The sequence below is a fragment of the Oncorhynchus nerka genome, linkage group LG5 (genome assembly GCF_034236695.1).
Source record: "Oncorhynchus nerka isolate Pitt River linkage group LG5, Oner_Uvic_2.0, whole genome shotgun sequence".
NCBI classification, from domain to species: Eukaryota; Metazoa; Chordata; class Actinopteri; order Salmoniformes; family Salmonidae; genus Oncorhynchus; species Oncorhynchus nerka.
In genome coordinates, this window is record NC_088400.1 from 62,138,162 (window position 1) to 62,207,492 (window position 69,331).

Sequence of the window (69,331 nt, forward strand, 5' to 3'; positions counted from 1 at the left end):
TAGCAACACAATATGACAACAACATAGTAGCAACACAACATGGCAGCAGCACAACATGGTAGCAGCACAAAACAGGGTACAAACATTGTTGGGCAGGGACAACAGCACAAAGGGCAAGAAGGAAGAGACAACAATACATCACGCAAAGCAGCCATAGAGGAAATATGATAAGAGGAATATGATAGAGGGAATGTGACAGAGGGGAATTTGAAAGAGAGTAAAATGATAGAGAGGAATATAATACACAGAATATGATAGAGGGGAATTTGAAAGAGAGTAAAATGATAGAGAGGAATATGATATAGGGGAATATAATACACAGAATATGATAGAGGGGAATATGATATAGATTATTATAATACAGGGGAATATGATAGAGAGGGAAATTATGGAGAGGAAAATGATAGAGGGGAATATGATAGAGGGGAATATGACAGCGGAAATATTATAGAGGGAATATGATCAGCGGCGATTTGAGCTTGTAAATCTTGGTGGGGAAAATAAAAAAATGTGTGGGATGAATGCCAACAAAGCCACAATACTACACAACACAAGCATTTCGCTACACTCGCATTAACATCTGCTAACCATGTGTATGTGACAAATAAAATTTGATTTGATAAACAATATATTAATTGCCCAATAACGTGACAAACAGTGCCCACAAACTGTTCTAGCCTACATAGCCACACCTTACCACTGCTACACCTGGCTATCAGCTAGAGCCTTGTCTGGCAGGGAAATAGTTCCTTCATCCAGTGAGGCACATGGGCTACTAGCAGCTTACTACACAACATACACTTAGTATTCATTTCTTAGCTACAGTATACATTTCTCCCTGCCTAATTAAATCAATTATGAAGAATCATACAAGACATTTTTGGACTCAACTTGTTGTGCTGTGCTCACTTGAGCAGGAAGGTGGAGCGGCGGTCCTTCGCGGGCAAATTTTGTCATCAAACTTTGTCATCAAGGTCTGGCATTCTCTGGATTCATGGTGCTTTCAAGACAACTGGGAACTCAACAAAAAAAGCTTGAATCATGATTACGTCAGTGATCTTCAGGTCGTAGCTCTTTAAAGAGGCCCGAGTTCCAATTTTACAATTCCGAGCTGGATGAAAAATGAAAACGTATTTTCCAAGTAGTAGCTCCTTTTTCCCGAGTTACCAGTTGTCTTGAACTTACTAAACTTACTTGATGTCAGCTTTGCACACTTGGCATTCTCTCAACCATCTGCACCTGCAATGCCTTTCCAACAGTCTTGAAGGAGTTCGCTCATATGCTGAGCACTTGTTGGCTGCTTTTCCCAAGCCATGTCACTTGGGATGAGGTCGGGTGATTGTGGAGGCTGGATCATCTGATGCAGAACTCCATCACTCTCCTTCTTGTTCAAATATCCCTTACACAGCCTGGTGGTGTGTTGGGTCATTGTCCTGTTGAAAACAAATTATTAGTTCCACTAAGCGCAAACCAGATGGGATGGTGGATCACTGCAGAATGCTGTGGTAGCCATGCTGGTTAAGTGTGCTTGAATTCTAAATAGATCACAGACAGTGTCACCAACAAAGCAACCCCACACCATCACACCTCCTCCATGATTCACGCTGGGAACTACATATGCAGAGATCATCCGTTCACCTACTCTGCGTCTCACAAAGACACGGAGGTTGGAACCAAAATCTCAAATTTGGACTGATCAGACCAAAGGACAGATTTCCACCAGTCTAATGTCTATTGCTTGTGTTTCTTGGCCCAAGCAAGTCTCTTTTTATTATTGGTGTCCTTTAGTAGTAATCTCTTTGCAGAATTTTGACCATGAAGGTCTGATTCACGCAGTCTCCTCTGAACAGTTAATGTTGAGATGTGTCTGTTACTTGAACTTCGTGAAGCATTTATTTGGGCTGCAATTTATGAGGCTGGTAACTCTAATGAACTTATCCTCTGCAGCAGAGGTAACTCTGGGTCTTCCTTTCCTGTGGCGGTCCTCATGAGAGCCAGTTTCATCATATCGCTTGATGGTTCTTGCGACTGCACTTGAAGAAACTTTCAATGTCTTGTCTTAAGGTAATGTTGTTTCTCTTTGCTTATTTGAGCTGTTCTTGCCATAATATGGACTTGTTAATTTTCTCCAAATAGGGCTATCTTCTGTATACCACCCCTACCTTGTCACAACACAATTGATTGGCTCAAACGCATTAAGAAGGAAAAACATTCCACAAATGAACTTTTAACATGGCACACCTGTTAATTAAAATGCATTCCAGATGACTCCCTCATGAAGCTGGTTAAGAGAATGCAAAGCTGTCATCAAGGCAAAGGGTGGCTACTTTGAAGAATCTCAAATATAAAATGTATTTTGTAGCACTTTTTTGCTTACTACATGATTCCATATGTGTTATTTCATAGTGTTGATGTCTTCACTATTCTGCCCTCCCAAGCAAAAAGGCAGTAACTGCTCATTTGGTCAAAAATGAGTTCATGTCATTTTTGTTACATTAAATGCATGATTAATCATGTGGACAAGTATCCTGCCTCTATTGTATTGTTTTGGAGAAAATGGGGGTCGTATAAGCAGTAACTGCAAAAAGTTACTGTGAAACCAAGGTAAATGGCAGTAACTGAACTTAATGCCTTTTAGTTTGGTTTCAACCTGCCCTTGGCTGCAGTTACTGCGTTTTACCTTTGTATCATATTGTAATGACCTGCCTAGATCATAAATTAACAATTGTCCAGGCAGAGGCTTGAGTTTGCGAATTGACGGTTTATTAAACCAACTTTACACAGGCTACTGTTTGGGCCGTAGCACACGCCAAAAAGATGACAGATAACCCACAAGCCAATCGTGACCTTCTCTTGTGAAGCCCAGACGTAAGAGAGAGAACAAAAGCTGAACCTGGTCTTAACTTCCAATGCTCCACCCCCCTGCCCAACCCCCCTCCACGCCACTCCGCCAACCACCAGGATGCCCAGCATCAGAACATTCCAGGCATTCCCGTGATTGGCAGATAGCAGGTTGATTGACATGTCGGACCCCGCGAACACCGGGTACTGGTCAGTACAACACAACCACCTCCTAGCCTAACACATAACACACAGCTGTCTGTGCGGGTCGCTACACAGCCCCCCCACCACAAAGTCCCTCGTCCCCGAGGGAACAAACAAAGTCTCTGAAGCGACCCGGAGGTCTCCTTTGCCTGCGTGGCCGTGATGGTCGCAGAGTGCCCCTCTGGGAACCAGGGGATGAAGGCAGGGATATGGGGGACAAGGAAGCGGGAACGGGTAATACAGCCCGTGGCTCTGGGGAACCACGCGGTGACACAGGGGGGGAGACAGGGGGAGTGGGCTGTCTGGAGCCTTTTCTGCGGCACCTGATGGTGGGTGCCTGGAGAATGTAATTGCCAGAGAGGGGAATTGTGGGGGTTCCTGGGGTTTGGGGAGAAGAGGCCCCTCTGTATGGGGCTAACCTGTCCCGGTGCAGTGCCACCTTTCTCCCCTGGGAGGAAGCTGCACCAGTACACAACCTCCCTACCCTCTCCAGGACACTGCAGGGTCCCACCCAGTGACTGTCCAACTTGGGGCATCTGCCTTTTTTCCTTAGGGGGCTGTAGACCCAGACCAGCTCCCCAGCCACAAAGTGCCTTCCCGGGTGTGCACGTCATAGTTCCTTTTCTGCCTCACACCTGCATTCACCAGCTGCTCTCTGGCGAAGGTGTGGGCTGTCTCAAGCGGTCCTGGAGTCTCCGGGCATACTCCGGCCCCGGAGGAACATGAGGAGCTATCCAGGGGCCGACCAAACGCCATCTCCGCAGGGTGCGGATCTCTCTCCCCAGCATGAGGAGGGCAGGCGTGCAGGAGGTGGAGTCTTGGACGGCAGAGCGGCATGCCATGAGGACCATAGGCAGGTGCTTGTCCCAGTCACGCTGGTGTTTGGAAGAGACGATGGCCAGCTGCTGTCCAAGCGTTTTGTTGAAGCGCTCCACAAGGCCATCACTTTGAGGATGGAGAGGAGTAGTGCGGGTCTTGTGCATACCCAGCCTCTCACACATGGTGGCGAACACACGGGACTCAAAGTTTCTGCCTTGGTCGCTGTGGATGGACTCTGCAGCTCCAAACCTGCTGAACATCCCCGCTGTCAGGGCGTCGACGATGGTCTCTGCCTCCTGGTCAGGCAGGGCATAGGCCTCGGGCCATTTTGTGAAATAGTCCATGGCCGTGAGCACCCAGCGGTTTCCACTGTCTGTGGTGGGAACGGCCCAACTACATCCACTCCCACCCTCTCCATGGGAGCCCCACTGGGAACTGTTGGAGCTGAGCATGAGAGCGGCCTGGGGGGCCCTTTCTCGCTGTGCAGTTGTCACAGCGGCGACAAAAGTCCTCCACATCCCTCTTGTGCTGCCCCCAGTAGAAGCCCTGACGGAGACGGCGCAGTGTTTTTGTGACCCCAAAGTGTCCAGTCCCCACCCCCCCATGAGTACTCTGGAGCACAGCCTCCCGCAATGCTTTTGGGACCACCACCTGCCACCTCTCCTCTCCCGTAGCTGACTCCTTCCATGCCCGCTGTAGCACGCCATCAGCCAGCCGCAGTCTCTCAAACTTCGACCACAACCCTTTGGTCGCGAGTGAGAGCGCTGTCACCTCTTCCCATGGTGGCCTCACCTGCGCCTCTACCCACTGTAGCACTGGCTGTAGGTCTGTGTCCCGTCCCTGCTGCTGCCGCCATTCAGCCACGTCGACAGTCTGCAGCTCACAGCAGACAGGCCCGCTCGCCCGACACACTGTGGCACAGACACCCTCCTCTGCCCGCAGCTCTCTCTCCCGTCCCTCTCTCCGTTCACAGTGGCGGCAGCCGTCTGCAGTACAGGGCCGACGGGACATGGCGTCGGCGTTGGAGTGGCGTGCCCCTGCCCTGTGCACCACCGTGAAGTCATACGGCTGAAGCTCCTCCAACCAGCGTGCCACCTGCCCCTCTGGCTCTCTGAAAGACATGAGCCACTGGAGAGCAGAGTGGTCAGTCCTTACAGTAAAGGGCAGACCACCCAGGTAGTACTTGAAGTGTTTGACGGAAGCCACAACAGCCAAGAGCTCCGCCGGGTGACACAGTAGCGGCGCTCATGTTTGTCAAATGTTTTGCTGAAGTACGCCACCACTCTCTCCCCCTCTGGCCCCACCTGGGCCAGCACCCCACCCATGCCCACATTGCTCGCGTCTGTGTCCAGGACAAAGGGCAAGGTGAGGTCAGGGGGGCGAGCACGGGGCCTCGATCAGTGCACGTTTGAGGGTGTTGAACGCCTCCTCACACTCCACTGTCCAAGTGAAAGCCTTGTCCTTCGGCAGCAGGCGGTTCAGTGGAGCAGCAACGCTTGAGAAGCCCCGTACAAACCTCCTGTAGTACGAGGCCAGGCCCAGGAAGCTCTTCAGCTGACGCTGGTCGGTGGGGGTGGGCCAGTCTCTGACAGCCCCTACCTTGTCCTCCATGGTGCTGATCCCCTCCTTCCCCACTCGGTGGCCCAAGAAGGACACCTCTCTCCTCATGAAGTGGCACTTCTCGGGGTGGAGCTTCAGACCTGCGGCAGCCACCCTCTCCAGCAAACGCCGTAGCGCCCCCAGGGCTGACTGGAAGGAGCTGCCATGGGCCAGGATGTCATCGAGGTATACCAGACACTGCTGTCGGGGGATGCCATCCAGCACCCTGTCCATCAAACGCTCAAAAGTAGCTGGAGCGTTGCACAGGCCAAAGCACAGGACCTTGAACTGCCAGTGTCCTCTGTTAGTGGAGAACGCAGTTTTGGCTCTGGCCTCTGGGGAGAGGGGCACCTGCCAGTAGCCACTGCGGAGGTCTAGTTAGGAGAACCAGGAGGACCCCTTAACCAGGTCCAGCGACTCATCGATACGTGGTATGGGGTATGAGTCCTTCCTGGTTACCTCATTCAGCCGCCTGTAGTCCGCACAGAACCTCAGCTTGCCCCCTTCTTCGGAACCATGACGACTGGCGCCGCCCAGGGGCTGTCTGAGGGCTCAATAAAGTCTGCCCGCTGCATCTCCAACACAGCCTTGTCTGCCGCCTCCTGGCGTGCCAGCGGGATACGGCGGGGACGCATCTTTGATGGGTCGAGCATCACCTGTGTCGATCTCATGCTGCACCAGATGAGTCTGACCCACCTCTTCCTCACTCAACGCAAAGCTGTCTCTGAATTCAAACAGCAACTGCCACAACCGTTCCTGCTGCTCGGGGTCAAGACCAACACAGTTCCTCCCCCATATCTCCCTCACTGCAGACAGTGTCCTCTCCTCTCCCATCTGGGGTAGCTGGGCTGGGGGGGTGCGGCCCGGGCTCACAGAGGGCTGTGTCATGGAGGTAGCTGGGGGAATGTAACACACCGCCGTAGGTGACAGGGGGACTGGGGAAAAGTCACACACAGCTGTGGGGGAGGGGGCGCAGCCATGAGTCTCTGCTGCTTTAACTGTTGGAGTAAAGGGTTTGTTGGGTTGAGTGACAGTCTAACTGGCAGCCTGTGCTCCTAAGAAAGTCCAACCCCAGGATACAAGGGTCCTGCACAGCCGCCACCCACACAGGATGACGCACAGTCCTGCCCCCTACTGTCAGAGTCATTATTCCCTTCCCTTTCATGGGTGCCAGCTCACCTGTGACTGTGCGGAGCTGCACAGTTGTAGGCTCACACTGAGTCCAACCTGGCACAATATCTGGCCTCACCAGGGTTACTGTGGACCCAGTGTCCACCAGGGCGGAGCAGGGCACCCCCTCCACAGTGACAGGGACATGACAAAAGTCCCCAACACAGGTCCGGCCCACCACAACAACAGGCTCCATCCGCTTGCCCTCGTCTGCTTCTGGGGAAGTGGAGCCTTGCTTCCCCGTCTGTGCCGGTGGGCTCCTCCTGAAGATGATGGTGGTTGGGATAGAAAGCCAGGGGTCCGCACTACCCGGTCTATGCGGACCCCGAGCCGTTTCCCTGAGCTCTGGGGGACATGGGGCAATCTCGGCGCAGATGGCCTGGCTGGCCACAACCCCAGCAGACCCTGGGACCAGGGCGTGTGTTTCGTTCCGCCTGTAGCGACACAGCACGAATGAGTTTTGTCATTTCGGCCACCCAAGCAGGCTTTTCCGGCTCCGGGCTGCTCTGCCCCCCAGCTCGCACAGAGGGTGTGTCTCCCTGCACCCCCACCAAAGCCCCAGCTGAAGCCCCAGCCCACACCAGCTCCTCTCCAAAGCCATCTCCAAGGCTGTCTGCAATGACTCAGGATGAGCCAGCTGGGTCTGTATGCGCAGCTCCGTAGGAGAGAGCGCCTGTATGAACTGGTCCCGTGCTAGCTCGCTCTGCACGGAGGGGGGCATGTGAGCATATGCCCGCCGAGAGAGGCTCTCAATGTCATTAGCTAGCACCCGTAGAGGCTCTCCAGGCTGCCTGCGTCTATTACTCAGTTCGGAGCGCAGTAGCCCGGGCTGTACACACTGTCCATAGCGCCTCCTCAGTGCTCCCACTAAAGCACCATAATCATGCCTGTCCTCGGGGCTAATCAATATCAAACAGGCCAGAGCTTCATCCGTGAGGCATAAAGCCAACTGCAGTGCCCTTTCTTCATCCGACCACCCCCTAAAATGAGCTAACAGTTCAAACTGAGCATGAAAAGCTTCCCAATCCGCCTTACCGGAATACTTCGGGGTCTTAACAGATACGGACGCAGCCGGGAACTGGGCGCCGCCATGTTTGTTTACATCCTGAGCCCCAGATTCCTCGTCACGCCGCGTCGACGTCACCACTTCGGTCCGCCCACCAGAATCCGCGCGAAATACAGTCGACGAAGCACTCATGCCCGCTTCATCCGCCATCGCTCTAACGTCCTCCCTCAAGCGGCCTCTGCGCTCCGACGCCCTGGCGATCTCCTCAGACAGAACCCCGGCGTCCATTCACACACCTCCTTGGCCATAATCGTCCCCTACCTCCACCTTCACTTTCGGATTCCCTCGAAGCATTTTCAATCCCGTTCTCACCTACGGTAGCTAGCCACATAAGTCAGCTAGCTAGCTGGCTAACTTGTATCAACGTTTTTACTTCTGACACCAATGTAATGACCTGCCTAGATCATAAATGAACAATTGTCCAGGCAGAGGCTTGAGTTTGCGGTGACGGTTTATTAAACCAACTTTACACAGGCTACTGTTTGGGCCGTAGCACACGCCAAAAAAGATGACAGATAACCCACAAGCCAATCGTGACCTTCTCTTGTGAAGCCCAGACGTAAGAGAGAGAACAAAAGCTGAACCTGGTCTTAACTTCCAATGCTCCACCCCCCTGCCCAACCCCCCTCCACGCCACTCCGCCAACCACCAGGATGCCCGGCATCAGAACATTCCAGGCATTCCCGTGATTGGCAGATAGCAGGTTGATTGACATGTCGGACCCCGCGAACACCGGGTACTGGTCAGTACAACACAACCACCTCCTAGCCTAACACATAACACACAGCTGTCTGTGCGGGTCGCTACAATATCATTTTATTCTGATAGTGATGCAATCGAACCTGTATGACACTGACTGACACCTACACACATACATTGCTAATCTAGGGATACAACACCATGGAACATCATTCCCGGGGGTTAAATGATGGTTGAACTTGCTCTGAAACGCTGACATCCAGATACTGGTAAGAACTAGCTAGCTAAGTAGATCTGACATCAAAATGAATTCGCTAGCTAGCAAGCTAAGCTTAGACTAACTTTCAATGTCTTGTCTTAAGGTAATGATGGACTGTTGTTTCTCTTTGCTTATTTGAGCTGTTCTTGTCATAATATGGACTTGTTTATTTTCTCCAAATAGGGCTATCTTCTGTATACCACCCCTCCCTTGTCACAACACAATTGATTGACTCAAACGCATTAAGAAGGAAAAAAATTCCATAAATTAACTTTTAACATGGCACACCTGTTAATTAAAATGCATTCCAGATGACTCCCTCATGAAGCTGGTTAAGAGAATGCCAAGAGTGTGCAAAGCTGTCATCAAGGCAAAGGGTGGCTACTTTGAAGAATCTCAAATATAAAATGTATTTTGTAGCACATTTTTGCTTACTACATGATTCCATATGTGTTATTTCATAGTGTTGATGTCTTCACTATTCTGCCCTCCCAAGCAAAAAGGCAGTAACTGCTCATTTGGTCAAAAATGAGTTCATGTCATTTTTGTTACATTAAATGCATGCTTAATCATGTGGACAAGTATCCTGCCTCTATTGTAATTGTGTTTTGGAGAAAATGGGGGTATAAGCAGTAACTGCAAAAAGTTACTGTGAAACCAAGGTAAATGGCAGTAACTGAACTTAATGCCTTTTAGTTTGCTTTCAACCTGCCCTTGGCTGCAGTTACTGAGTTTTACCTTTGTATCATATCATTTTATTCTGATAGTGATGCAATCGAACCTGCATGACACTGACTGACACATACATTGCTAATCTAGGGATACAACACCATGGAACATCATTCCCGGGGGTCAAATGATGGTTGAACTTGCTCTGAAACGCTGACATCCAGATACTGGTAAGAACTAGCTAGCTAAGTAGATCTGACATCAAAATGAATTAGCTATCTAGCAAGCTAAGCATAGACTAACAATGCTACCTGCTTCTCATAAGAGATCTGCAATTGATACGAACGTCAATCTGTTAGCCATATAATGAATTATATTCTGACATTTCATCTGATGGTTTCTTTGAATCAGTACACCATACACACGAATTCTAGCCAGTGACAGCCACCTAGCTAAAACTGACGTGCCCCTTCCAAAACGTCAAACCCTACCAAGCTAGCATTAGCATGAAGCAATAGATTTGTGCTACATGTTCCCATAAGAGACGATCAGCAGTTTATACTAGCTTTAATCTATTTTTACCTAGAATTAATATAATCCCTATAGTTGTATTCTGACATTCAATGGGTTATTTGAATCCATAACGTTACACCACACACGATCTCTAGCCAGTTGACGGTCAGTTGGACGTGCACCCCATACTGAACTGTCAAAAGCCACCCACACTCGTTTTCCGGATGAGCGCACACACAGCATTGCTAGATCATTAATAATATATCTACTCACATGTTCAGGGTTTCTGGTTTTCTTTTATATTCCAGTATTGCGTGACTGTCCTGGTCAGGAAAGTTAAAATCTCAAATTGTATCCATCACCTTTGTTGGTGGCATATGTAATTAGTACAACAAGCTTTGACATACTAAACGTGTGCTCAATGTGTCTGCTTCAGTGCCATCATTACATGAATGCGGAAAAAACTGTTTTGCATGACTTCCACCAATCCCCGTGGTTTAGATGATTAGTATCTATGCGGATCAAAGTTGCCATGTGAGGGTGTATTAGGACAGTACAACCACGTCAACACTAGATCTTATTCCTGTCAATGTCCATCCATGCAATTTGTTTGTATTTGTAAGGAAAAATTAAAATATAAGAGCCTTTTTGGGAGCAGGTATGAAATTAATAGATGAACTGAGTTATGACAGTGAAAATGATTTTGATAATGTTTGCACAAGATAAAATCAACATTGATTATATCCTATATTATAGAATAACTGAAAAGGATTATGATCATATGTTTGAAAATGTCAGTATTAATTATTATCATCCATGACAGAATAGAATCATTAGGATGCAGGTCCCTGATTATTTGCTCTGTTTATTTCAGTTGAGTTTGAGGGCCACATTTCAACAAAGATTCCTGATCTACCCCCTTTAACTGAAGTCACAGTATCAACACTATTTGAAGAAATAGAGAACCAGTGGGTGGTCTCTGACAGGTAATCATTTAATGTAATTCAAACCATTTCATTGCTGCATTTCACATTTATTCCTATAACAAGACATTGGCTACTTGTCAAACAGTATGTAATGTGACAGATGCAGAACCTACATCTCTATGTAAATGCAACTGGTATCTTAGTGGAAGACACACAAAGGATGCAGTTTCAACTTTGTTACACTGTCAGTAATTACACTGCTCTTGAGTCTGATTGGTTAGATCAACTGGAAAGACATGGATAAGAAACATTTCAAACAAGTTTTTAAACAATGGGACCTGTTGGCAGGTCTAAAACTACTGTTCTATAGTCAGCTGATATTGATTTCCTTAATAATAAATTGAACTACAATGCAAGAATTCAGGGACACCTACTCTTCAATCAAATGTTTCAGGCCTAGATAATTACACACCCAGCACATCTTATTTCTCTACCAGCATGAGAACCGTGAAGATCCCTCAACTGCAAGAGATCTAGTTGTTTTAACCGATTAATGAATCAGGTCACTTGACCAAAATAAACTTATGGTTGAGCTGCTTCTTGATTTTAGTGCAACATTTGACCTTGTTGATCATATGGCTAATAGCTGAGGCCATTGAGGAGAGATGTTTTCTTGAACACTCACTGAGGTGTCACAGTCTACAGAAGACCTGTTTTACTGTATGTAGTAAGGTAGCCTATATATTTTATTAATGATGAAGATTTTGATGAGCAACACTGACATTAGCGGAAGGCTAAGGTCAAACAAATAACCTAAGTAAACCTGGATGCTAGTTGTGAAATCTAAAACATATTACATTTGAAATAGGCAAAACACCTGTACTATGAATGGTCAACAATTTGATAAGAGGTAGAGCATTTTATTTTAATAAAACATTTGGTTACATGGATTCAATGTAAATATTACATATGACTGTGCTCAACAGATTTTTTTTTTTAAAGTGAATTGTTCCAGCATTTGATTACACATGAGAGCTTCTGTGGGTAGTCATAGCAATGGGGCCTTCATTGTGACATCACAAGATTCTGATTCTGGGAGGTTAGCTGTTGTACAGACAAACAGAACAGTGCAAAGAGACTGATTCAACTAACCACTGACAGATTATTCATGTCCTATTTCATTAGCAAGAGAACACGCTGCTAACTTGAGAGGTAGGTTGTAATATAACTTACTGTTTAACTATGTAACTGTAGAATAACTACTTTTTAAATGACTTGTGTACTAACATGACCCTTTAAGTAGGCCTGACATGCAATCATGGTGACAAGTGAAACTATTGACGAGAGACAGTTTGCTTGAATCCATTTTTTTGTGAGAAAATTGTTCATCCTGACAACTGAGATGGCATGTTACAGTTGTTGTAGTCAGCCAGCCTAATGGCAAATACATTCTATTGATGAAAGAAAACCGCATCTCTGTGTTAATCCCCAACATACATTGTAATCAATTATCTCTATAAATATGTAACACAAGGGTAGGTTGTGTAAAAAACAAGTAGGCGAACTTGGCTAACTTGTAGTTGCTCATTTAAAAATCTAATTTAAAAATCTGATTTTCTTGATTGAATGGTCATCCATTTCAAATGGTTGAATTGATAATTAAATTAAATTAAATTGAGTTGCACTCAGAGGCACTCAAAGAGAAGACTGGAGAGATTAAAATAGATGAAACTGTACAACAAGTTAGGTCCATGATGGATATAGAGTCACTTTCTTCCCCCAAAACCTTTTTGAATGATATTATATAAGTGATTAGTGTGGTTTGTGAGAACCAGGACCAATATGGAGTGGCGTTACATGAGGGGGTTGAATAAGGCTCAATAGTAAGGTACAGAGAGAGCCTGAAGTTTGATTTTTTAAAGTCTATGATGTGCTTTGTCATCTCCAATGGCAACGCCTTGCATCACAATGAAGATGTCATAAAGGATATTGTGCACATAATGATAGGAACAGCCAAAATCGATTCATTTGAACTTGGTCGCTTTTCTAGTAGCCAACTTTTTACTTGTAATTCAGATAGGCCTATTGCGTAATCATCTCTGGATTGGGATCGTCACTTGCTTAATTGTAAGTAAAGGGGAAGAAATGTGAGCACATCGTAAAGAGATGTATTATTCTTTGGTTAGCAAGACACCACTTACTACAACGTTATGTATTTTCCAGAGTTATTGTTAGCTAGGAGGAAGACATGGACGGTTCAACGCTGACACAGAGGAGGGCTGAGTGTCAGTTGAAGGAAAGGGAGATCCAGACAGAATACATGATGGAGCTGGGAGCCAGGTTGGCTCTGGTGAGACAGATCCAGAGGGAGCAGGAGAAGGAGATGAAGAGGATTTGGTTTGAGACGAGGAAAATGCCAATCCTGATTGAGGAGGTAACAAGACCAACTTTGACAAAGTCGACTAGAGTTCTGTTGAACAATATTGATTAAATCAAATATATGTCAATATACGGGCAAAATGTGCCATATGCCATTGAATGTAAGCTAACAGTATTTTGTCTGATAACTGTTCTTGTGTTGTATTCTGTATGTCTCTGAGTATTGTTGTGTACACAGTCCTCAGTTCTTATGGTTGCCTTGTCTTTAAAAAAATTAAAATAACAAGACCAAGCGATCTCTCGTAGACCTTCAAATCAGGATAATGTAGTTGTCCCACCTAGCTACCTTAAGTTGAACGCACTAACTGTAAATGGTTCTGGACAAAAGCATCTGCTAAATGTCTAAAATATCAAATGTTATGCTGGGTGTAGTGCATGTATTTTTACACTTAGTTGACCCGTTGGCTAGAAGACCCAGGGTTGGTACAAACTGGTGCAGAGCATCTGAGAGGACACTAGATCTATACAGTGCCTTCGGGAAAGTATTCAGACACCTTTACTTATTCCACCTGTTGTTACTTTACATCCTCATTCTAAAATGGATTAAATCAAATTAAAATTCTCAGCAATTTACACACAAATCCCCAAAATTACAAAGTGAGCAAACTGTTTTACATGTTTTTGTTGCTTATGTATTAAACTTAAAAACAGAAATACCTTATTTACATAAGAATAGCTATGAGTCTTGAAATTGAGCTCAGGTGCATCCTGTTTCCATTGATCGTCCTTGAGATGTTTCTACAACTTGATTGGACATGTGGAAAGGCACACACCTGTCTATGTAAGGTCCCACAGTTGACAGTGCATGTCAGAGCAAATACCAAACCATGAGGTCGAAGGAATTGTCCGTAGAGTTCCGAGACAAGATTGTGTCGAGAAACAGATCTAGGGAAGGGTACCAAAAAAATCTCTGCACCATTGAAGGTCCCCAAAAACACAGTGATCTCCATCATACATAAATGGAAGAAATTTGGAACCGCCAAGACTCTTCCTAGAGCTGGCCGCCCGGCCAAGCTGAGCATTCGGAGGAGAAGGGTCTTGGTCAGGGAGGTGACCAAGAACTTGATGGTGACTCTGACAGCGCTCAAGAGTTCCTCTGTGGAGATAGGAGAACCTTCCAGAAGGACAACCATCTCTGCAGCACTTCACCAATCAGGCCTTTATGGTAGGGTGACCAGATGGAAGCCACTCATCAGTACAAGGCACATGACAGCCCGCTTGGAGTTTGCCAACAGGCACCTAAAGACTCTCAGACCATGAGAAACAATATGCTCTGGTCTGATGAAACCAAGATTGAACTCTTTGGCCTGATTGTAAAGCGTCAAGTCTGGAGGAAATCTGGCAGCTACGGCACAGTGAAGCACGGTGGTGTCAGCGTCATGCTGTGGGGATGTTTTTCAGCGGTGTGGACTAGGAGACTAGTCAGGATCGAGGCAAAGATGAATGGAGCACAGAGAGATCCTTGATGAAAATCTGCTCCAGAGCGCCCAGGACCTCAGACTGGGGGCGATGGGTCACCTTACAACAGAACAACGACCCTAAGCACAAAGACAAGACACCGCAGGAGTGACTTTGGGACAAGTCTCTGAATGTCCTTGAGTGGCTTGCCAGAGCCCGGACTTGAACCGGATCGAACATCTCTGGAGAGTACTGAAAATAGCTGTGCAACAACTCCCCCCATCCAACCTAACAGAGCTTGAGAGGATCTGCAGAGAAGAATGGGAGAAACTCCCCAAACACAAGCATGCCAAGCTTGTAGAGTAAAACCCAAGAAGATTCTATGCTGTAATCGCTGCCAAAGGTGCTTCAACAAAGTACTGAATACTTATGTAAATACCCATTATTTATATTTGACATGAATTTGGAACGATTCTGTTGTTCCTTTGTCAATATGGGGTATTGTGTGTAGATTGATGAGCAAAAAAAACGATTTAATCCATTTTAGAAGAAGGCTGTGAGGTAACAAAATGTGAAAAAAGTGAAAGGGTCTGAATACTTTCCGAAGGCACTGTATATGTGATGTATAAGTACAGTGTTCACTCATAAAGTATGTATGTACTGAATGTGACCACTTTCATCATGTCTGTTTCTTTTCTCCTGCAGAATGTGAGAGATGTGACCAACCGTCCACTCACTGAGTTCATGGCTCCCTGTATTGACTCCCTCCCACCACTGGCTTTCACCAATCGGAGGCCTATACCAACCATGTTGCATCCCCCCTCTCTATTGGCCATACGCACTCAGGATGCACAGCGGTTCATTGTATTCTCCTACTTTGTCCCTGCTGAGTGCCCAGTTTCCACAGAGGCCACTGCAGATGTATCTACTGGTAAAAGAGAGGAATTATCGACAGATACACATCTATCCTCAATGCTGCATCGATACCTGCCACACTTCTTTAACGATGACTCCATTCCACCACAGCAGACAGTAGAGGGAACCACTGAGGACTCAGATGCTCCAGTGGCAATATCTAATATCAAGGAAGAGGACAGATTCTATCCGTTCTCCCTCCCACCACTGGCTCAGCGGCTCATTGGCAATTCATTCAATGTCCCGGAAACATCCCAGCTTGCTGTTTCAGCCACGGAGTGCCGAGTAGCCACAGTGGACACTGCAGGTACAGCAACTGTCAAGAGAGAGAACCGATGGGCAGCTAGAATTCTTCCTTCAGTGCTGCCTCCATGCCTGCCACCAGTCGTTGACGATGACTTCATGCCTCCAGAGCACACAGTAGAGGATGCCTATGAGGTCTCATTTGCTACAGAGGCCACTTCAGGCACAGCTACTGTTGATGGAGTGGACAGATCAGCAGCTAAATGCCCTGTCCCAATGCTGCTTCCAAGTCTGCCATGTGTCTTTGACATTGACTACAAACTGCCAGGGGCGGCAGTAGAGGGAACCAACAAGTGTCCAGTTGCCAGGGAAACAACCAATGATGTGTCCACTCACCTCAAAGAGGACATGGCAGCTGATCAAAGCCCTCCTGACCCTGCAGCACTGCCTCCAAGCTCACCATGTATCCGTGACTCTGACCACAAACTGACCAAGGAGGAAAAAGAGGATGTACCCGAGTCCTACGTTGCCACAGAGATCACTGTAGGCACATCCATTGTCCAGGGAGAGGACCTGGATAAAAGCCCTGCTCCAAGGCTGGCATGCATCCATGACAAGGACCACAAGCAGCCAGATCAGAATGGAAGGGGCACTACTGTGGAGGTGGATATCTGCCTTCATGCTCACCATATGGTCCCAGATGCTAAATTTACTCTGGCAACCCGCAATGATGAGCTGCCCACCCCTCTGATCTACGTGGTCACTAAGATGCCTGTTAGAGTTGGAGCATCCACATGCAGTTCAGAGGGTGAGGAACCCAGGCCCTGGACCCTGGAAGAGGCAAAGGTAGGTGTCGTATTTCACCCTACTACTTTACAGGGATGGTGGTCAGTTCCATTTCAATTCAATGCGTTGAAGAGAATTGGAATTTTAGAGAACTTCCTGAATTGATCGGAATTTAAATGGAATTGACCCCAACCCTGCTGCTCTTTAATCATAGTATAAAACATCACCCCTCACTAGGGTTATTAGGCCATCATTGTATGTTGATCACTCAATTGTGTATTGAATGTGCCACATTGGAACAATTATACATCTAGAGTCAATGTCTTCCTGTTAGGATTATTGGATAGGCATTGAAAATGAGAGTGAAGAGAGGAGCGTCACTGAGGAGGTGAGCCCGAGGGAGGGATTGAAGAGTGAGGCGGATTGTGCCCATTCCAAGTGCTCCAATGGGATGGTTTCATCAGAGAGAGCAGAGACCATCCTGGGAAGAGTGGGCTTTCTGCTCATGAACCAAATGCAGAAAATCCTGTTCTTGAAGATGGATGAAAAAGAGAAAGATAAGAAACTGAATAAGAAGTTGAAAGATAAAGAGAAAAAGGAGATGAAACACAAGGAGGAGGAGCAAAAAAAGATGGAGAAGAAAGAGATGAAGGAGAGAGAGAAAGAGCAGAAGAAAGTCATTATGGCTGAGAAGAAGAGGGAGAAGTTCGAACAGAAAATGAGAGAGAAGGAAAGAATAGAGAAGGAAAGGGCAGAGAAAAGGAGGTTAGAGGGGCTGATGAAAATACATAATGACATGATGAAAGACAGGATTAAGAAAGAGAAGAAGTGTTCTGAGGAGCTAAAAAAGAGAGAGAAAGCTCAAGCTGCATTATTGGAGATGGAGAGAAAGATTCAAGAAAAGGAAAAGAAGAAGAGAGAAAAGATGAGGAGAGAGGAGAGGAAGAGACTGGAGAAGAAGAAAAAGAGGGAGCCAGCTGGATGTGGAACTGAGACGGTGATAGAAGAGCAGGGAAGGGATGAAAGCTTGAAGATGGATGAGTAGACTGGGTAATAGAGAGTAGGGAGGGAGGAATATGGTATTTTTGCATGCAATGAAAGAACTAAGCATTTAAAAACAAAATTAAAAATGTTTACTCCGTTTGATTTTTGTTAAGGCATACTGTACAACACTGTATAAACACAACATGTTTACTTTTCACAAAACTGGGGAGTGTTTAATGATGAAGAGTTGAGGAAGAACAGGGGGGGGAGTTGATGGAGGGTGGAGAGGAATATGATACAGAGGAATTTGATAGAAGGAATATGATATTTTATTTTATTTAACCTTATTTAACCTTATTTAACTCGGCAAGTCAGTTCAGAACAAATTCTTATTTACAATGACGGCCTACCAAAAGGCAAAAGGCCTCCTGCGGGGATGGGTCTGGGATTAAAAATAAATAAATAAAATTAAAACATAGGACAAAACACACATCATGACAAGTGAGACAACACTTTAACCTCTTTCAGCTAGGGGGCACTATTTTTATGTTTGGAAAAAGAACGTTCCCAAAGTAAACGGCCTATTTCTCAGGCCCATATGCTAGAATATGCATATAATTGACAGATTAGGATAGAAAACACTCAAAAGTTTCCAAAACGGTCAAAATATTGTCTGTGAGTATAAAAGAACTGATATTGCAAGCGAAAACCTGAGGAAAATCAAACCAGGAAGTGGCTTCTATTTTGAAAGCTCCATGTTCCATAGCCTGCGTTTCACACATCTGGGGAGTGTTTAAATGTTGAATTCCAAATCGACCCGATGGAGAGGGGCTACGCTGAGATGAGATGAGGAGGATGAAAAGGGAGGGAAGTGGATGGAGGGTGGAGAGGAATATGATAGAAAGGAATATGATGGAGAGGAATATGATAGAGAGGAATATGATAGAGAGGAATATGATGGAGAGGAATATGATGGAGAGGAATATGATGGAGAGGAATATGATAGAGAGGAATATGATGGAGAGGAATATGATAGAAAGGAATATGATGGAGAGGAATATGATAGAAAGGAATATGATAGAAAGGAATATGATGGAGAGGAATATGATAGAGAGGAATATGATGGAGAGGAATATGATAGAGAGGAATATGATAGAAAGGAATATGATAGAGAGGAATATGATATGATAGAAAGAAAATGATATTTTCTTTAATTTATTTTCTTTTATCTAACTGGGCAAGTCAGTTCAGAACAAATTCTTATTTCCAATGACGGCCTACCAAAAGGCAAAAGGCCTCCTGCAGGGATGGGGGCTGGGATTAAAAATAAATGAATCAAATTAAAATATAGGACAAAACACACATCACGACAAGAGAGACAACACAACACTTTAACCAGGTAGGCCAGTTGAGAACAAGTTCTCACTTACAAATGTGACCTGGCCAAGATAAAGCAAAGAAGTGTGACAAAAACATCAACATAGAGTTACACACGGGATAAACAAACGTACAGTCAACACAATAGAAAAATCTATTTACAGTGTATGCAAATGTAGTAAGACTAGGGTGGTAAGGCAATTAATAGTCCATAGAGGCGAAATAACTACAATTTAGCATTAACACTGCAGTGAGATATGTGCAGAAGATGATGTGCAAGTAGAGATACTGGGGTGCAAATGAGCAAAAATAAATAAATAATATGTGGATGAGGTTGGGTGAGTTGGGTGTGCGATGAGTTGGGTGTGCGATTTACAGATGGGCTGTGTACAGGTAGAGTAAGCTGCTCTGACAGCTGATGCTTAAAGTTAGATAGGGAGATATTAGTCTCCAGCTTCAGTGATTTTTGCAATTCGTTCCAGTCATTGCCAGCAGAGAACTCTTCACTCTCAATTTCAACTGGCCAAAGGAGGTGTTGGCTTTGGGGATGACCAGTGAAATATACCTGGTTGTAACGTGTCCCATGGGTGGGTGTTGTTATGGTGACCAGTGAGCTGAAATAAGGCGGAGCTTTACCTAGCAAAGACTTATAGATGACCTGGAGCCAGTGAGTTTGGCGACGAATATGTAGCGAGGGCCAGCCAACGAGAGCACACAGGTCGCAGTGGTGGGTAGTATATGGGGCTTTGGTGACCAAACGGATGGCACTGTGATAGACTGTATCCAATTTGCTGAGTAGAGTGTCGGAGGCTAATTTGTAAATGACATCGCCGAAGTCAAGGATCGGTAGGATAGTCAGTTTTACGAGGGTATGTTGGCAGAATGAGTGAAGGAGGCTTTGTTGCGAAATAGGAAGCCAATTCTATATTTTGTTTGGATAGGAGAAGCTTAATGTGAGTCTGGAAGGAAAGTTTAGGTTTGTTAACACGGTGTCCAAAGAAGAGCCAGATGTATACAGAATGGTGCCGTCTGCGTAGAGGTGGATCAGAGAATCACCCGCAGCAAGAGCGACATCATTGATATGTACAGAGAAAAGAGTTGGCCTGAGAGTTTAACCCTGTGGCACCCCCATAGAGACTGCCAGAGGTCCTTACAACAGGCCCTCCGATTTGACACACTTAACTCTATCTGAGAAGTAGTTGGTGAACCAGACGAGGCAGTCATTTGAGAAACCAAGGCTATTGACTCTGCCAATGAGAATGTGGTGATTGACAAAGTTGAAAGCCTTGGCCAGGTCGATGAAGATGGCTGCACAGTACTGTCTTTTATCGATGATATCATTTAGGACCTTGAGCGTGGCTGAGGTGCACCAATGACCAGCTCGGAAATTAGATTGCGTAGTGGAGAAGGTATGATGGGACTCGAAATGGTCGTTGATGTGTTTGTTAACTTGGCTTTCGAAGATATTAGAAAGGCAGGGCAGGATGGATATAGGTCTATAACAGTTTGGTTCTAGAGTGTCTCCCCCTTCGAAGAGGGGGATGACCACGGCGGCAGCTTTCCAATCTATGGGGATCTCAGACGATACGAAAGAGATGTTGAACAGGCTTGTAATAGTTGCAACAATTTCGGCAGATAATTTTAGAAAGAGAGGGTCCAGACTGTCTAGCCCCGCTGATTTGTAGGGATCCAGATTTTGCAGCTTTTTCAGAACATCAGCTGTCTGGATTTGGGTGAAGGAGAAGCGGGGGAAGGGGGCTTGGGCCCGTTGCTGCGGGGGGTGCAGAGCTGTTGGCCGGTGGTAGGGGTAAACAGGTGGAAAGCATGGCCAGATGTAGAAAAATGCTTCTTGAAATGATTGGTTATCGTTGATTTATCGGTGGTGACAGTGTTTCCTAGCCTCAGTGCAGTGGGCAGCTGGGAGGAGATGCTTTTATTCTCCATGGAATTTACAGTATCCCAAATCTTTTTGAAATAGTGCTACAGGATTCAAATTTCTGTTTGAAAAAGCTAGCCTTAGCTCTCCGAACTGACTGTGTATATTGGTTCCTGATTTCCCTGAAAAGTTGCATATCTCGGGGGCTTTCGATGCTAATGCTGTACATCACAGGATGTTTTTGTGCTATCAAGGACAGTCAAGTCTGGGGTGAACCAAGGCCTATATCTGTTCTTAGTTGTACATTTTTTGAATGGGGCATGCTTATTTAAGATTATGAGGAAAGCACTTTTAAAGAACAACCAGGCATCCTCTACTGACGGGATGAGGTCAATATCCTTCCAGGATACCCGGGCCAGGTCGATTAGAAAGGCCTGCTCACTGAAGTGTTTTACGGAGCGTTTGACAGTGATGAGGGGTGGTCGTTTCATCGTGGACACATTACGGACGCAGGCAATGAGGCAGTGATCGCTGAGTTCCTGGTTGAAGACAGCAGAGGTGTATTTAGAGGGCTAGTTGGTCAGGATGATATCTATGAGGGTGCCCATGGTTAAGAATTTAGGGTTGTACCTGGTAGGTTTCTTGATAATTTGTGTTAGATTGAGGGCATCAGCTTAAATTGTAGGATGGCTGGGGTGTTAAGCATATCCCAGTTTAGGTCACCTAACAGTATGAACTCTGACGATAGATAGTGTAACGAATCTCTTCGTCATCTGAGGAGGAGTAGGAAGGATCGGACCAATATGCAGCGTGGTAAGTGTCCATGTTAAGTTATTAGACTGAACACATAAAACAAAATAACAAAGTGAATGGAAGAAATGAAACAGTTCTGTAAGGTGACATACACTAAACAGAAAACAACTACCCACAAGTCAAGGGGGAAACCAGGCTGCCTAAGTATGGTTCTCAATCAGAGACAACAATTGACAGCTTCAATCAATGCACATATGGTGTCCAGGGGCATTGCTGGGGGCTGAGGGGGGTTTTAAAAGTAGAAGCTTGAATTGTTTGGGGGTCAGACCTGGATAGTATGACATAACTCTGCAGGCTATCTCTGCAGTAGATTGCAACTCCTCCCCCTTTGACAGGTCTATCTTGTCGGAAAATGTTGTAGTTGGGGATGGACATTTCAGAATTTATGGTGGCCTTCCTAAGCAAGGGTTCAGACGCGGCAAGGACCTCAGGGTTGGTGGAGTGTGCTAAAGCAGTGAATAAAACAAACTTAAGAGGAGACTTCTGATGTTAACATGCATTAAACCAAGGCTTTTACGGTTACGGAACTCAACAAATAAGAGCGCCTGGGGAATAGGTGTAGTGCTGGGGACTACAGGGCCTGGATTAACCTGTTCATCACCAGAGGAACAGAGGAGGAGTAGGATAAGGGTACGGCTAAAGGCTATAAGAACTGGTCATTCTAGTGCGTTGAGAACAGAGAATAAAAGGAGCAGATTTCAGGGCGTGGTATAAAAGATTCAGTGAATAATGTACAGACAAGGGCATGGTAGGATGTGAGTACAGTGGAGGTAAACCTAGGCATTGAGTGACAATGAGAGATGTTATGTCTCTGGAGGCACCAGTTAAGCCAGGTGAGGTCTCTGCATGTGTAGGGTGTGGGACAAAAGAGCTGTCTAAGGCATGTAGGGCAGGGCTGGGGGTTCTTTTTACCCCTTTTTCTCCCCAATTTTCGTGGTATCCAATTATTGTAGTAGCTACTATCTTGTCTCATCGCTACAACTCCCGTACGGGCTCGGGAGAGACGAAGGTTGAATGTCATGCGTCCTCCGATACACAACCCAACCAGCCGTACTGCTTCTTAACACAGCGCGCATCCAACCCGGAAGCCAGCCGCACCAATGTGTCGGAGGCTACACCGTGCACCCGGCAACCTTGGTTAGCGCGCACTGCGCCCGGCCCGCTACAGGAGTCGCTGGTGCGCGATGAGACAAGGACATCCCTACCGACCAAGCCCTCCCTAACCCGGACGACGCTAGGCCAATTGTGCGTCGCCCCACGGACCTCCCGGTCGCGGCCGGTTACAACAGAGCCTGGGCGCGAACCCAGGGACTCTGATGGCACAGCTGGCGCTGCAGAGGGCTGGGGGTTCTACAGTGAAATAAAGCAATAATAACAAACCCGGTCCTTACAATATGATAGAGGAATTATGATAGAGGGGAATATGATAGAGGAAATGTGACAGAATATGACAGCAACTCATCCCAAACCATCTCAATTGGGTTGAGGACGGGTGATTGTGGAGGCCGGGTCTTCTGATGCAGAACTCCATCACTCTCCTTCTTGTTCAAATCGCCCTTACACAGCCTGTAGGTCTCCTGACCCCTCCTGCCTCAGCCTCCAGTATTTATGCTGCAGTAGTTTATGTGTCGGGGGGCTAGGGTCAGTTTGTTATATCTGGAGTACTTCTCCTGTCCTATTCGGTGTCCTGTGTGAATCTAAGTGTGCGTTCTCTAATTCTCTCCTTCTCTCTTTCTTTCTCTCTCTCTGAGGACCTGAGCCCTAGGACCAGGCCCCAGGACTACCTGACATGATGACTCCTTGCTGTCCCCAGTCCACCTGGCCGTGCTGCTGCTCCAGTTTCAACTGTTCTGCCTTATTATTATTCGACCATGCTGGTCATTTATGAACATTTTAACATCTTGGCAATGTTCTGTTATAATCTCCACCCGGCACAGCCAGAAGAGGACTGGCCACCCCACATAGCCTGGTTCCTCTCTAGGTTTCTTCCTAGGTTTTGGCCTTTCTAGGGAGTTTTTCCTAGCCACCGTGCTTCTACACCTGCATTGCTTGCTGTTTGGGGTTTTAGGCTAGGTTTCTGTACAGCACTTTGCGATATCAGCTGATGTACGAAGGGCTATATAAATACATTTGATTTGATTTGATTTAGGTGTGTTGGGTCATTGTCCAGTTGAAAAACGATTTATAGTTCCACTAAGTGCAAACCAGATGGGATGGAGGATAGCTGCAGAATGCTGTGGTAGCCATGCTGGTTAAGTGTGCTTGAATTCTAAATAAATCACAGACAGTGTCACCAACAAAGCAACCCCACACCATCACACCTCCTCCTCCATGATTCACGCTGGGAACTACACACTCTTGGCATTCCCTTAACCAGCTTCATGAGGGAGTCATCTGGAATGCATTTGAATTAACAGGTGTTTCTTGTTGAAAGTTCATTTGTGGAATTTATTTCCTTCTTAATGCGTTTGAGTCAATCAATTGTGTTGTGACAAGGTAGGGGTTGTTTACAGAAGATAGCCCTATTTGGAGAATATTAACAAGTCCATATTATGGCAAGAACAGCTCAAATAAAGCAAAGAGAAACGACAGTCCATCATTACCTTAAGACATGAAGATCAGGAAAGTTTCAAGAACTTTGAAAGTTTCTTCAAATGCAGTCGCAAGAACCATCAAGCGATATGATGAAACTGGCTCTCATGAGGACCGCCACAGGAAAGGAAGACCCAGAGTTACCTCTGCTGCAAAGGATAGGTTCATTAGAGTTACCAGCCTCATAAATTGCAGCCCAAATAAATGCTTCACAGAGTTCAAGTAACATACACATCTCAACATCAATTTTTCAGAGGAGACTGCGTGAATTAGACCTTCATAGTCAAAATTCTGCAAAAAAACCACCCCTAAAGTGCACCAATAATAAGAAAAGACTTGCTTGGGCCAAGAAACACAAGCAATAGACATTAGACTGGTGGAAATCTGTGCTTTGGTCTGATCAGTCCAAATTTGAGATTTTGGTTCCAACCTCCGTGTCTTTGTGAGACGCAGAGTAGGTGAACGGATGATCTCCGCATATGTAGTTCCCAGCGTGAATCATGGAGGAGGAGGTGTGATGGTGTGGGGTTGCTTTGTTGGTGACACTGTCTGTGATCTATTTAGAATTCAAGCACACTTAACCAGCATGGCTACCACAGCATTCTGCCGCGATCCGCCATCCCATCTGGTTTGCACTTAGTGGAACTAATCATTTGTTTTCAACAGGACAATGACCCAACACACCTCCAGGCTGTGTAAGGGATATTACCCTGTATTATAATAATATATATCATATTCCCCTCTATCATATTCTGTGTATTATTTTCCCCTATGTCACATTCCCCTCCATCATATTCCTCTCAATAATTTTCTCCGCTATCATTTTACTCTCTTTCAAATTCCCCTCTATCAAATTCCCTCTATCATATTTCCTCTATGGCTGCTTTGCGTGATGTATTGTTGTCTCTTCCTGCTTGCCCTTTGTGCTGTTGTCCCTGCCCCACAAGGTTTGTACCCTGTTTTGTGCTTCTACCATGTTGTGCTGCTGCCATGTTGTGTTGCTACCATGTTGTTGTCATATTGTGTTGCTGCCATGCTATGTTGTCATCTTATTTATTTTTATTTTTTATTTTACCTTTATTTAACTAGGCAAGTCAGTTAAGAACAAATTCTTATTTTCAATGACTAGGAACAGTGGGTTAACTGCCTGTTCAGGGGCAGAACGACATATTTGTACCTTGTCAGCTCGGGGATTGCAACCTTTCGGTTACTAGTCCAACGCTCTAACCACTAGGCTACCCTGCCGTTCTCTCGTTGGGCAGAGACTGTCCCAAGATCGCTATTATGATATCATAACCTTCATGGATAAAAGAGTACTGTGCAGCCGTCTTCATCGACCTGGCCAAGGCTTTCAACTATCAATCACCGCATTCTTATCGGCAGACTCAATATCCTTGGTTTCTCAAATGACTGCCTCACCTGTTTCACCAACTACTTCTCAGATAGAGTTCAGTGTGTCAAATTGGAGGGCCTATTGTCCGGACCTCTGGAAATCTCTATGGGGGTGCCACAGGGTTCAACTCTCGGTCTGACTCTTTTCTCTGTATATATCAATGATGTCGCTCATGCTGCGGGTGATTCTCTGATCCCCTTCTACGCAGATGACACCATTCTGTATTAGAGGTCGACCGATTAATCGGAATGGCCGATTAATTAGGGCCGATTTCAAGTTTTCATAACAATCGGAAATCGGTATTTTTGGGCGCCGATTTATAAAAATAAAGAAAAGTCAATTACATTTTTTTAACCTTTATTTAACTAGGCAAGTCAGTTAAGAACACATGACGGTCTAGGACAGATGGGTTAACTGCCTCGTTCAGGGGCAGAACTCCAGATTTTCAACTTGTCAGCTCGGGGAACCAATCTTGCAACCTTACAGTTAACTCGTCCAATGCAATAACAACCTGCCTGTTACGCGAATGCAGTAAGCCGAGGTAAGTTGCTAGCTAGCATTAAACTTATCTTATAAAAACAATCAATCAATCATAATCACTAGTTAACTACACATGGTTGATGATATTACTAGATATTTTCTAGCGTGTCCTGCGTTGCATATAATCTGACTGAGCATACAAGCATACAGTATCTAAGTATCTGACTGAGCGGTGGTAGGCAGAAGCAGGCCCGTAAACATGAATTCAAGCAGGATTTCTTTGCGTTTTGCCAGCAGCTCTTCATTGTGCGTCAAGCATTGCGCTGTTTATGACTTCAAGCCTATCAACTCCCGAGATGAGGCTGGTGTAACCGAAGTGAAATGGCTAACTAGATAGCGCGCAGTAATAGCATTTCAAACGTCACTCGCTTTGAGCCTTCTAGTAGTTGTTCCCCTTGCTCTGCATGGGTAACGCTGCTTCAATGGTGGCTGTGGTTGTTGTGTTGCTGGTTCGAGCCCAGGGAGGAGCGAGGAGAGGGATGGAAGCTATACTGTTACACTGGCAATACTAAAGTGCCTATAAGAACATCCAATAGTTAAAGGTTAATGAAATACAAATGGTATAGAGGGAAATAGTCCTATAATTCCTATAATAACTACAACCTAAAACTTCTTACCTGGGAATATTGAAGACTCATGTTAAAAGGAACCACCAGCTATCATATGTTCTCATGTTCTGAGCAAGGAACTGAAACTTTCTTACATAGCACATATTGCACTTTTTCTTTCTTCTCCAACACTTTGTTTTTGCATGATTTATACCAAATTGAACATGTTTCATTATTTACTTGAGGCTAAATTGATTTTATTGATGTATTATATTAAGTTAAAATAAGTGTTCATTCAGTATTGTTGTAATTGTCATTATTTCAAAAAATAAAATAAAAATTGGCCGATTAATCGGTATCGGCTTTTTTGGTCCTCCAATAATCGGTATCGGTGTTGAAAAATCATAATCGGTCTACCTCTATTTTGTATACATCTGGCCCTTCTTTGGACACTGTGTTATCAAACCTAAACTCTCCTTCCAGACTCACATTAAGCATCTCTAATCCAAAATGAAATCTAGAATCGGCTTCCTATTTCGCAACAAGTCCTCCTTCACTCATGCTACCTTGACTTCGGCGATGTGATTAACAAAATTGCCTCCAACACTCTTTTCAGCAAATTGGATGTAGTCTATCACAGTGCCATCCGTTTTGTCACCAAAGCCCCATATAATACCCACCTCTGCGACCTGTATGCTCTCGTTGGCTGGCCCTCACTACATATTCGTTGCTAAAACCACTGGCTCGTCTGTAAATAGCACACCCAACCTCATCCCCATATTGTTATTTATTTATTTTTTCACTTCACTTTTGTACCCCAGTATCGCTTACCTTTGATGATCTTTGGATGTTTTCACTCACGGGACTCCCAGTTACACAATAAATGTTCCTTTTGTTCCATAAAGATAATTTTTATATCCAAAATACCTCCGTTTGTTTGGCGCATTGTGTTCAGAAATCCGCAGGCTCGAGCGGTCACGACAACGCAGACAAATTCCAAATAGTATCCGTAATGTCCATAGAAACATGTCAAACGTTTTTTATAATCAATCCTCAGGTTGATTTTAAAGTATATAATCGATAATATATCAACCGGCACTGTCTCTTTTTCAGTAGGAGAGGGAGAGTCAATGGCTGCCCCACTCTGTTCGGTAATCAAAACTCATGCGAACACCCAGCTATCCACTACGCGATGTTATCTTTCTCGCTCATTTTTCAAAATAAAAGCCTGAAACTATGTCTAAAGACTGTTGACACATTGAGGAAGCGATAGGAAAGGGAATCTGGTTGATATCCCTTTAAATGGAGCGAAGGCAGGCTATGGAACATGGAGCTTTCAAAATAGAAGCCACTTCCTGGTTTGATTTTCCTCTGGTTTTCGCTTGCAATATCAGTTCTGTTCTACTCACAGACAATATTTTGACCGTTTTGGAAACTTTTGAGTGTTTTCTATCCTAATCTGTCAATTATATGCATATTCTAGCATATGGGCCTGAGAAATAGGCTGTTTACTTTGGGAACGTTCTTTTTCCAAACGTAAAAATAGTGCCCCCTAGCTGAAAGAGGTTAAAGTGTTGTCTCACTTGTCGTGATGTGTGTTTTGTCCTATGTTTGAATTTTATTTATTTATTCTTAATCCCAGACCCATCGCCGCAGGAGGCCTTTTGCCTTTTGGTAGGCCGTCATTGTATATAAGAATTTGTTCTGAACTGACTTGCCGAGTTAAATAAGGTTAAATAAGGTTAAATAAAATAAAATATAATATTCCTTCTATCAAATTCCTCTGTATCATATTCCTCTCCACCCTCCAACTCCCCCCCTGTTCTTCCTCAACTCCTCATCATTAAACACTCCCCAGATTTGTGAAAAGTAAACATTGTGTTTATACAGTGTTGTACAGTATGCCTTAACAAAAATCAGAGTTAACATTTTTAATTTTATTTTTAAATGCTTTGTTTTTTCATTGCATGCAAAAATACCATATCCCTCCCTCCCTATATCTCTCTCTATTACCCAGTCTACTCATCCATCTTCAAGCTTTCATCCCTCCCTGCTCTTCTATCACCATCTCAGTTCCACCTCCAGCTGGCTCCCTCTTCCTCTTCTTCTCCAGTCTCTTCCTCTCCTCATCTTTTCTCTCTTCTTCTCCTCCTTTTCTTGAATCTTTCTCTCCATCTCCAAGAATGCAGCTTGAGCGTTCTCTCTCTTTTTCAGCTGCTCAGAACACTTCTTCTCTTTCTTAATCCAGTCTTTCATCATGTCATTATGTTTCTTCATCAGCCCCTCTAACCTCTTTTTCTCTGCCTTTTCCTTCTCTTTTCTTTCCGTCTTTCTCTTTTTCTGTTCTAACTTCTCCCTCTTCTTCTCAGCCTTCATGACTTTCTTCTGCTCTTTCTCTCTCTCCTTCATCTCTTTCTTCTCCCTCTTTTTTTGCTCCTCCTCCTTGTCTTTCATCTCCTTTCTCTCTTTCTCTTCATCTTTCAACTTCTTATTCAGTTTCTTATTTTTCTCCATCTTCAAAAACGGGATTTTCTGCATTTGGTTCATCAGCAGAAAGCCCACTCTTCCCAGGATGGTCTCTGCTCTCTCTGATGAAACCGTCCCATTGGAGCACTTGGAATGGGCACAGTCCGCCTCACTCTTCAATCCCTCCCTCGGGCTCACCTCCTCAGTGACGCTCCTCTCTTCACTCTCAATTTCAATGCCTATCCAATAATCCTAACAGGAAGACATTGACTTAAGATGTAATATTGTTCCAATGTGTCACATTCAATACACATTTGAGTGATCAACATACAATGATGGCCAATTAACCCTAGTGATGTTTTATACTGTGAGCAAAGAGCAGCAGAGTTGGGGTCAATTCCATTTAAATTCCGATCAACGGACTCTGATCAATTCCGATCAAAGGACTCTATAATTCCAATTCTCTTCAACGCTTTGAATTGAAATGGAACCGACCACCATCCCTGTAAAGTTTTAGTGTGAAATAGGAAACCTACCTTTACCTCTTCCAGGGTCCAGGGCCTGGGTTCCTCATCCTCTGAACTGCATATGGAGGCTCCAACTCTAACAGGCATCTTAGTGACCACGCTGATCAGAGGGGTGGGCAGCTCATCATTGCAGGTTGCCAGAGTTAATTTAGCATCTGGGACCAGCTGGTGAGCATGAGGGCAGATAACCACCTCCACAGTAGTGCCCCTCCCTTTCTGATCTGGCTGCTTGTGGTCCTTGTCATGGATGCATGCCAGGCTTGGAGGAAGTGCATGGACAGGGCTTTTATCACCCATTAGTTCCTCTCTCTTGACAGTGGATGCAACTGCACTTTCCTCTATGTCAACTGAGCACTCTGTGGTGTTTTCAACTGTCTCCTCTGGCTGTTTGTGGTCAATATTGTGGGTGCAGGGTAGCCTTAGAGGCAGTGCTGTGGGTGCAGGAGGACTTTTTTCAGCCAAAAACTCCTCTTGGAGGACAGTGGACACGGAAGCGGCTGCTTCACTGGCAACTGGAAACTTGCTGGTGCCCTCTACTGCCTCCTCTGGCCGTTTGTAGTCATTGTCAAAGACAAGTTTTAGTCTTGAAGGCAGCACTGAGGGAAGACCTGTAGCTGCTGATGGATCCTCTCTATTAGCAACTGATGCCTCTGCGGCGACTGAGCACTCAGTGACGCCCTCTATCGTCTCCTCTAGCTGCTTATGGTCATTGTCCAAAACGTGTGACAAGCTTGGAGGCAGCCTTGGAGCAGGGCTTTTATCCAAGTCCTCTCCCTGGACAATGGATGTGCCTACAGTGATCTCCGTGGCAAGGGAGGACTCGGGTACATCTTCTTTTTCCTCCTTGGTCAGTTTGTGGTCAGAGTCACAGATAAATGGTGAGCTTGGAGGCAGTGCTGCAGGGTCAGGAGGGCTTTGATCAGCTGCCATGTCCTCTTTGAGGTGAGTGGACACATCATTGGTTGTTTCCCTGGCAACTGGACACTTGTTGGTTCCCTCTACTGCCGCTCCTGGCAGTTTGTAGTCAATGTCAAAGACACGTGGCAGACTTGGAGGCAACATTGAAGGAAGAATTCTAGCTGCCCATCGGTTCTCTCTCTTGACAGTGGCTGTACCTGCAGTGGCCACTTTGGCAACTCGACACTCCGTGGCTGAAACAGCAAGCTGGGAGGTTTCCGGGACATTGAATGAATTGCCAATGAGCCGCTGAGCCAGTGGTGGGAGGGAGAATGGATAGAATATGTCCTCTTCCTTGATATTAGATATTGCCACTGGAGCATCTGAGTCCTCAGTGGTTCCCTCTACTGTCTGCTGTGGTGGAATGGAGTCATCGTTAAAGAAGTGTGGCAGGTATCGATGCAGCATTGAGGAAAGATGTGTATCTGTCGATAAGTCCTCTCTTTTACCAGCAGATTCATCTGCAGTGGCCTCTGTGGCAACTGGGCACTCAGCAGGGACAAAGTAGGAAAATACAATGAACCGCTGTGCATCCTGAGTGCGTATGGCCAATGGAGAGGGGGGATGCAACATGGTTGGTATAGGCTTCCGATTGGTGAAAGCCAGTGGTGGGAGGGAGTCAATACAGGGAGCCATGAACTCAGTGAGTGGACGGTTGGTCACATCTCTCACATTCTGCAGGAGAAAAGAAACAGACATGATGAAAGTGATCACATTCAGTACATACATTCTTGATGAGTGAACACTATTTACTTATACATTACATATACAATGCCTTGGGAAAGTATTCAGACCCCTTCACATTTTCCACATTTTTTTACCTCACAGCCTTATTCTAAAATTGATTAAATCTTTTTTTCGCTCAATCTACACACAATACCCCATATTGACAAAGCAAAACCAGAATCGTTCCAATTTCATTACAATTAAATAAAATTGGAAATGTACATGAGTATTCAGTACTTTGTTGAAGCACCTTTGGCAGTGATTACAGCATAGAATCTTCTTGGGTTTTACTCTACAAACTTGTCATGCTTGTGTTTGGGGAGTTTCTCCTATTCTTTTCTACAGATCCTCTCAAGCTCTGTTAGGTTGGATGGGGAGAGTTGTTGCACAGCTATTTTCAGGTCTCTCCAGAGATGTTTGATTCGGTTCAAGTCTGGGCTCTGGCTGGGCCACGCAAGGACATTCAGAGACTTGTCCCAAAGTCACTCCTGCGTTGTCTTGGCTTTGTGCTTAGGTTTGTTGTTCTGTTGTAAGGTGACCCCTCTCCCCCAGTCTGAGGTCCTGAGCGGGATTGGAGCAGATTTTCATCAAGGATCTCTCTGTGTTCCGTTCATCTTTGCCTCGATCCTGACTAGTCTCCTAGTCCATGCCGCTGAAAAACATCCCCACAGCATGCTGCCACCACCGTGCCGAAGGTGCCAGATTTCCTCCAGACGTGACGCTTGGCAATCAGGCCAAAGAGTTCAATATTGGTTTCATCAGACCAGAGCATCTTGTTTCTCATGGTCTGAGAGTCTTTAGGTGCCTTTTGGAAAACACCAAGCGGGCTGTCATGTGCATTTTACTGAGGAGTGGCTTCCATCTGGCCACTCTACCTGATTGGTGATGTGCTGCCTGATAAGGCCTGATTGGTGATGTGCTGCAGAGATGGTTGTCCTTCTGGAAGGTTCTCCTATCTCCACAGAGGAACTCTTGAGCTCTGTCAGAGTCACCATCGGGTTCTTGGTCACCTCTCTGACCAAGGCCCTTCTCCTCCAAATGCTCAGCTTGGCCGGGCGGCCAACTCTAGGAAGAGTCTTGGTGGTTCCAAACTTTTTTAAATTTAAGAATGAGGGAGGCCACTAATGTTCTTGGGGACCTTCAATGGTGCAGAGATTTTTTGGTACCCTTCCCTAGATCTGTTTCTCGACACAATCCTGTCTCGGAACTCTACGGACAATTCCTTCGACCTCATGGTTTGGTGTTTGCTCTGACATGCACTGTCAACTGTGGGACCTTATATAGACAGGTGTGTGCCTTTCCAAATCATGTTCTATCAATTTAATTTACCACATGTCCAATCAAGTTGTAGAAACATCTCAAGGACGATCAATGGAAACAGGATGCACCTGACCTCATTTGAGACTCATGGCAAAGGTCTGAATACTTATGTAAATAAGGTAGTTTAATACATCAGCAACAAAAAATGTAAAATAGTTTGCTCACTTTGTAATTATGGGGTTTTGTGTGTAGATTGCTGAGAATCTTTATTTTATTTAATCCATTTTAGAATGAGGATGTAACGTAACAACAGGTGGAATAAGTAAAGGTGTCTGAATACTTTCCGAAGACACTGTATATATCTCGTGTCCTCTCAGATGCTCTGCACCAGTCTGTACCAACCCTGGGTCTTCTAGCTAACGGGTCAACTAAGTGTAAAAATACATGCACTACACCCAGCATAACATTTGACATTTTAGACATTTAGCTGATGCTTTTGTCATGAACGATTTACAGTTAGTGCAATCAACTTAAGGTAGCTAGGTGGGACAACTACATAATCCTGATATGAAGGTCTACGAGAGATCGCTTGGTCTTCTTATTTAAAACAATTTCAAGACAAGGCAACCATAAGAACTGAGGACTATATACATAACAATACTCAAAGAGAGACATACACGATACAACACAAGAAAAGTTATCGGACAAAATATTGTTAGCCTACATTCAATGGCATATGGCACATTTTGCCCGATAATTGACATATATTTGCTTTAATCAATATTGTTCAATAGAACTCTAGTCGACTTTGTCAAAGTTGCTCTTGTTACCTCCTCAATCAGGCTTGGCATTTTCCTCGTCTCAAACCAAATCCTCTTCATCTCCTTCTCCTGCTCCCTCTGGATCTGTCTCACCAGAGCCAACCTGGCTCCCAGCTCCATCATGTAGTCTGTCTGGATCTCCCTTTCCTTCAACTGACACTCAGCCCTCCTCTGTGTCAGCGTTGAACCCTCCATGTCTTCCTCCTAGCTAACAATAACTCTGGAAAATACATAACGTTGTAGTAAGTGGTGTGTTGCTAACCAAAGAATAATCCATCTCTTTACGATGTGCTCACATTTCTTCCCCTTTACTTACAATTAATTAACTTCAGGCTCTCTCTGTACCTTACTATTGAGCCTTATTCAACCCCCTCATGTAACACCACTCCATATTGGTCCTGGTTCTCACAAACCACACTAATCACTTATATAATATCATTCAAAAAGGTTTTGGGGAAGAAAGTGACTATTTCCATCATGGACTTAACTTGTTGTACAGTTTCATCTATTTGAATCACACCAGTCTTCTCTTTGAGAGTCTTTGAGAGCAACTGAATTTAAAGAGGTACATATTTGGTACATATTTATTGAGATAATTGATTGTAATGTATGTTGGGGATTAACACAGAGATTAGGTTTTCTTTCATCAATAGAATTGTATTTGCCATTAGGCTGGCTGACTACAACAACTGTAACATGCCATCTCAGTTGTCAGGATGAACAATTTTCTCACAAAAAAATGGATTCAAGCAAACTGTCTCTCGTCAATAGTTTCACTTGTCACCATGATTGCATGTCAGGCCTACTTAAAGGGTCATGTTAGTACACAAGTAATTTGAAAAGTAGTTATTCTACAGAAACATAGTTATACAGTGAGTTATATTACAACCTACCTCTGAAGTAAGCAGTGTGTTCTCTTGCTAATGAAATAGGACATGAATAATCTGTCAGTGGTTAGTTGAATCAGTCTCTTTGCACTGTTCTGTTTGTCTGTGCAACAGCTAACCTCCCAGAATCAGAATCTTGTGATGTCACAATGAAGGCCCCATTGCTATGACTACCCACAGAAGCTCTCATGTGTAATCATATGCTGGAACAATTCACTTTTTTTACCTGTTGAGCAGTCATACGTAATATTTACATTGAATCCATGTAACCACATTTTTTATTAAAATAAAATGCTCTACCTCTTATCAAATGGTTGACCATTCATAATACAGGTGTTTTGCTTAATTCAAAGTCAATATGTTTTAGATTTCACAACTAGCATCCAGGTTTACTTAGGTTATTTGTTTGATCTCAGCCTACCACTAATGTCCATTTTTTTCATCATCCTCATCATTATTAATTAAATACATGCTGTAGGCTACCTTACTACACTAAAACAAGTCTTCCATAGTCTATGCCACCTCAGTATCACAGTTCGAAGAATTGAGGTTTCAAGAAAACATCTCTCCTCAATGGCCTCAGCTATTAGCCATATGATCAACAAGGTCAAATGTTGCACTAAAATCAAGAAGCAGCTCAACCATAAGTTTATTTTGGTCAAGTGACCTGATTCATTGATCGGTTAAAACAACTAGAGCTGTTGCAGTCGAGGGATCTTCACGGTTCGCATGCTGGTAGAGAAATAAGATGTGCTGGATGTGTAATTATCTAGGCCTGAAACATTTGATTGAAGAGTAGGTGTCCCTGAATTCTTGCATTGTAGTTCAATATATTATTAATTAAGGAAATCAATATCAGCTGACTGTAGAACAGTAGTTTTAGAGGTCCCATTGTTTAAAAACTTGTTTGAAATCACCCCTGATCTGGGCTTTGACATGATCTGACATCTCGTTTGTTTGAGACATTTCTCATTGCTGCTCATCCTATTCCAGCACACTAATGTCCTTCTTGAAGTAGCATACATCTGAGGCTACCACTTTTTTTCCAGATCCTTATGGGCTTCTCTTCTAGGTTGGAATGTATGTCCTCTGTCGTCTCTCCCATCTCCGCAGATCCCAGAGATCAGATTACTGTCCGTCTCCCGAGCCTCTCCATGTTCCCCACGTTCATCTTCTCTGCCGTTTCCTCTCTCGGTTGTGGCGCTCTATCTTTTAGGATCTTCCTCCAGTTTCAGCTGGTAGGCCACATTCCTGATCAGTCTGTTGATCTGGAAGTTTCTGGCTCTGACCAGAGCTGGTGTCCAGCATTCCGGCTGTCTTGGAGGCATCTCCAAGGTGTGCTAGGCAGACAGCTCAGAGACACAGGCTCAGCGTAGATCTCTGTGCAGATGGAACAGGACAGGTGCTCTGCCAGGTCAGAGGAAGCTGTGGTCATAATGGAGATGACTGTGCTCGTGCTCAGTGTGTGAGAGAAAGAGGCAGTATCAGAATACCCATATTAGCATACTAAATAGTATGCAAAAAATATGTTTTATAGTATGTGAAATGTAGAAAGTATGCAGCGTTCACATGCTAGTCGGAACTAGGAAACTCTGGAATGTCCGACTTGCTGAATCGTTGAATGTGACACGTATATAACTACAACCAGTAAGCAAGTCTGACATTTCCGAGTTTCTTAGTTCCTGCTAGCACATAAACGCAGTACTCTGAATGCGTCATCTAATGCACGATTACATTGACTCCGTCATTTGTACATGTTGGTACAGCGCTTCAATTGAGCTAATTATCAGCTGTTGTCAAACACGTGAGTGGGAAAAGAAGAGTGAATTCTGCAAGGGTGGGCAATTCCAGTCCTCGGGTGCCTGATTGATGTCACACTTTTTCTCCATCCCTAGCAAACACAGCTGATTCATCAAATTGCATTCTAAACTGAAGATCATGATTAGGTGATTATTGGAGTCAGGTGTGTGAGCTGGGGCAAAACTGTGACACCAGTCAGGCCCTCATGGACTGGAATTGCCCACCCCTGTTACGAGATCAAATGCCAAAATGCCAAAATGAGTAACTGCCTGTAGTTCAGGATCTGAAGCAAGGATATGTATATTCTTGATACCATTTGAAATGAAACACTGAAGTTTGTGTTAATGTGAAATTAATGTAGGAGAATATAACACATTAGATCTGGTGAAAGACAAAAACAACCGTTTTTTTGTACCATCATCTTTGAAATGCAAGAGAAAGGCCAAAATGAATTATTCTAGCGCAGGTGCAATTTAGACTTTGGCCACTAGATGACAGCAGTGTATGTGCAAAGTTTTAAAGTGATCCAATAAACTATTGCATATCTATTAAAAATGTTTTATCAAGACTGCCCAAATGTGCCTAATCGGTTAATTCATACATTTTCAAGTTCATAATTGTGCACTCTCCTCAAATAGCATGGTATTCCTTCACTGTAATATAGCTACTGCAAATTGGACAGTGCAGTTAGATTAGCAAGAATATCAGATATGTCCTGTGATTTGTTTTTGTTTCTTACAACCTCATGCTAATCATATTAGCCTACGTTAGCTCAACCATCCTGTTGACGGGACACCAATCCTGTAGATAAAGTACACAGTCAAATTAACATTTGCTTTAAAGCCCTCACTAAGAATACTGACTAACTTCTTGTAAAGGTAGGGGCATGTGACTATCATAAAGCAAGACAGACTAAAGTTCAGCGACAACTTTCAGCGTGGGGAAAAGGCTACAACAGAAGTGAATAAAGGATGGCTTTTATATCCATACAGTATAAATAGGAAATATCTAATAAACAAATGATTCCAACTCATTCTTTGGATTGGAGATTACTGCTTTAGACTGTTGATATGAAAGCACACATTCAGGTCAGCAAGCACTAAATAAGTGTCCAGCATGCTCTAGAGGTTATTACAAGTATCACACATATCACACCACAACAGCTAACATAGGGTCTCACTCCCGCACCTCCTTTCCTCCTCTCCCTCTTATCTCCTCTGTTCTTCCTCTATTCCTCCTAATCCTCCTCTCCTCTCAGCGGCTCCAGCTGGATAGAGTGACGTCGAGGTGGCCTCTCACTGGAGGGAGGGAGAGGGGGAACAAAGGAGGACGAGGAGATGGGTAGAGGAGGCAGAAAGCCCGGTCTAAATATTGTTTTAAAGGGAAGAGCGGGGGAGGAGGAGAGAGTGCGAGAAAGGGGCGGAGTGAGAGAAAGAGGGGAGGAGGGGGAGGTCAGCTGCGTCCGACACACCATGCCTACACCTGCAACAGGTAGGCCAAGGGGCGGGACCTGTAGGTGAGACTCATAACACGATAGGGGAGGCAGGTGAAGAAGGGGTGGAGCTGGAGTCAAGGAAGGGAGGGTGTTCCTACGAGCTCCCTGCCAGCGAGAGGGAGAGCAGGGAGGAAGTTTGTCCACAGAGCACTTCCGGGTCATTGGGTCGCCTCCGATGACATTAGATCCCCCTCTACAATGTAAAGCAGTTTGAGTACTGGGGTGTTCTCTGTATAAATCCAAGGTGGAACCTCCAGGGGCTAGCCTCCTCTCAGGGGACAGTCTGCTCTGGGCTGCCTGGGAAAGGTGCTCCTCTGTGGGAAAGAGGAGAGAACAAGAGGCATCTCCCACCTCTTCCTCTAGCTCGGCCTTCTCCCTCCTTTCCTTCTTAAAGTCGTGATGAAGAAAACCTTTTTCTCCCTTTCCTCCTTCCTCTCCTCCCTCTTCCTCTACCTTCCTTTCCCTCCTTCCCTCTTGGTAGACCTTGTTAAGTCGAGCCAGATTGTGAATAGCTAGCCATGGTTCAGACCACTGTCGCTGTCTGGGAGGGGTGATACAGGACTGGTCCACTGGACTCAGCTCACATGGGGAGAATCTGCTGCTGCCACTTCCCCTCTTACCTGGGATGAGATAAGAAAGGATGAGACAGGTTACTGAGATGTTTAACACCTTCCCTCCCTCCCTCCCTCCCTCTAACCTGATCCTCTGAAATTGAACACGTTCTCTCCCTCAAGTGAGTTGGGTGAGCCCGTCTTGATGATGATGTCAGAGGGTGACATGCAGGTGACAGGTGATGCATCGGGAGACGGCAGAACGTTCAGGTAGCGCCTCGTCACCGGTCCTCCGCTCACACCCATCTCCGTGGTGATGATGATGATGTCACGGCCTTTGGCGCGGCATGCGTCCAGTAGCACCTGGGGTATGTAATGGTCAGTTATAAACATTTCACCACACACACAGTCTTGTATAACTAACATTTTGGGGGGTCACTATTCAGTCCCATTCAAAACACTATTTTCCCTAACCCATAACCTTAACCGAATCTTAACTCAAAAATCTAACCCTAAACCTAATTCTAACCTTAACCCTAAACCCCCTAGAAATAGCGTTTGACCTTGTGGGGACCAACAAAATGTCCCCCTTGTTTGTTTACTATTCTTGTGGGGACTACTGGTCCCCACAAGTATAGTTAACCACACACACACACCCTCCTCCTCCCTCCTGACCTGTAGTGTAGGCTGGTGCTGTGCGTTGATAGCGTAGACCATAGCTGAAGCTCCAGAGTAGTCCTCCATACTGGGGTCAGCTCCAGCTGAGAGGAGAGTAGAGGCTAGCTGAGCTCCAGCCCTCTCCATACAGGAATACATCAGAGCTGTACGGCCTGACCGGTCCTGGGCATTAGGGTCTGCCTGGGTGGGGAAAGATAGGATGGGGTTAGGAGGATGTAGGTAGGCGCACGCACGCACGCACGCACGCACGCACGCACGCACACACACACACACACACACACGGCTTTAGGACCCACCTGTTTAGAATAGAATACGATAGAATCCCACAAGGGAAAATTAAACCTACAGAGCTCTCCTTTAAAAGCAGACACAGACCTGGTTGTCTAGTAGGTATCTGAGCAGTTTCAGGGTTCCAGGTCCAGTGGGTTCCCCTCTCAGGGCTTTACACGCTGCCAGGAGAGGAGTCTCTCCTCCCGGGTTTCTCTCGTTGACCTGGGCACCACCCTCCAGGAGCAGCCTAACGAGGCGAAGCTTCCCCAGCCTCGCTGCTCCAATCAGGGGACTGCCGTCTGGCAGGAGGTCCTGGGGGACCGACATGGTCTGGAGGAGAGCAAAAGATAGAGAGGCAGTCAAACAGACAGCCGAAAGTAAAATAGTGAGTTAGCATCCAAACGTACCTGGGTTGTCTGAGGTCCTGGGTTGTTAAGGTTTCACTCCAGACCAAGTGGAGATCCACACATCACATATTGGCAGCAGACAACTTCAGCCGACTGGACACTGATACACATCCTCTTCACTCCGTTCTACCTCTCTCCTGTACGAGGAGCGTGGGTTCCGGTCTCAGGTGAAGGGCAGGCGTGGGTAGCGGTGAGCCTTCAAAGTTGTCAATGGTTTTCAGCTCTAAATGTCACCTGATGCTGAGTCTCCACACTACAAAAGGCTCTGGGAAGGACTGATAGAAGTCAGCTTTGAACAGCCTTCATCTGGCAGACCACCGCCTGAGTTCAAACAGCCCAGAGGGGTGTGTGTGCAGAAATGGCACTCTAAAACACATTTTATTGGTCACATACACATTTAGCAGATGTTATTGCGGGTGCAGCGAAATGCTTGTCACAAAAACAAAAAAAGAAATACTGCAAAGTTGCTTAGGAGCTAGAAGCAGAGCTGCCATGTCTGTCAACGCCATCTTGTCACTACACAAAATGGTGATAAAAAGACCTGTGGATGAGGAATGTTTTCTGGCTATTCTGCCTATAGATAGGCCTGTAAACACACACACACACATCCTTTGCCCTCATCGTCAGCAGTGCAAGAGAGCGCAAACTAATTGAGGTGATGGGAACTAGAAGCCTCTAAAAGGTGTTGAAAGAACTAAATGTCTTGGCAAAAGTAGTGAATTCACTTTATTTGTTTTTTTGATGTATCATCTACAACAACGAGAAGGACACAGGGGTGAAAAAACACAGATGACTCGGTGAAAAACCCAAAACAACTGACATTTATTGTTGATGCAAGATCTCCCCCTTTTTTCCCCCTTCCCAATAAGCAACTTTATCAGTCTCTAAAGAAACTTTATTACAACAAAGAAAACGTACAAATAGGAAACGTTTTATTACTACACAAGACATTTAGGAGTAGAAACTAGCCTATCAGGAAATACAAAGCAAACCCAGGAAGCAGTTCTTCACCATGTTTAATCCAGATTGGCATGATACCATGTTGTCCCCTTAGATTATGTTCCCGCTGCTTTTGAAAAGAACCTGAATATGGCAATATTCCAACCAAATGTCATGGGATCATTTATATTACACAGCACTGCAAGAGATGGGTCAAAGTTCTTTCAGTTGGATCTTCAAATCAAGGTGGCACCCAATCTAAAAAGGGGTTAACAGAATTTAAAAACACAGGATCATTGTAATGGACTAAATGTTCTGGAAAAACAAACTGCCTCGTATCCAATGCTGCTTTGTCGTCAGAGGAAAAACATGGCCTGCGGCTCAGATTTAAAGTGGCTTCCTCTCCTCACGTCATCTCCTTCGTCTGCACAGATCCATCTTCCACGTCAGTGCAGGTGAAGGGAGAGGAGGACGCTACTTTAGACTAGCGAGATGGACAAAGCCAAGGAACAGTCAAATGTGTCCTCGCCCGCTGTCCCCTCCTTTCAACCCAGAATGAAACAGTATTATACGTCACCATAGAAAGACACAAATGACCAACAATGTGACAAACGTTGATTTTTCATACAGGAGAGGCGTTTGCACCGGTGCACAGTTTGACACCACTAGGGCCAGGAGGTTTCCCTGAACAGGTCACAGTCAGAAAACAACTTGAAAAAAGGTAAGAGCCATAGAGAATAATAGTGGCCAAAATGCCGTTTTAGCAAGGGCAGCGCCATTGAGGGCTTTCGCCATACTAAAGTAGTCAACCGGATGGGGGTTCCTATGGGTTGTAGCCTCAATGGCGCTGCCCATGCGGTCACAGATAGAGGCGTCCTCTTCCGTATGAGCAGAGTGGAAAGGTCAAAAGAAGGTCATGAGTTTTTCCGGAGCACATGAAATGACAAGGACCACAGGAGGTCGGTGCAACTTAAATTGGGGACGGATGCTTGTGCTTAATGGCTGGAGCCCGAATCAGTGAAATGTTACATACAAACATGGTTCCACGCTCCAGTCCAGACATTATGAGCCATCCTCCCCTCAGCAGCCTCCACTGGCAAGGGCACATAAAACACTCCTAGCCCTAGTTATGGTAAGTAAATATATCTCACATTTTAAAAACTAAACAGTTTCACGGTTCGTTTTCCAATAATTATCCTCTTCCAACAATAAACAGTTTGCACTGGTGCAAACTAGGGCACGTTCCAAATGGCACCCAATTTCCCTATGTAGTGCACTACTTTTGGCTTCAGTAGTGCGCTATATAGGGAATTGGGTGCATTTCCAATTTGCCCTTAGTGAATATGGTTCAGAGTTGAATCTATACAGCAGTATCTCAAACTACACCAGAAGCCTTTCCCCCTTAACTCTCTCCATATCATTAGGAACCTGTGATTTAACATCTTTTCTCAATTCAAATATAGAAAAAGGCTTAATAGAAAACAATCATTTTCTTTTCATCTATCGTTACGAGGGACAGGAGATTTCCCTAACAGCTTGACCTGGCCAGGAAATAGTCTGGACTCTTAACGTTAGTTGTAGTTCCTACATAATGAGCCAATAAAGAGGGTCCCTCCTGGCGCCAGTTGTGTCCGAGTTGAACAGTGAGGTACTGTAAAAACACACACACCGTCTCTTTTCAAACCAAGTTGGTCTGAATCAACTCATTTCGCAGGTCATCGGTTGTGACGGAAATATCAAAACATGTCATGATATCAAAATTCACTTTACAGTATTTACAAAACAAACCAAAGACAGATGGAGACGTCACAAAAGGAGAGAGAGGTGGTTGGGGAGGGGAGGGTGTAGGTAGGCCGATTGGTTGGTTGTGTGTGAGTAAGGACAGATGTTGTCCTCTTGGGGAGGGGGAGGGTGTAGGTAGGCCGATTGGTTGGTTGTGTGTGAGTAAGGACAGATGTTGTCCTCTTGAGGGGGGGGTGTCTTGCCAGTTACCATGGCAATTGCCACACCACCTCCTGATTGGCTCAGCTCTGTTACAAGAGTCCTTTAAGCATCCAAGCAGAATCATTTCACAGGTCAGAAGAACTGCCCTCTGGGTAAAAAAAAATTTTTTTAAAAACCAGACACTTCCAAAATGTCTTCCTCTAGGTGGATGCTGATTGGTGCAGAGTGATTCCGGAGTGTGCAGATAGAACAGGTTGACAATAAGTCTGTCTCAAAGGAAGATTAAACAAATAAATACAACTGTGCATCCTCTGCATGTTCAGGGTCACTTAGTCTACTACAGAGAAAACGCCTTCTCGGGGGGGATGGAGAGGGACATTACAATTTAAAGTACCATGATGGACCAAGGTGCTGTTCTCTGACTGGGCAGTAGATGGTGTATATCCTGTGGGTTTTCCTTAAGGAGACTAGTGAAGGTTCAGCGTCCTGTGACGTTACTAACGAAGGGGTCATCAGTGGGTGCGTGCCCTTTCAACAACAACAAACATCCAGAAATTAAATCCTACATTTTAAAATAAACAGAATCATAATATTATTAAATCATAACAATAAAATATTATAAAAGAATAGCAATAATACATTACATACAGAGTAATGGAAAACATCACAACACTTGTTTTTTAAATGTATACACAGAGTGAACGAGGGGGAGGGGGGCTAGACGACACTTCCATGTCTAGGTCTCAAATGACACCCTATTCCTCTAAAGTAGTGCACTACATAGGGAAAGGGGGATCATTCGAGATTCGTTCCCTGTATCCACCCCTGCATCCATTAGAAACACAATCAAATCCATTAGAAACAATAAAAACATCAAAATAAAAGTGAATGCCAATGTAAATGTTTGTCGAGCTTCCAGACAGTTACTGACAGAACCCTACCATGCTGTGTCCTGAAGGGTGTCCATGTTATCCAGTCTCTCCATCATCCCCTCTCTCATTGTCCAGACCCTGACAAGAAGTCAGAGAGGCAGGGGGCAGGGTTAGAGAGTAGGGACTTCCTGTGTCTCTGTTTCCTGTCTAGGCCACAGACAGCGTCGGGAAGCTCCGCCTTCACTAGAGGCCCAGCATGCCCCAGGGCTGTCCTAGAAGCCTGGGTAGCGGCAAGAGTTCGGGGGGTGGAGGTGAGGTGGGAAAGGCAGAATGAGTCCGATCCAAGGTGAGGGGTTGGAAAATCCAGGTGGAAAGGTACAAAAACAAAAATAACCAAAAGAAAATACAAAAATAAAGAAATTAAAATTACACACTCATCGTCATGTTGGGTGAATACTGTGAAGAGAGAAGGGGGGGGGGGGGGGGGGGAGTGGTAGACATGAGTGAAAAATGTAAACGCTACAACATTACATACCAGGTCACCCACCCTGGTTCTTGAGGGGTCAAGGTATAAGGGTCAGGGGGTCATTGGCCAGCAGTACTCACACTTTCACTTTGGAATGGGTTGAGGAAGTTTCCACCCATCTCTCCATCGTCCCGCGGCGTCCCGGGAGGGTTGCTCATACCCCCCATGTTGTTAGGAGAGTTCTGGATAGATAGAGAGAGAGTACGATAACTCTATAACTATGTTGTACCACAAGTTATTTCACCAGCAGCTCCAAGACATGTCCCTCTGTCTGTTTGAGAGATTGAAGTCAAATGTTGTAGAAAAGTGGATTTATATTCACCTTTGGCAACCCGTCCATGTCCCCAGAGCCTGAGAGAGATGAGATTCAAAACAGTTCATCCATGCACTGAACATTATGTCACCCTTACGACTGCATTATAACAGGTGTTCATAACCCTGTCACCCACCTAGTGAGCCGTTCATGTGGTGAGGTTCCATGGCTCCCATAGCTCCCATCGGTCCATCAGGCCCCGGGCCCATAGGGAACTGGGAGAGAACACACACACAGAACATAAAGATGTCTCAGTGAAACTGGACCTTCGGACTGGTTTTATTGCCCTATCTAATCAGCAGGGGGATTAAGTCATACTGTATGGTGGTGTCACGCTGCGCGACATCACGCGGTGGAATACGACGTGTAATGTGACTCACGTTGGGTCTGTTTCCTCCTGGTCCTATAGGGTTCATCATAGTGTAGATGTTTTCACTGGAGTTGTTGGAGTCTGGGGGAGACCAACACAATAGCACAACATTAGTCCACAGAGAGAGGCAACACACATAGTGTAAATATAGTACTGGTGCTGGGGGGACATATTTAAGAGACGCACCACCTGGGCTGGGCATGATGGGAGTTCCGGGCGGCCCCCCTCCTCCTGGAGGACCCTGAGAAACAGTTCAAAAAGGTCAATAAGAACAGTGCACACAATTTCCCCCATTTCTATAGCTAAGGAACAGTTTTATAACTGACGAGTTGTTGAAAACACTGAGGGTTGGCTACTCACCACATAGTGGCCGGGAGATGAGGAGGAGTATTGTATCTGTGATGAGAGAAGGGAAACTAGAAGTTAGGGGGGAGAGATTCTCAACTAACCAGTAGTTCTTTCCTCCAGCAACAAGAGGGCAGTATAGTACATTTTCAAGCCATCTTAAATAATAATCATTGTAATGAATCATCTAATCTATGGCAAATTGAGCGAGGAAACAACTTACTGAGTTGGCATTGGGACCAGGCCACGGCCCTCTACCACCAGGTCCCCTGAGAGACAGAGAAAGACTAAGTATAGGGAACACTGCCATAAACCAAGAAAACAACAGTTCAACATTCACGATGTCGGGGCCTTCGATATTCAACCATGAAGCTGGTGCTATGGGATAGACTGTATTTCTCCCTATGGAGGGAACACTTACATGTTCATCCCAGGCATAGGACCACCCATGGAGTTAGGAGGGGGTCTCATACCCCCGTAGTTCTACATAGAGAGAAGAGATACACGGTGTCAAAACTAGAGAGTGTGTGTGTGTGTGTGTGCGCACACGCTTACACTTACCTGTGGACCCATGGGCCCCATTCCTCGTGGAGCGTTCATTCTCATTGGCCCGCCCATATTAGGATGTCCTATAGGAGAAAAGATGACAAGAACAGTCTTAACACCAACACACACTGGTAGTTAAAGACACTGTGATGGTCTAATATGGATCATTCGATTCACTTAGCAAACACTTTTATCCAATGAGACGGTCACCTCCACACCTAATCCACATATGGTCAGTCTGAACCTGGAAGGCAGGGTTAATGGCAGGCAACAGACTAAACTCTCCTCTAACCTCATTAACTGGGACCCCTGTTGGGTTAAACAGTACTCTATAATCTGAACCTGTAATCTCAAGACAAACTCAGAGACCCACACTATCCTATCTTCCACCCAGATGACCCCTGGATCTGTAAGGTCCTGGGGGCACCGGCATTCTCAGAGAGGAATGTCACTTGAAAAACTGCAAGCTTACATAAACACAAGCATGAATAATGTGCACACACACACACACACCTTGTGGTCTGGTGGGGTCCATGCTGTTTGGCAGGAGAGGCTGAGACCCAGGGATTCCCCCGGGAGGCTGAGGGAAACAGATGGTCGAGAGAAAGGGCGATGGTGAGTATGGACCACCAGCACATACCTACCTGGAAGTGCATGTTCAGCTGTATAGGTGAGCATGTGGTCCATACCTGATTTGGCATTCGGAGAGAGGGGCGGGGTCCACCTGGAAACCGTGGCGACATGAAAGGCTGAGAGAGACAAGAGAGAGAGTTTGTCATTCCCACTGAAAAGGAGTTGAGCAGACAGATGGACAGAGTGTGAATGGAGGAAGGGGGTGAGAACACAGAACACTAAAACAATGAGCCGGCTAATTAACGAGATATTTTACAGAGGAAGCTTGTCTTCAAGGATGCAGGCGTCACTCTCATCCCTTAGCCTTACATGTAGTGGTACATGTAGAGTATTGTGTGTGTTCCGTCTGTCCCGTGCACATGTGCACTCAGTGTGTTGGTCCACAGTGGCTCCTCTTTTGTTTTATTGATGAGGGGTTGGTGGAGTGTGTCTGTGTGGAGGCTAAAGCTTCAACCCCCCCAGAACAGCTCCAGAGGAGAGTCAATTATTTATGTGTGTTTGTTACCTGTCCGTGTGGTCCCATGCCGTGGGGGGGCTGTGCGTGAGGAGACTGCTGGGAGCCTGGCGGACCCTGAGAGAAGAGAAGAGTGACATCAGAGAGAGGAGCTAACAACTACAGCTGCAGGAACAAGCCAATCAGGGATGTGGAAGAGAAGCTAGGCAGTAGCCAATCAGAACACCGAGGGGGAGAGGGCATTTTTCCTAATCCATGGTAAGAGGGTGTCTTCACCACTAGAGGGTAATGTTGACACAACTATAAAACACAGCTCAGAACAACAGTGGATCAGAGGAGCCTACAGCATGTTTGGTCACCGTCCATCCCACACTGTTCAACATCAGGACATGCAACAAGAGACTGAGGAACTGCTTGAATGTGCATGAATGACTTCAGGTTTGTTTTGTGAATTCTGTGGGTCTTCAATTTTTTTTTATTATTAGCGAACAAACACCAAGCACACACATGATAATAGCAACACATGCATAATTGCAGCAAGCAGCTCTTGCTAATGATAAGGCCACTTGTACAAAAAGGACAACACAAGCACAGACACCCTCCTCCCTCACTTGTGTTATAAATAGCACTTCCGTGCCTCTCCTCTTTTCTCGCTCCCTCACTATTCTCTTGCCATCTCCCACTTTCACCGACTTCCTCCCTCCCATTCTTTCATTTCAGCTCTCTCCAGTTCGCTCTTCCACTCTCGACAGACAATGAAGTGATAGCCACAGAAACAAACACATTGAGGCCCATCTCTCTCCGTTCCACCTTATCATCGCCGCTGCCAAATGCCAGGGCTGTCCATCACGCTGTCTGGCTGTGTGTGTGTGTGTGTGTGTGTGTGTGTGTGTGTGTGTGTGTGTGTGTGTGTGTGTGTGTGTGTGTGTGTGTGTGTGTGTTCTATATATGAGAGGAGAGAGGGATTATTGGAGGTGGAGAGAAAGAGGGGGGGTGGAGAGCAAGAGAGGGAGGTGAAAAAGTGTGAGGAGATCTAGGAAGAGGGAATAAAGTAATGGATGATGAAGATGATTGGTGGAGTGGAGGGAGAGAGGGAGTTTTACCATGCGTAATGTGAGGGGCGAGGGAGGTAGCAAAAGAGATGGATGAAGAGGTGTATTACCTGGAAGAATCCAGGCGGCATGGGTCCTCCTGGCATACCATCATTAGGAGGCATATTCCCCATCACAGGACTGGGGGCTGCTGCCGCACTCTGCAACACACACACACGTTAAAAGATGAAGCACAGAGTCACACAGACCATCCTAAAACCTGCCCTTTCCACTTTATGTTAAACTGACACACACCTTGTCTTTATACATTTATGCTAATTCTGCCCATGCACAGGCCACTGAGTCCCTGGGGACAACATAGGGTCTTCCCTCAATCTTGCTCTCTTTCCCCGGCTCATTCCCCTTAACCCTCTCCAAACATCTGCCCCCCCCCACGGCCCTCACCTTCCCCCCACGGCCCCCTCACCCTCACCTCTCCTCCCACAGCCCTAACCCTCACCTCTCCTCCCTCCCACGGCCCTAACCTCACCCCCTCCCATAGTCCTAACCTCACCCAGCCCTAACCTCACCCTCCCACAGCCCTAACCTCAGCTCTCCTCCCCAGCCCTAACCTCACCTCTCCTCTCCTCCCCCAGCCCTAACCTCACCTCTCCTCTCCTCCCCCAGCCCTAACCTCACCCCTCCCACAGCCCTAACCTCACCTCTCCCTCCCCCAGCCCTAACCTCACCCTCCCCCAGCCCTAACCTCACCTCACCCTCCCCCAGCCCTAACCTCACCTCACCTCCCCCCACCCTCACCCCCCAGCCCTAACCTCACCTCACCCTCCCCAGCCCTAACCTCACCTCACCCTCCCCCAGCCCTAACCTCACCTCACCCTCCCCCAGCCCTAACCTCACCTCACCCTCCCCCAGCCCTAACCTCACCTCACCCTCCCCCAGCCCTAACCTCACCTCTCCCTCCCCCAGCCCTAACCTCACCTCTCCTCCCACAGCCCTAACCTCACCTCCCCCTCCCCTAACCTCTCTTCCCCGTCGCTCTCACTTCCTTTTGCCCACTCCCCCTCTCTCATCTCTTGCAGTAGCTAGTCGAAGCTGTTGCTATGGAGACTGGTCCTTTGCTCCCCGTGCCTCTAGCATCCCCCTCTCAGAGAGAGGGGGAGAAGAGGGAGGTAGGAGAAAGAGACGAGAGAGAGACAGAGTGACGGGTTTTCAGTAATAACCTCTAGCCAGGCCCTAACCACTTGTGTGGATATGAAATAATTGGATAGATATAGGCAATATGGTGAAAACTCCACCTAGCCAGAGGGCAAGGTTCGTATAGAAATACCATTAACCAGGCTACTGGCATCATGCTTGACATATCGACAAAACACAGACAAATCCTAAATCCTACACATCAATGACAAATAACTGTACATCAATAAAGCTACATGGTGGACTATCACTCAAACACACAAACAGAAATAAATGTCAACACACACAGTGACAGGAAGCACCACAGGGGAAGGTTAACGTCTGGCTCAGCCTATAGGAATCCACCACCATGAATAATTAATCAACAAATCAAAATTGATGATTTGATTGGGCGATGTGGCTCACCGATACTGAATGGAATTGATCTATCCAGCCCACACACACACAGAGAAAATGGACAGATCAATGGTGCTCAACACATTATTGACCTTTTCAATGGTAAGACAAACAAACACTGGAAGATGGAGGGAGAGAGAAAGAAAAAGGGGAGAGAAGAGTGGTAAATCCCCCCCCCTCCCACAAAAAAAAGAGATGAGTAAAGGGGGCAAAATGAGAGAGGAAAGAAGGCAAAGAGAGTTACAGGATAACTAAATCATTTGTTGTCTATGGACTTAGAAAACAGCATGTCTGAGGCCACACACACACACAGAGAGACACCCCCCCCCCCCTGCCAGAATGCTCTACATGGATATAGACACACACCTTGTGTGTTTGAGTGACCATCTGGTCCTCGAGACTGGCAAACTGGCACTTCACTCAAACAGTTGCCAGCCACGGCAGACAAAACAGAGCATGCACACACACGGTTAACCAGCTCTCTCTGGCACCGAGGATGTGAAAGCCCCCCTTGCTCTGGGCCAGATGCCAGGGCTGCAACACACACAAACCCACCCACAAATCCCTGGCTTAACCCCGGCCCAGTGCTGGGCTTACTGGATTAAGACCTCCATTCCATTATCTCCACACACTGACCATAGCCACACACACACACACATGGGAAGAGGCGGGACGAAGACACACACACACACACACTTGGGCCGGTCACTCACGTAATCATGGAAGGCCTTGGCCTCGCTGGAGTGTTCGCAGTTCTCCCGTCTGTCCGGCGCAGCGCAATACAAATCCCAGAATACACTGCAACAGGAAATAGAGGAAGAGGGTTCATGTCAGGGAGCACCTGATGAGCCAATCGAGGCGATAAAGAGGTCAAGCGAACTCCACCAAAGCAATTGAATTGCCATGGAGACGCATGAAGGACCGTGGGGGAAAGATCCAGACTCTTCTCATTGCCCCCCAGCAAAATCAGCCAACATTTAGGCTATTGTTAACATAGTGTGAAATACACATGTTGAGGTAGAAATCTCAATATAATGATTGTATGGATGTCAACCCCAACACGTGTTCATGTCATCATTACAAGTAGAGGTCGGCAGATTCATCGGAATGGCCGATTAATTAGGGCCGATTTCAAGTTTTCCTAACAATCGGAAATCACTATTTTTGGACACCGATTTGGCAGATGTAAAAAAATATATATATTTTACACACCTTTATTTAACTAGGCAAGTCAGTTAAGAACACATTCTTATTTTCAATGACGGCCTAGGAACGGTGGGTTAACTGCCTTGTTCTGTGGCAGAACGACAGATTTTTACCTTGTCAGCTCGGGGGATTCAATCTCCAACCTTACTAGTTAACTAGTCCAACGCTCGAACCACAACGCTCGAACCACCTGCCTCTCATTGCACTCCACGAGGAGCCTGCCTGTTACCTGAATGCAGTAAGCCAAGGTAAGTTGCTAGCTAGCATTAAACGTATCTTAAAAAAAACAATCAATCATAATCACTAGTTATAACTACACATGGTTGATGATATTACTAGTTTATCTAGCATGTCCTGCGTTGCATATAATCGATGCAGTGCGCATTCGTGAAAAAGGACTGTCGTTGCTCCAATGTGTCCCTAACCATAAACACCAATGCCTTTCTTAAAATCAATACACAAGCATATATTTTTAAACCTGCATATTTAGTTAATATTGCCTGCTAACAAGAATTTATTTTAACTGGGTAAATTGTGTCACTTCTCTTGCAACAGAGTCAGGGTATATGCAGCAGTGTGGACCGCCTGGCTCGTTGCGAACTGTTTGAAGACTATTTCTTCCTAACAAAGACAGCCAACGTCATCAAACGGGGGATGATTTAATAAAAGCGCATTTGCAAAAAAAGCACAATCGTTACACGACTGTACCTAACCATAAACACCAATGCCTTTCTTAAAATCAATACACAGAAGTATATATTTTTAAACCTGCATATTTAGCTAAAAGAAATCCAGGTTAGCAGGCAATATTAAACTAGGGAAATTGTGTCACTTCTCTTGCGTTCATTGCACGCAGTCAGGGTATATGCAACAGTTTGGGCCACCTGGCTCGTTGCGAACTAATTTGCCAGAATTTTACATAATTATGACATAACATTAAAGTTGTACAATGTAACAGCAATATTTAGACTTAGGGATGCCACCCGTTCGATAAAATATTTCACTGAAAGAATGAACGTCTTTTCGAGATGATAGTTTCTGGATTTGACCATATTAATTACCTAAGGCTCGTATTTCTGTGTGTTATTATGTTATAATTAAGTCTATGATTTGATAGAGCAGTCTGACTGAGCGATGGTAGGCACCAGCAGGCTCGTAAGCATTCATTCAAAGAGCACTTTTGTGCATTTTGCCAGCAGCTCTTCGCAATGCTTCAAGCATTGAGCTGTTTATGACTTCAAGCCTATCAACTCCTGAGATTAGGCTGGTGTAACCGATGTGAAATGGCTAGCTAGTTAGCGAGGTGCGCGCTAATAGAGTTTCCAATCGGTGACGTCACTCGCTCTGAGACTTGGAGTGGTTGTTCCCCTTGCTCTGCAAGGGCCGCGGATTTTGTAGAGCGATGGGTAACGATGCTTCGAGGGTGGCTGTTGTCGATGTGTTCCTGGTTCGAGCCCAGGCAGTGGGGAGGAGAGGGACGGAAGCTATACTGTTACACTGGCAATACTAAAGTGCCTATAAGAACATCCAATAGTCAAAGGTATATGAAATACAAATGGTATAGAGAGAAATAGTCCTATAAATACTATATTAACTACAACCTAAAACCTTATCTTGGAATATTGAAGTCTCATGTTAAAAGGAACCACCAGCTTTCATATGTTCTCATGTTTTGAGCAAGGAACTTAAACGTTAGCTTTTTTACATGGCACATATTGCACTTTTACTTTCTTCTCCAACACCGTTTTTGCATTATTTAAACCAAATTAAACATGTTTCATTATTTATGAGGCTAAATAGATTTTTATTGGTATATTATATTAAGTTAAAATAAGTGTTCATTCAGTATTGTAATTGTCATTATTACAAACAAAAAAATAATAATAATAAATGTAAAAAAAGCCGATACCGATTAATCGGCCGTTTAAAAAATATATATATCGGCTTTTTATGGTCCTCCAATAATCGGTATCGGTATTAAAATCATATTCGGCCAACCTCTATTACAAATCAATCGCATTATATAGTTAAAAACAACTGACCAGCACCAATTTCTGTATGCTAACCAGCTTATACGAACGGCAGTTAGCATTTAGCAGTCAATTCTAAACGTTACTTGGAGAAAACAGCTAACATATATCCAAATGGGACTTAAGTAACCACGTTGTGGGCCTGTTACAGTCGATAAATGGCAACACACACACACACACACACACACACACACACACACGATATTCTAATGGAATACAAACGTGTGAACACAAGAAGATGTAAGGGGCTGAGATACTCACCACCACCACGAGTGCAGGAATCCAGGAGGCTCCCCTAACGTAATATTCTTTTCCCATCGTATCTGAAAGAGAGAAAGCAACATGCTGTCTAGTTCTAAACTCAGCAGGAGAGGAGACTGTCAGGGTGGGTGTGTGCCGGTAGAGTATGTGTGAAACTCATTCCACTGACGGCTGAGCGTCTGCAGGTTCTCACTCCCTTTGTACTTGATTGATGAATTAAGGTCACTGATTAGTAAATAACTCCCCTCACCTGGTTGTCTAGGTCTTAATTGAAAGGAAAAACCAAAAACCCAGACACTTGGCCCTCCGTGGAATGAGTTTGACACCCCTGGCCTAGAGGTTAAGAACACATAATCAGTCTGTCTCAGCAAGTCAACGCTGTCCCTCTTCGCGACCACACTCTCCCTTACGCTCCTTCTTTCCCTCCTCCTGTCAGTCAATACCCTCAGACAGTCACACCTCGTTCTACCCCTTTGTCAACGCCGTCCTTCCCCTTCGCTCTCTCGGTCTCCCTCTACCACCATCTAGGCTACCGCTACCTGTCCACATCTCTCTACCTCAGTGTCCCCCTCTTTTCCTCTCAGTCATTCTCCACCTTTCTCCTTTCTCACTCTAGTCCCTTACTTATTGGGAAGGACCAAAGTTGGCGACCACCAGGCTAGAGGTAGGACGACATCGGACAGAAAGGCGTGTGCGTCTTACCTCTGACAAGAAGGTCTGTGCAGACTTCTGTGCTCCTACATGCAGCAGGTACTCATATACGTACAGCGCTAACCTGCAACAGAGGAGAACAGGACCTTGAATTAGCAAAACGATAGAAAAAGCCATAGGAGTTAGCATTAGCAAAGATCTGATTGAGGATTACACAAACCTACTAGAACAACAAGGCTGACTGTGTGCACGGCAGGCTGCAGGCATAAGCGGTCGCTTAGGGCCCCAGGCCGCTAGGTTGTTTTGGGAACTCAGTCGGGGCCTCAACTTACTGTTGTGAGTTAGAATAGTAGAATACACAAGGTGCAAGTTCGAAATTTGGTAATGCATCAGCAATTTCTCTTATGTCAGTCACTAAATTACCCACGCCAGCGAACAATTTTTGGATTAATTTACCAATCTAAACTTGTAGTAATCATGGCCAAATACCAAATACCCTTTCCAGCCGGAGCATTCTAATTTCGTAATAATAGTTAAACAATGGTTTAAAGCCATAACACCACCGTCCAATCACCAAATGTATTTCTGTAAACTGCCATTTACACATGATTTACAAGTAGATATATTAATGGTTTAGGGCTTTATGGGTGGGAACTTGTTTTTTTACTTCAATGAAAGGTCACAGAGCAAATCCTCCATTTGCCTCAGTGCCCTGGTAGATGACTGGAAGGAGAGTGGATCGAGTGCCATTTTGACCGCTTCAAAGTGGAAACAACCAGGTGGATCAGATGAGGTAAGAAAGTTGCTTCTCCCTCCGTTTCTGACATTTTTGGGGCCATTTCTTTCTGGCTGGAAAAACAAGAGCGCTAGATTTTCTGTGTACTGTCAAACATAGCTAAGTTTGTCGCTAGTATGGGCTAGTAAAAATCAGCAGGTAAACTAGCAGTTAAGAGCGTTGGGCCAGTAACCGAAAGGTCGCTGGTTCGAATCCCTGAACTGACTACGTGACAAAAAAATATATTTTGATCTGCCCTTGAGCAAGGCAATTAACCCCAACTGCTCCTGTAAGTCGGTCTGGATAAGAGCGTCTGCTAAATGACTCAAATGTCAATTAAACCAGATTGACCACTGTGCTCACACTGGCTGCATACCAGCCTCCAGGTCTACTCTGAGATAGCCGACTCCTCTGCCCACCAGAGGCCCCCCCACCTTGGCTCCTCCATAACTCTCTCCTGCATGTTCCTCACAATTGTATGTTGTCCTTTCCTGTTCCCATATATCCTGCATGCCAGCCTGCCTACATGTTTAACACATGACTCTCATGGCCGTGGCGATGTAAAGGACATGTAAAGACTCAAATAATGTTGGGCTTTTAAAATGGTTCCCTTTCTGACTGCTCACGTGATAGGCCTGGGCCTATAATGTAGAGAAAAAAATGTAAGTTATAAAAGCCAATAAATTGGTATTATGCCTTTATCATATTCTGTCATTCCAAATACATTTCAATGACAATACCCCTGAGATTAATGTTGTATTTAATGTTATGGCTATGATGGTGATAACTTTAACTTTGAGTTTTTGTACAGGATTGAATGAGACAATGCTTAACGTTATTCTTTCAATAAAGTAGTCTTATTTATATTATTACTCGTTTATGTCTTTGCTTATCACGTCAGACTAAATGCTATTTGTAATTTGTTTTGGAGCAGATGTGTTGAATATACTACGCAGATAAGTGTCTGATCAAGGAACATTCCATGGAATTCTTTTTAAATACCATTGGTCACTAAAACAACTTGTTCACAGTAAAAGGTATTTATATTCTTATTTCATATTATCAATCCTTACAAAACAAGAGACTCAATATGCTCTAAGGGATTTCGATCTTCATTAGAAATTGTTGTAAATTGCAGTTATTTGGGGGGGGGGGGGCATAGATTTTCATGTAAGATACATTTTCACAGGTGTTCTTTCTTGACTGATTGTCATTTGAGAGGGCAGTTTCTCAACATTCAAAATAGGTATCATGTTTTCATTATGCTCATTAATGCACGCAGAGGTCATGATCCAGTGGAACAATCCCCTCAGGCTGGAAAGGGTTAACATGGCATACGTCATAAAGTGTAGAACTGCTGGAAATTTGCTTCAAAAAGCTAAAATATGTAACTTTTTGGGGGACCCGGCAAAAGTCATAGTTACAGATCTGTCACTCATTGAAAGCCTAAGAAGTAGTATCTCTTCTATGTGCGCTATTTCGATGCTTCCCATTTAAATTATATTTTTGCATCTTTTACCTTTGTACACCAGTTTTCAAACAGCTGAAAATGAAATATTTTTGGTTATGGAAACAATTTCACAGCAGTCTAGATGGTACAATGATTCTCTACACTATGCTCACTTTTTTGTCCAACAGAAATTTGGCAAACTATTAGAATTAAGAGAAATTTCTGCATAGTGCCTCTTTAAAAATGCAAACATTTCACCCCATGGAAAAATGGGTAGAATTGCAGAAAACTAACTGTAAATCTTTTTTCCCCATACATATTGGACCATGACCTAAATGGTTCGAAAGTGGCTTCTTACACCTGAATACCAAAACATCCAGAAGATTTAAGGTGCTCAAAGTTGACCCATTTCACATACCATGAGACAGCCATGTCTTCACCACTATAAAAGATAAAACAGTTGAGTTTGATTTTTTTTTTTTACTTACAAAAACAAGTTTGTCAAATTATTTTATAATTTCATGAAAAACAATATTTTTTATATTCGAATATGTTGTAGCTTAGACCTTTCATCATCTGAGGTTTGTGTTGCGCCTGACATCAGTTGAGACGCAACAGCTTGCGAATACAATAGAAGTAGTTGAGTCGGCCCATGTCATTTGAAAATATCTAAATACTTATTTTCTGTGTATTTGAGTAACAAAATATACATGTATTTGAATCCAGGTCTGGTGTGTGTGTGTACAGTCGTAAGGGCAGTCTCACAGGACAGGACCATAAATAGCTGAGGGGTGTTCCCACCCTGTGATCACAGATAAAACAACTGGTGAGACAGGACAAACACACTGCCAGAGAAGAGTACGAACTGTCTTAAGAGTAGGAGGTAATTGTGAGGTTTCAGCTCTTCAGACAGGCGAGCCTGTGATTTATGAACCAGGTCGTCAGAGGTAGTGGTTCTAACACACAATTGTCTGTGGCTGCCTGGTGGTGTAGTAAAGTTTACTGTCAGTCTTGGGTCAGTTAAGACTCTCACACACACCTGACCAATGCACAGGGCAGTCAATGATTTGAAAGTCACTTAGCTCTGAGACTGCTGGTTTAGAGTGTGGGTCTCTCAGCACACACACACACAAACTGATCAGTGTTCACAGTGAATAAAGTAACGCTGCCTATACTTTCAATGCATTGTCTCCCAAAAGGTGGGGAAATGTAGCCAGGCCACTGGGGGTTAACATCCTTTCCCTTATGATACGTGCCATGGGATCTTTAACATCCCATCCGAAAGACAACACTCTACACAGGGAAACATCCCCAATCACTGCCCTGGGGCACTGGGATACTTGTTTTTTTTAGATCACAGGAAAGAGTGCCTCTGCTTAGCTTCAGAGGCAAGCCAGAAGTGGGATGCATGGTGGGTAAACTGCCTTTACCCTCCACTACACCACTGACTTTGGTTAGTGTAGGTCTACTCTCTCACATACACACCATGTCTTCTCCTGGCCGTTTACAGAAGGCTATGGTTAACGATCAAACTACCGATCTCCCCCACAAGGGCACTGATGAAATGTTTATGTGTGATGAGAGGTGTGTGTGTGTGTGTGTGTGTGTGTGTGTGTGTGTATGGGGTGGGGGGCTATGTGCACCTGGTCTGCTGCATTATTTAAGCTCACGCATTGAGAGGAAGAGAGTTTCTTGAGCTGCAACACTGGGAGATGTTTTGATGGGAAGGTAGTGTCTCTGCACACACACACAATTAGTCAGCAAAGGGACAGCTCACACCTCCCTCAGTCCCTTTCTCTCTCACACAAACTTCCCCCCTGATGTTCACCACCAGTACACCTGACATCCTGCCTGCGGCTGCAGACAAAACCCCTCTTTAAACATGGATAAGACAGCCCACCAGCGAACACTCTCCTTCTCACAGACAGAGAAACAGACATTGCTCCATCTCAGAGCAGCCGCACGCACACACCGCTCCCGACTCACAGCACAGAGCAACCGCTTCAGTCAGACACTCAATAATTCAACACAGAAGAGGGAGATGAGGACTTGGAAGAGAGGAAGGGAGAACTGGGCATTGGAGAGGAGGGGAAGAAAGGAGAGGAGACAGAGGAGGAGAGGGAAGGGAGGCGAGGAGGCAGAACAATAGAGACAGAGGGGAGGAAAATCAACAAAAGTTTGCCTTCTGAGCTAAGCTATGGTCTGCCCAGAGCTCAAGTTCTGGGGTTGATTCATAAAATCAATTAGGCTAGATTGTAGATGAACATAATCATATCAAGCACAGCAGCGACATACACAGAAGGAGCAGACAAATGTGTTGACAATTTATTTGCACATCCAAGGGACAGGGCTTAGAACAGCTTTAATTTAAATATGGGCTGAAATGTGTGGGGGAAAGTATGGGCAAATAATAAGGCATCGGCTTTGTTGACATTTGGCAAGACAAGGGTAAAAGAGAGCCATCTACAGCTTGTCAGTAAATCTCAAATAAATCAGTACGAATAGCCTAGTAGTTGTGTTGTTCACAGTGCATACTTATGAGTATCTGGTTCTGCAGGTTATACCATACAAATTTGAAATCTCTTTAGAAACCAAATAACACATGCTGTGACAAACATGTTTAGGAAAAAAACATAAATGCAACACAGTAGCACTGGGTGGATACGATAAAGTTTACTGTCGTACTAGCAGCCAGTTCAGCGGAACATCATCCTGTACGGACAAAACGGCATCCGTAGCTAGCAGACAAAGGGATAGGTAAGCTACCGCTATCTGAGCTAGCACACTACCTCGTTTGTAACTCCAACTATTCGGATAAATGCTCAGCGTAGTGGCCAATTTTAAACGATAGAAAACCTCGTTTTATAAAGGACACTTATTTTACTCTTTAATAAGGGCTAAACAAACTGTTTGGACACAGTTATCATACTTGCCGCTAGCTAGCTCCTAGCCTACCTAGCAGTAACTCGCGTATGAAGGTACACATTCATACAATGTAGAGTGAGTTCGAATAGTTCCTTTTTGGAACGTTGGGCACTCCTTTGTTACATTGAAACAAAACCGGTTACATTGGTTTCAACTTTGTAAAAGCTATCAGTCGGCTACGTTATTTCACCATAAACTAATCCCAGGCTTCCTGAAACACACAAGCATCTTCACGAATGCATTGTTCCCAAATACCCAGAGAAGTAGGGATGCTCTTTTCCACTCAATTATAAAATGCAACATATTGCAGATTTTTCCAACATTTTTCCAATGTTGTTTAATATCGCCAATGTCATACATGAAGTTAATAATATACTGTACCGGGTGAGAATGAAACTAGTAGGAATGGATACCTTGGTAGTAAGCTAATGTTTAGCTAGGCTAGCAATCAACCCCCAATAACTATTTGCTTGTTAGGGAGGGCTACAAGAATTCACCGATGCAAGAAAACCTGAAAAACAAAGACCCTAAACAACTACAGAGAGCATATTGTATCCTAATCTGCACCCTTTCTATGACAACAAGCGAGGTGGTGTATGTGAGCGTTGGAGATAACAGTAGATATCCTAGCACTAGTGTCTCTAGTTGGTGTTTGTGACATTGCACTATTCCCACTTACTTTTCTCTTGCTTGGTTATCTGAGGGCACAACAGCACCTTTCCCCTTGGCGTACATCCTTGAAGCTGGTTTCGATACTTTTTATTCAGTCCAGTTCCGACACCTGTCAAAGAAAGCGACCACGTACGATCTCCATAGCTACACAGCAGTAGTGTTCTCTCTCTCACTGTGCCCCGGTGTCTTTTTTTCTAGCAGGCTACATCCATCCTCAACATTGCCGATCCGAACAGGGGCTGCTGCCGTCGCGGGGAGCTTGAAACCGTCTGTTGGTGATCTTTTTTTTTTCAGTCGCTGTTCCAGGGTTTTACCCACGCTCCCCCTGTTATAGAATGGTGGGGGCTTCTTAAAGGGATAGATCCCTTTTTTTTGTTTATTTGCCAAACTAAATTATGATAGACTGGTCAGTGTTCTTCATTCCTGGGCTTGGAGTCCCACATGGATGTGTGCAGGGTTTTGATCACTAACATGCCTCTTCTAACAGTACCCTACTGTGCCCACATGTAACTGTGTGCTCTGTAAGGTATGTTCCGGCCAGGAATGGTATATAACAGCTCTGTGTGTCCTGTTTATATATAGTTCAATGGCTGTGTTTACACAGTAAGCCAAATTCTGATCATTTTGCCACTAATTGGTCTTTTTACGAATCACATCAGATCTTTTCATGTCAGATCTTTTCCAGAGCTGATCTGTTTGGTGAAAGGACCAATTTAGTGAAGAAAAAAAGATCAGAATTGGGGTGCCTGTCTAAACACAGCCTATGTGTCGTGTGAGGGAATAATTAATCAAATGTGTACATGTATACCAAGTATGAAGTTGAGGGATGTGTGTGTGTCCTGTCCCTTTAAGAATGTGTGTGTGAGTGTGGGTGCAGTGCAGTGCAGTGGCTGGGTGTGTGTGTGTGTGCAGGAGCGAAGTGATTTGCTTAAATGTTGCTCATCTGTGGGAAGGACACACTGACTGCATTGCATGTGTCATTCTTGGGGTTAGCCACCTCCACTGTTTTCTACAGGACACACATAAGCAAACACATTGTCCAAAAAAGGGGTAAAGAGAGTGTACCAAGAGCTTGGACACAAACACAGTCTAGCTAGGCAGAGCTGTCAGCGTGCTTGTGTTGCTCCAATAGGGTAGAGAGTGAGGGAGAGTGTGTTTGTATCTACTCAGCTCTAGACCTCAAACTCTATCACTGTCTCATCATAGCATCAGTATCGATTGGCCTGAGCCCACATACCTCTCAGAACACACATACTGTTGAGGGAATGTGCCTGTGTGTGTGTGTATGTGTGTATATTTCTGATAGGGTAGGATGATTCGTTAGGGTAATTATAAATCAACTCCACTCCTGGAATTCAGAGGTATTCACCCTAATGTACACACGCACACACACACACATCTCACACACACTCCAAACAGGTTGTGTTCAATCGAGCCAGACCTGTATTTTCAATCACTCCAGAAGAGGACCTCTCAGAATATTACATTCACATGTTTCATTGCTAATTGAATGAGGCCGTTTGACTCACCAATTAGGCTGTTTGATGGATTTCTGGATCAGTATTCACTAGATTCCTATAGATGGCTTCGTCTCAAAGACTTGGGCCCCGTTTCAATGCTGTAGGAAAGAAAGAGGTTACTGGAACAGGGCTCTAACATGAGCATGTCAATACCACAATCTAGCTAGTAGAGAGAGTGAGTTTCAGTAGTAGCACATTGAATCAATGTGGTTAACTATTTTGCTTCTCACACTTCCTGATAGTTCTACTATCTCTCAGAATAGCTGTTACCTCTAACTACAGATCTAGGATCAGGTTACCCGACCTCACATTCTGATCATAACCATTAACAGGACTGAACAAGTGTCTGACCTGGGACCAGCTAGGCTGCGTTTACACATGCAGCCCAATTCTATTCTGATTATTTTTCCACTAATTGGTCTTTTGAGCAATCAGAAGAATTGGCCTGCCTGTGTAAACACAGCCTTAGAGTTAAGGGAAATGTCTACCTGCTCCTGTATCTCTCTAATCTCTGTTTTCTCTCAATACTTTCTATTTCTTTAGAAATGTAATCTCTCTAAAGATCATACTGCCTGGTTTCTCTACGCCCCTATTTTCACTCTGTCTGAGGGGAAAACCACAGACAACCACTGCCTCGGTATGACGCTGCCTCTCCTTGCTTTTTCAGCCTCTTTTTCTCTCCTCTCCTTTCCTCTCCCCTTGTCTCCCATTCATTAATTCTTCCACCCATCTTCTCCATCCTCCCCACTCCTTGTGCAAGCTGCAAACAGGTATATATCAGTTGTAGGTGTTTTTCAACAATGTGTACCTGGACTGTATTTACACCTTACCTGCTCATGCTAATTACTCGCTAATGATTACCTGCTAATTACCATGTAAGTACATGGGTTTTAGCGCCACAACATATAGGTGGACCATATTTCCAGAAACTAAAATGGCAGGTTGCTGTTTTATACTGAACAAAAATATAAATCTCAACATGCAACAATTTCAAAGATTTTGCTGAGTTACAGTTCTTATAAGGAAATCAGTCAATTGAAATAAATGAATAAGGCCCTAATCTATAGATTTCACATGACTGGGCAGGGGCGCTGCCATGTGTGGGCCTTGGAGGGCATAGGCCCATCCACTTGGGTGCCAGGCCCACCTAATGGGAAGCCAGGCCCAGCCAATCAGAATGAGTTTTTCCCCACAAAAAGGGCTTTATTACAGACAGAAATACTCCACAGCTCCCCCTCCCCTCAGACAATCCCGCAGGTGAAGAAGCCGGATGTGGAGGTCCTGGGCTGGTGTGGTTACACGTGGTCTGTGGTTGTGAGGCTGGTTTGACGTACTGTCAAATTCTCTAAAACAAATTAACGTTGAATTCTCTTGCAACAGCTCGGGTGGACATTCCTGCAATCTGCATGCCAATTGCAGGCTCTTTCAAAACTTGAGACATCTGTGGCATTGTGTTGTGTGACAAAACTGCACATTTTAGAATGGCCTGTTATTGTCCCCGGCACAAGGTGCACTTGTGTACTGATAATCCTGATGTAAACAAATTTGTGCACAACTTGAGAGAAATAAATGTATGTGCGTATGGAATATTTCTGGGATCTTTTATTTAATCTCATGAAACATGGCACCAACACTTTACATGTTCTGTTTATATTTTTGTTAAGTGTAGATATGAATCGTATCAGCGTGGTTGTAATCAGCCAGTGGAAAACAAAGGGGATCCAGAGGGAGAGAAAGAGAGAGATGTGGGAATTTGAGAGAGTTGACTAATATTCCGAGAGATTAAAGGAGAGAAAGAAAAAGAGAGGGAGAGAGAGATTGTGTGTGTCTGTATAAAGAGGTCAGACTGGGCTTATGAAACTGTCTATGACCTAACCTGCCCTATTTCTGACAGAACACAACTCTGTACAGTCATATCATACCCGTAGGCACACAAACACACACACATACACAGGCATTGGGATCAGAATGTCAAATATCACCACTTTAATCTAAGTAAAGTTTTGATACTGTGTGTCAATAATGGCAAACTTTTAAACAGTTGGAGCAGAGTCAAGTACATCTGACCTAAGAGCCCTGAAATAAAAACACATGGATGTTAAATAGGATCCAGATTGCATGTCCTCTTAAAGAAGGGTTTTAACAGTGGCACGCACACATACATACACACACACACACACATACATACACACGCACACACACACACACAACACAACACAGATTTTTCATTAAAGGAACACAGACTGTGGTGTGATCTGTTACTACACGACCTAAGAGTCAGACAGTACCCTGATGTTCTCAGCTTTTAACACTATTTTATTTAAATATTGAATTCAATCAAACTCTTACTGCAATAGTTATCTGGTCATGTCTTGATTTTCTTTATTTCCCGAATTGCTAAATGGTTTTAGGTAAAATGACCACATAACTACTTTCCCAGGTATGTTTGCTGACTGAATAAATAATGCTCTATTCTATCCCACCTCCCAATCTCTCTAAATATTCTCTCTCTTCATTGCTTTCCCTTTCTCTCTCCCCTCCCCCCTCTCTCCTCCCTCTCCCGTCTTTCCCCCATTCTCCTCCCCTCTCTCTATCCTACTCCCTCCCTCTCTACCCATCTCCCCTCTCTCCTTCTTCCTCCCCCTCTCTCTCCTTCTCCTCCCCTTTCTCACCTTCTCCTTTGCTCTCTCTCCCCCTTCTCCCTCTCCCATCTTTCCCATTCCCCCTTTCTCTCTCCTTCTCCCTTCACCCCTCTCCCCCTCTCTCCTGCTCCCTCCTCACGCTCTGTCTCCTTCTCCTTCACCCCCCTCTCCCATCTTTCCCTTCTTCCTCCCCCTTTCTCTCCTTCTCCCTCACCCCTCTGTCTCCTTCTCCATCCCCTTTCTCTCCTTCTCCCTCACCCTCTGTCTCTGTCTTCTCCCTCACCCCTCTGTCTCCTTCTCCATCCCCCTTTTTCTCCTTCTCCCTCACCCCTCTGTCTCCTTCACCCATCCCCTTCTCTCCTTCTCCCTCACCCTCTGTCTCCTTCTCCTCACCCCCTCTGTCTCCTTCTCCCCTCACCCCTCTGTCTCCTTCTCCCTCACCCCTCTGTCTCCTTCTCCATCCCCTTCTCCTTCTCCCTCACCTGTCTCTTCTCTCACCCCTTCTCCATCCCCCCCCTTCTCTCCTTCTCCCCCACCCTCTCTCTCCTTCTCCTTCACCCCTCTGTCTCCTTCTCCATCCCCCTTCTCTCCTTCTCCCTCACCCCTCTGTCTCCTTCTCCCTCATCCCCCCTCTGTCTCCTTCTCCCTCACCCCTCTGTCTCCTTCTCCATCCCCCTTTCTCTCCTTCTCCCTCACCCCTCTGTCTCCTTCTCCTTCACCCCTCTGTCTCCTTCTCCATCCCCTCTCTCTCCTTCTCCTCACCCCTCTGTCTCCTTCTCCCCTCACCCCTCTGTCTCCTTCTCCCCACCCCTCTGTCTCCTTCTCCTTCACCCCTCTGTCTCCTTCTCCTTCACCCCTCTGTCTCCTTCTCCATCCCCCTTTCTCTCCTTCTCCTCACCCCTCTGTCTCCTTCTCCCTCACCCCTCTGTCTCCCTCTCCCTCACCCCTCTGTCTCCTTCTCCCTCACCCCTCTCTCTTCTTCTCCATCCCCCTTTCTCTCCTTCTCCCTCACCCCTCTGTCTCCTTCTCCCTCACCCCTCTGTCTCCTTCTCCATCCCCCTTTCTCTCCTTCTCCCTCACCCCTCTGTCTCCCTCTCCCTCACCCTCTGTCTCCTTCTCCCTCACCTCTCTCTTCTTCTCCATCCCCTTCTCTCCTTCTCCCACACCCCTCTGTCTCCTTCTCCATCCCCCTTTCTCTCCTTCTCCCTCACCCCTCTCTCTCACCCCTTCTCCCTCACCCCTCTGTCTCCTTCTCCCCTCACCCCTCTGTCTCTCCTTCTCCCTCACCCCCTCTGTCTCCTTCTCCCTCACCCCTCTCTCTCCTTCTCCATCCCCCTCTCTCCTTCTCCCTCACCCCTCTGTCTCCTTCTCCATCCCCCTTTCTCTCCTTCTCTCCCACCCCTCTGTCTCCTTCTCCCTCACCCCTCTGTCTCCTTCTCCATCCCCCTTTCTCTCCTTCTCCCTCACCCCTCTGTCTCCCCTTCTCCCTCACCCCTCTGTCTCCTTCTCCCTCACCCCTCTGTCTCCTTCTCCCTCACCCCTCTGTCTCCTTCTCCCTCACCCCTCTGTCTCCTTCACCATCCCCCTTTCTCTGCCTTCTCCTCACCCCTCTGTCTCCTTCTCCCTCTCCTCACCCCTCTGTCTCCTTCTCCCTCCCCCCTCTGTCTCCTTCTCCATCCCCCTTTTCTCTCCTTCTCCCTCACCCCTCTGTCTCCTTCTCCATCCCCCTTTCTCTCCCCTTCTCCCCCACCCTCTGTCTCCTTCTCCATCCCCCTCTGTCTCCTTCTCCATCCCCCTTTTCTCTCCTTCTCCCTCACCCCTCTGTCTCCTTCTCCCTCACCCCTCTGTCTCCTTCTCCCTCACCCCTCTGTCTCCTTCTCCATCCCTCTTCTCTCCTTCACCCTCACCCCTCTGTCTCCTTCACCATCCCCTTTCTCTCCTTCTCCCTCACCCCTCTGTCTCCTTCTCCCTCACCCCTCTGTCTCCTTCTCCTCACCCCTCTGTCTCCTTCTCCCTCACCCCTCTGTCTCCTTCTCCATCCCCCTTTCTCTCCTTCTCCCTCACCCCCTCTGTCTCCTTCTCCATCCCCCCTCTCTCCCTTCTCCCTCACCCCTCTGTCTCCTTCTCCCTCACCCCTCTGTCTCCTTCTCCCTCACCCCTCTGTCTCCTTCTCCCTCACCCCTCTGTCTCCTTCACCATCCCCTTTCTCGCCTTCTCCCTCACCCTCTGTCTCCCTTCCCCTCTGTCTCCTTCTCCCTCACCCCTCTGTCTCCTTCTCCCTCACCCTCTGTCTCCTCTCACCCCTCCCCCTTTCTCTCCTTCTCCTCACCCCTCTGTCTCCTTCTCCATCCCCTTTCTCTCCTTCTCCCCCACCCCTCTGTCTCCTTCTCCTTCACCCCTCTGTCTCCTTCTCCATCCCCCTTTCTCTCCTTCTCCCTCACCCCCTCTGTCTCCTTCTCCCTCACCCCTCTGTCTCCTTCTCCTTCACCCCCTCTGTCTCCTTCTCCATCCCCCTTTCTCTCCTTCACCCTCACCCCTCTGTCTCCCTTCACCATCCCCCCTTTCTCTCCTTCTCCCTCACCCCTCTGTCTCCTTCTCCCTCACCCCTCTGTCTCCTTCTCCCTCACCCCTCTGTCTCCTTCTCCCTCACCCCTCTGTCTCCTTCTCCATCCCCCTTTCTCTCCTTCTCCCTCACCCCTCTGTCTCCTTCTCCATCCCCCTTTCTCTCCTTCTCCCTCACCCCTCTGTCTCCTTCTCCTTCACCCCTCTGTCTCCTTCTCCATCCCCCCTTTCTCTCCTTCTCCCTCACCCCTCTGTCTCCTTCTCCCTCACCCTCTGTCTCCTTCTCCATCCCCCTCTGCCTCCTTCTCCATCCCCCTTTCTCTCCTTCTCCCTCACCCCCTCTGTCTCCTTCTCCTTCACCCCTCTGTCTCCTTCTCCATCCCCTTTCTCTCCTTCTCCCTCACCCCTCTGTCTCCTTCTCCCTCACCCCTCTGTCTCCTTCTCCCCCCCCACCCCTCTGTCTCCTTCTCCTTCACCCTCTGTCTCCTTCTCCTTCACCCCTCTGTCTCCTTCTCCATCCCCCTTTCTCTCCTTCTCCCTCACCCCTCTGACTCCTTCTCCATCCCCCTTTCTCTCCTTCTCCCCCACCCCTCTGTCTCCTTCTCCTTCACCCCTCTGTCTCCTTCTCCATCCCCCTTTCTCTCCTTCTCCCTCACCCCTCTGTCTCCTTCTCCCTCACCCCTCTGTCTCCTTCTCCCTCACCCCTCTGTCTCCTTCTCCCTCACCCCCTCTCTCTTCTTCTCCATCCCCCCTTTCTCTCCTTCTCCCTCACCCCCTCTGTCTCCTTCTCCCTCACCCCTCTGTCTCCTTCTCCATCCCCCTCTTCTCTCCTTCTCCCTCACCCCTCTGTCTCCTTCTCCCTCACCCCTCTGTCTCTTCTCCATCCCCCTTTCTCTCTCCTTCTCCCTCACCCCTCTGTCTCCTTCTCCATCCCCTTTCTCTCCCTTCTCCCTCACCCCTCTGTCTCCCTTCTCCCTCACCCCTCTGTCTCCTTCTCCTCACCCCCTCTGTCTCCTTCTCCCTCACCCCTCTGTCTCCTTCTCCTCCCCCTCTCTTCTCCCTCTCTGTCTCCCTCCCCTCTGTCTCCTTCTCCCTCACCCCTCTCTTCTTCTCCATCCCCCCTTTCTCTCCTTCTCCCTCACCCCTCTGTCTCCTTCTCCCTCACCCCTCTGTCTCCTTCTCCATCCCCCTTCTCTCCTTCTCTCCCCCCTCTGTCTCCCTTCTCCCTCACCCCTCTGTCTCCTTCTCCCTCACCCTCTCTCTTCTTCTCCATCCCCCTTTCTCTCCTTCTCCCACACCCCTCTGTCTCCTTCTCCATCCCCCTTTCTCTCCTTCTCCCTCACCCTCTCTCTCCTTCTCCCTCATCCCCCCCTCTCTCTCCTTCTCCCTCACCCCTCTGTCTCCTTCTCCCTCACCCCCTCTGTCTCCTTCTCCCTCACCCCTCTGTCATTCCTTCTCCCTCACCCCTCTGTCTCCTTCTCCCCCCCTCCTCTCTCCTTCTCCATCATCCCCTTTCTCTCCTTCTCCCTCACCCCTCTGTCTCCCTTCTCCATCCCCCTCTCTCTCCTCTCTCCCACCCCTCTGTCTCCTTCTCCCCCACCCCCCTCTGTCTCCTTCTCCCATCCCCCTTTCTCTCCTTCTCCCTCACCCCTCTGTCTCCTTCTCCCTCCCCCTCTGTCTCCTTCTCCCTCACCCCTCTGTCTCCTTCTCCCTCACCCCTCTGTCTCCTTCTCCTCACCCCTCTGTCTCCTTCTCCCTCCCCCTCTGTCTCCTTCACCATCCCCCTTCTCCTCCTTCTCCCTCACCCCTCTGTCTCCTTCTCCCTCACCCCTCTGTCTCCTTCTCCCTCACCCCTCTGTCTCCTTCTCCATCCCCCTCTTCTCTCCTTCTCCCTCACCCCTCTGTCTCCTTCTCCATCCCCCTTTCTCTCCTGTTCCTCCCCCACCCTCTGTCTCCTTCTCCTTCACCCTCTGTCTCCTTCTCCCTCCCCCTTTCTCTCCTTCTCCCTCACCCCCTCTGTCTCCTTCTCCCTCACCCCTCTGTCTCCTTCTCCCTCACCCCCTCTGTCTCCTTCTCCATCCCCCTTTCTCTCCTTCTCCCTCACCCCTCTGTCTCCTTCACCATCCCCCTTTCTCTCCTTCTCCCTCACTCTGTCTCTGTCTCCTTCTCCCTTCTCCATCCCTCTGTCTCCTTCTCCTCACCCCTCTGTCTCCTTCTCCCTCACCCCTCTGTCTCCTTCTCCATCCCCTTTCTCTCCTTCTCCTCACCCCTCTGTCTCCTTCTCCATCCCCTTTCTCTCCTTCTCCCCACCCCTCTGTCTCCTTCTCCTTCACCCCTCTGTCTCCTTCTCCATCCCCCTTTCTCTCCTTCTCCCTCACCCCTCTGTCTCCTTCTCCCTCACCCCTCTGTCTCCTTCTCCCTCACCCTCTGTCTCCTTCTCCATCCCCCTTTTCTCTCCTTCTCCCTCATCCCCTCTCTCTCCTTCTCCTTCACCCCTCTGTCTCCTTCTCCATCCCCTTTCTCTCCTTCTTCTCCCTCACCCCTCTGTCTCCTTCTCCCTCACCCCTCTGTCTCCTTCTCCCTCACCCCTCTGTCTCCTTCTCCTCACCCCTCTGTCTCCTTCTCCTTCACCCCTCTGTCTCCTTCTCCATCCCCCTTTCTCTCTCCTTCTCCCTCACCCTCTGTCTCCTTCTCCATCCCCCGTTTCTCTCCTTCTCCCCCACCCCTCTGTCTCCTCTCTCTTCACCCCTCTGTCTCCTTCTCCATCCCCCTTTCTCTCCTTCTCCCTCCCCCTCTGTCTCCTTCTCCTCACCTCTCTCCCTCTCCTGTCACCCCTCTCTGTCTCCTTCTCCCTCACCCCTCTCCCTCTCTTCTCCATCCCCCTTTCTCTCCCCCTTCTCCCTCACCCCTCTGTCTCCTTCTCCCTCACCCCTCTGTCTCCTTCTCCCTCACCCCTCTGTCTCCTTCTCCCTCACCCCTCTGTCTCCTTCTCCATCCCCTTTCTCTCCTTCTCCCTCACCCCTCTGTCTCCTTCTCCCTCACCCCTCTGTCTCCTTCTCCCCTCACCCCTCTGTCTCCCTCTCCCTCACCCCTCTGTCTCCTTCTCCCTCACCCCTCTGTCTTCTTCTCCATCCCCTTTCTCTCCTTCTCCCTCCCCCTCTGTCTCCTTCTCCCCCACCCCTCTGTCTCCTTCTCCATCCCCCTTTCTCTCCTTCTCTCCCTCACCCCCTCTGTCTCCCTCTCCCTCACCCCTCTGTCTCCTTCTCCCTCACCCCCTCTCTTCTTCTTCTCCATCCCTCTTTCTCTTCCTTCTCCCACACCCCTCTGTCTCCTTCTCCATCCCCCTTTCTCTCCTTCTCCCTCACCCCTCTGTCTCCTTCTCCCTCACCCCTCTCTCTCCTTCTCCCTCACCCCTCTGTCTCCTTCTCCCTCACCCCTCTGTCTCCTTCTCCTCACCCCTCTGTCTCTCCTTCTCTCCTCACCCCTCTGTCTCCTTCTCCCTCACCCCTCTCTCTCCTTCTCCATCCCCCTTTCTCTCC

The 69,331-nt window shown here is 46.2% G+C and overlaps 3 protein-coding genes across 5 annotated transcripts; all 3 read right to left on the minus strand.

The window, feature by feature from the left end:
* Positions 1–28,730: 28,730 nt before the first annotated feature.
* Positions 28,731–33,766, minus strand: LOC135571704 (transcription initiation factor TFIID subunit 3-like). The gene is made up of 3 exons (XM_065018197.1): positions 33,436–33,766; positions 29,672–31,294; positions 28,731–29,387 (listed from the first exon to the last, which is right to left on the minus strand). The coding sequence occupies exons 1-3, from the start codon at positions 33,619–33,621 to the stop codon at positions 28,731–28,733; spliced, it is 2,466 nt and encodes an 821-aa protein (XP_064874269.1). The 5' UTR covers positions 33,622–33,766.
* A 2,600-nt stretch (positions 33,767–36,366) lies between these two features.
* Positions 36,367–39,530, minus strand: LOC115124727 (ankyrin repeat domain-containing protein 34C-like). Its single transcript, XM_065018843.1, has 4 exons — positions 39,213–39,530; positions 38,835–39,017; positions 38,306–38,522; positions 36,367–38,228 (listed from the first exon to the last, which is right to left on the minus strand). Exons 1-4 carry the CDS (start codon positions 39,432–39,434, stop codon positions 37,351–37,353), a joined length of 1,500 nt encoding a protein of 499 aa, XP_064874915.1. The 5' UTR covers positions 39,435–39,530; the 3' UTR covers positions 36,367–37,350.
* A 697-nt stretch (positions 39,531–40,227) lies between these two features.
* LOC115124728 (single-stranded DNA-binding protein 3-like) lies at positions 40,228–59,366 on the minus strand. Of its 3 annotated transcripts, none has more exons than XM_029654200.2 (18): positions 59,076–59,366; positions 53,298–53,370; positions 52,596–52,657; positions 49,812–49,896; positions 47,619–47,708; positions 46,508–46,573; positions 46,059–46,118; positions 45,883–45,949; positions 45,385–45,452; positions 45,245–45,306; positions 45,047–45,092; positions 44,839–44,874; positions 44,668–44,719; positions 44,489–44,559; positions 44,245–44,323; positions 44,118–44,146; positions 43,876–43,977; positions 40,228–43,549 (listed from the first exon to the last, which is right to left on the minus strand). In XM_029654200.2, the coding sequence occupies exons 1-18, from the start codon at positions 59,129–59,131 to the stop codon at positions 43,394–43,396; spliced, it is 1,260 nt and encodes a 419-aa protein (XP_029510060.2). In that variant the 5' UTR covers positions 59,132–59,366; the 3' UTR covers positions 40,228–43,393. The 3 variants fall into 3 exon arrangements, with proteins under 3 accessions (XP_029510060.2, XP_029510058.2, XP_029510061.2); XM_029654198.2 differs by having other exon boundaries at positions 44,665–44,719; positions 59,076–59,365; XM_029654201.2 differs by lacking the exon at positions 40,228–43,549 and adding an exon at positions 43,595–43,725 and having other exon boundaries at positions 44,665–44,719; positions 59,076–59,364.
* Positions 59,367–69,331: the final 9,965 nt, after the last annotated feature.

What these genes read in the sequence shown, in the direction of transcription:
- LOC115124728 (XM_029654198.2), bottom strand. Translation starts at nt 59,131, where the DNA reads ATGTACGCCAAGGGGAAAGGTGCTGTTGTGCCCTCAGATAACCAAGCA. An exon ending in CCTATGCCTGGGATGAACAT is followed by an intron (nt 45,093 to 45,244) that starts GTAAGTGTTCCC and finishes TCTGTCTCTCAG; the next exon opens with GGGACCTGGTGGTAGAGGGC. An exon ending in ACCCATTCCAAAGTGAAAGT is followed by an intron (nt 43,550 to 43,875) that starts GTGAGTACTGCT and finishes GCCGCTACCCAG; the next exon opens with GCTTCTAGGACAGCCCTGGG.
- LOC115124727 (XM_065018843.1), bottom strand. Translation starts at nt 39,434, where the DNA reads ATGTCGGTCCCCCAGGACCTCCTGCCAGACGGCAGTCCCCTGATTGGA. An exon ending in GATACCTACTAGACAACCAG is followed by an intron (nt 39,018 to 39,212) that starts GTCTGTGTCTGC and finishes TTCCCCACCCAG; the next exon opens with GCAGACCCTAATGCCCAGGA. An exon ending in GTTCAATTTCAGAGGATCAG is followed by an intron (nt 38,229 to 38,305) that starts GTTAGAGGGAGG and finishes ATCTCATCCCAG; the next exon opens with GTAAGAGGGGAAGTGGCAGC.
- LOC135571704 (XM_065018197.1), bottom strand. Translation starts at nt 33,621, where the DNA reads ATGGAGGGTTCAACGCTGACACAGAGGAGGGCTGAGTGTCAGTTGAAG. An exon ending in TGCCAAGCCTGATTGAGGAG is followed by an intron (nt 31,295 to 33,435) that starts GTAACAAGAGCA and finishes TTTCTCCTGCAG; the next exon opens with AATGTGAGAGATGTGACCAA. An exon ending in GGACCCTGGAAGAGGTAAAG is followed by an intron (nt 29,388 to 29,671) that starts GTAGGTTTCCTA and finishes TCTTCCTGTTAG; the next exon opens with GATTATTGGATAGGCATTGA.